The sequence below is a fragment of the Crinia signifera genome, chromosome 8 (genome assembly GCF_055691185.1).
Source record: "Crinia signifera chromosome 8, ASM5569118v1, whole genome shotgun sequence".
NCBI classification, from domain to species: Eukaryota; Metazoa; Chordata; class Amphibia; order Anura; family Myobatrachidae; genus Crinia; species Crinia signifera.
This window is the reverse complement of record NC_139224.1, coordinates 64,773,274-64,831,904: the sequence shown is the minus strand read 5'-3', so window position 1 is coordinate 64,831,904 and position 58,631 is coordinate 64,773,274. Positions and strand designations below refer to the sequence as shown.

The 58,631-nt window shown below is 42.4% G+C and overlaps 1 protein-coding gene across 2 annotated transcripts; it reads right to left on the bottom strand.

The window, feature by feature from the left end:
- Positions 1–4,992: 4,992 nt before the first annotated feature.
- Positions 4,993–56,750, bottom strand: UBN2 (ubinuclein 2). 2 transcript variants are annotated; one of them, XM_083156595.1, is made up of 17 exons: positions 56,061–56,750; positions 52,198–52,287; positions 48,973–49,074; positions 48,526–48,663; positions 47,291–47,400; positions 39,776–40,262; positions 39,628–39,698; positions 37,681–37,810; positions 36,613–36,731; positions 34,421–34,531; positions 31,643–31,786; positions 31,500–31,550; positions 28,523–28,565; positions 26,707–28,365; positions 14,064–14,301; positions 13,417–13,506; positions 4,993–7,306 (listed from the first exon to the last, which is right to left on the bottom strand). In XM_083156595.1, exons 1-17 carry the CDS (start codon positions 56,490–56,492, stop codon positions 7,257–7,259), a joined length of 4,065 nt encoding a protein of 1,354 aa, XP_083012721.1. In that variant the 5' UTR covers positions 56,493–56,750; the 3' UTR covers positions 4,993–7,256. The 2 variants fall into 2 exon arrangements, with proteins under 2 accessions (XP_083012721.1, XP_083012722.1); XM_083156596.1 differs by lacking the exon at positions 48,973–49,074.
- Positions 56,751–58,631: the final 1,881 nt, after the last annotated feature.

Genomic DNA, 58,631 nt, shown 5'->3' with positions numbered 1-58,631 from the left:
GAAGTGGCATGCAAAAGTGACCCATCTCTTCCCTCCATTGTGCGAAAATGGTAGAAGCCCTTTGACAAATGCCGGTACTTGTTTCCTAGCATGGCGCCTGCGATTTTGATTGTATCCATTGGGTCCTAAAAAAAATTGCTTTGATCGCATCGCATGCGATGCGATGCGATCGATGCAATTTTTACATGTTAAATGCCCCCCAGACCCCAATTTTCATTGTATACCCACCCTGATGGGTCAAATGCCCCCCCCCCCCCATTGTTAACGCCACCCCACAGCGTGGCGAGTGCAGCTCACCACACTATATTAAATCAACTCCATGCCGACATGGATATTTATCCAAAGGTCGGAGGACGCATACCGCCACGCTTCGGGTTGGCGTTCATCGTGGGGTGGCATTAACAATGGAGGGGGGGGGGGCATTTCACATGTAAAATACCCATAAGGGTGGGTATACAATAAAAAATCGGGTCCGTCGCATCGCATGCCTTAACTTAAGGCATGCGTTGGACGCGATTTTTTAACCCCTTCCCGACATATGACGTACATTTACGTCATATGTCGGGTGCGGGGGAATCAAGCCAGCTCACGGAGTGAGCTGGCTTGACAGAGAGCAGGTAATGGCTGTATATTACAGCCAGGTCCCTGCTCTCACGGCCACGAGCGGCGAGTTCGCCGATCGTGGCCGTTTAACCCTTTAAGCACCGCGGGCAAAGCGACCGCAGTGCTTAAATAGCTGATCGGAGGGGGGGCGCCCCCCTCCGGCGCCGATCGGGGCCCCCCGCAGCGAGATCGGAGGGTGCCGATCGGTTGCCATGGTAGCCAGGGGTCTAATGTAGATCCCTGTGCTGGCCGTGTATGCATACCTATTACATCCTGCCTCAGGCAGGATGTAATAGGAAGTGCATAAAATCACTACGTTCAGCCATAGAGCTCTATGGCTGAACCTAGTACAGGCGATCGCGCCCCCTAGTGGTCAAGTACACTAGGGGGCCTTGTAGTAAAAGTAAAAAAAAAAAAAAAATAAAGTTTAAAAATAAAAAAAAAATAAAAAAATATTAAAAGTTCAAATCACCCCCCTTTCCCCATTTCACAAATAAAAATAAATAAAAAATAAAAAAAAAAAACATATTTGGTATCGCCGCGTTCCTAAAAGTCCGATCTATTAAAATATAACATTAGTTATCCCGCACGGTTAAAGGCGTAAACGGAAAATAATTCCAAACGCCAAAACTACATTTTTTGGTCGCATCGCGTACCCAAAAAAAAATAACTAAAAGAGATCAGAAAGTCGCCCATATCCCATAATTAAATTAATTAAAAAGTACACTTCAGCCCGCAAAAAATGAGCCCTCACCCAGGTCCGTAGGTGGAAAAATAAAAAAGTTATAAGCCGCAGAACATGGCGACGCAACGCAAATCAGAAAAACCGTAAAAGTTGCGATTTTTTTTTTTAGTGGTAAAACATAACGAAAACTATATAAGTTTGGTATCACCAGAATCGTAACGACCCATAGAATAAAGATAACCCATCATTTTAAACGAACTATGAACTCCAAAAAAACCGTAACCAGCGCAAAATTGTGGAATGGCGTTTTTTTTTTTTTTTACCCCACATTGAATTATTTCCTGATTCCCCAGAATATTATACGGTATAGTAAATGGTACCATTACAAAGTACAACTTGTCCCGCAAAAAAAAAGCCCTCATGTGTCTATATAGCCGGAAAATTAAAAAAGTTACGCTTATTTGAACGCAAGGAGGAAAAAAAAAAAAAAATTAGCATAAAAGGCAATGTCGGGAAGGGGTTAATTGTCGGGGAAAAGGCTAAAAATAGCCCTGAAATTGCGTCGGTCGTGTCAATCGCATACCATAAGTTAAGGTATGCGATCACCTGTGCTGGGCGCCATGCTAGGTAACAAGTACGCGAATGCCATTTTCAAGAGCCTTCTGGGGGTCCTCAGTCTATAACCCTGAAGAGATTTCTGGCTAAAGGATGCACTAATCCACCCTGACATACTGAGCTCATTACAATTAAGGAAAATGTGACACAAAGGGCTAGTGACCATATAAATGGGTGACATGGGGAGGTTGGCGTGCCACATAAAGGGCTACTGGAATGAAGGATAATGTTGGCCTGAAGGGGGAGTGGTTTACTTTATAAATCTTACTTTCAATGTTGGAAAAATTATGTATCACTGCGCTTGTTTTCAGCTGCTCCTCTGTAGATTAAGGAATTTGATAAAGGGGAGAAGGGAGGCGCTTGTGCTATGAACAATAATAAAAAACAATGATGTGCTTGCCTGTGGAGAAAAAAAGGGGAGGGACAGGGAGGGAGGGATATGTAAAATACTTGGGCTTTAAAAAGCCTGTTTGTTTGTTTACAGCCCTTCCGTGACTTTATTTAAGAGGATGCGGGAAGGCGGTTCCGGGGACACGCAGTGACGGCGTCTAGCTACACTTTCCCTACAATACCTTGGTATCTTCTTCTTGGGTCCGTGCAGCGTCAGTCTGATGTTTTTTTCTACGTCTTCTGTCTCCCTGTTGCCGCGATGCTCCGCTGTAGTGAGGCCGGAAGTTCGGATCGCGTACTTCCGGTATCGGTACGGGACTCCTGGTGAACACCTCCAACGCGTTTGACAAAGTTATCACTCGAAACGCGTTGGAGGTGTGCGCCGGGAGTCCCGTACCGATACCGGAAGTACGCGATCCGAACTTCCGGCCTCACTACAGCGGAGCATCGCGGCAACAGGGAGACAGAAGACGCAGAAAAAAACATCAGACGGACGCTGCACGGACCCAAGAAGAAGATACCAAGGTATTGTAGGTAAAGTGTAGCTAGACGCCGTCACTGTGTGTCCCCGGAACCGCCTGCCCGCATCCTCTTAAAACAAGCCACGGAAGGGCTGTAAACAAACAAACAGGCTTTTTAAAACCCAAGTATTTTACATATCCCTACCTCCCTGTCCCTCCCCTTTTTTTCTCCACAGGCAAGCACATCATTGTTTTTTTATTATTGTTCATAGCACAAGCGCTCCCTTCTCCCCTTTACTTTCAATGTATTGTATGTTGCATCTGGCTTTTTCAATGTATTTTATACCAGGGCAATGGCCTAACAGACCCAAGGCCACCCCACATTTTTGGCACATGCATGATGTTAGCTCAGGGATAGCCCTACACATATATTTGACTCTATCTTGACTGGTTGGCAACCCCTGCATTGGTGTATAGGCACCTAAAAAAAAGCTTCTGCATTTGCAGTCCAGGCAACCCAGGATAAGTTACATTTCTGCCATCAATCAGATCACAATGTAGACATGTCCTACACATTCAGACTATTCTGGGGTGTTTTAAAACAAGTTCCAATCTATAAAATCATTGATTATAAACTTTATGAGGCTTGCTACAACCTCTTAAAGTCTTTTACTAACCAACAGAAGATGATCAAATGGGTAGACATTCCTAAAGTGATTATGTAAAGCACAATAGGTCATGGTTATAATGTTGACATTAAGAATGTCGATAATTATGAAATAACATGGTTAGAATGTTGGTAGTTTAAGGCAAGTCTATCCTAACACTGATGTTGAAATAAATAAGGTCAATATTTTCCTGGTGTTGACATAACTGCTGACATTCTGGTATAGACAAATAGTGATTGGCAGCACCACATTTCGTTATCGCCCAGCAATTAATATCCAGCATGCTGATATTAATCGGTCAGGGCCAGTGTCCTCACTGAGGACACTGGCCCTGACAGATTGCTCAGCACACATATCTGATGGTGCCCATACACCATGCGAGGGTACTGTGCAATGCGGGCTCCCGCGGGCATCCCATTGCACATAAACTAACTTTTTTAACTAGGCCCCAATCGAATCGCACGCAAACCGCATGCGGTGTGATCTAGTTCAAAATGCACAGGAATAGTGTACCATATATGGACACCTTGACACATTGCTGTGCGTTCAACGCTTTCTAGCATCCTTTAGAATGTTTAGTAAATATCCCAGTGTGAAGGCCCCTTTACTGGACAAAATTTTACAATTCTGGAATGTTCTCTGAAATCCTCTCTAAAAGAGGGAAAATCTTTTATTGTACCCAAGCAGAACTGACAAAGGACTTCACTAAAGAACCTGATAACTCTTGGCCAAGACCACATAGCTGCATATACAAAAAAGAGGGAGGAACCTTTTCTGTCTTACACATGCTGTGTGGCACTAGAATGAAACAGTAAAATTTAGAACCTCCCCCACCCCACAAAAATAAAAAATAAAAGTACATTGCAACAAATACAAACAATACAGGAATCAATCTATAATGATAAAGTGCTGTGTATCGAAAAAATCCATTAAAAAAAAAAAAACACACACACAACAAAATAGAGCTTCAAAGTTTTTGTTTTGTTTTTAATTTTAAATACTAAATTTCTCCAGAGCATCCCACCCCTTTCAACATATCTAGACCCCCTTCCCATCCCTAAAAAAAACAAACACACTGTAATGGTCAACAGGGTTTTACTTTCAGGACTGTCTGGGTCTTTCATGACTTCAGACTCCCTACTGCCAGAAAAGGCACAGTCTACCCATTAAAAACACCAATAAACAGACACACACCCAGACAGAACAAAACAAAAATAAAGACAATAAAAGGGAAATTGTATAATTATGGCAATCGTGTTTTTTTTTTCTTTAAATAATTTCCAAAATAAAAGCTATTGCTTTAGTTTTACAGGAGAGTCTTTACAAATGACAGACAACTGTCAAATGAATAATTATGAGAAGTGGCACCTTTAAAATTTAAATACAAGTACGGGAAATAAAAGGCACTTAAATGGTTAATTCTGAATACAATTGTATGGAACAGAGGACCTGGTTTCTAAAGTGGAAATAAAAAATATTGGAAAATATATTAGAGCCAACTGTATCTTATTATTACTCATTAAATAAAGCAAGCATTGTTAATTCATACAGTTTCAACCGGTCTTTCTTAAAAAGCAGCATTCTGTTAATTTCCTGTTCTGGTACAGAAATAACATTACAAGTAATCAGTTTGTTGATTCTAATAAAACAGAAAATCACCTCCATCCACCTCCAAAAACAGTTAAATGACAACTTTTGTGCATTAAGACGATGGGCACAGTAATTGTAAGCCATCGGGACAGGGTAGACAAACCTGAAATGCTGGCAAATATAAACACTAAATGTTAGCAATCTATAGATGAAGAAAATGAAAAAAATTCTAAAAACAGCCAAGATAATCTGAGCTATAGCAGCAATATGGATGAATGTATGGTTGTCCAAAACTACACACTGCAATCTTAGCAGCTGAGGTGGGTCCTCACATAGTTTTAATGGATTATGAATGTTACTCACTGCCTTACTACATGTAAAATACAGTTCTGCTTGACTGGCTATAAGATGCAGAGTAAAACCAATATGCGAAATGTCTCGTTTTAACAGGGTAAGGTTAAAAATTGTAAAAAAAAAAAAAGTTAAACCAGACTAAGCTTTCACACTGTCATGTTGGTAAAATAGCCAGTAAACTCATCCAGTTTTAGAAGATGGGGGACAATAGTGATACTCATGGTATATTCAATTAAATTTCCTACTAAATGAGTCCTATTTCTTAAATGCTTGGGAGACAAGGTTGCCACACATTTCTAAAAGGCTAGAGACTATTAGATCCGCTTCCTGCACAACCAGTCTTTTATTTTTTTTATTAATTTGGCATACAATTTTAGAGATAATATGCAATACGTTATAATTATTAAAAACACTAAAATGTAAGTTGTATTGCAAATTTTTTTAATTTTTTTTTTTTTTAATAGTTACCAACTTTAACGCAGAAGTTATTGAACAGTTTGGGAGTTTTTTTTTTTGTTTGTTTTTTTATAACCAATGTGTGAACCTTGTGTTTGGTTAAAAAAAAAAAAAAAAAGAAACAAAAAGTAGCCAAGAGGCTAATTGCAATGACCAATTGTCCTTTCCAGGGGTTATGGACTTTACCATGCCTAGGAATCTATTTTCCAAATGTTGCATTTATGTCAAATATTTTCAGTACCAGTAAAGTCCTGAAAAACCTTTTTAAATATAATTGTGCTTAAAAACGCTTGTTTATATAAATTTACTTTCAGTGTTTCAATCATACAGAATGGAAATTTAATTTTAATCCGAATCTTACTACTAAATGATGCACTGCATCCAAATTGGTAAAACACTCTGCAATATATGAAGATAATATAAGTCAATAGTTTTCAGCTACATCTTACAATAAAACAGGCGACATGAACCTCAATATATTCAAAAACACTAAAAATGTATAATACGTGATGGTACATACATTTAGACGTTCATTTAAATGCCTTGGGTTAATGTTTTAAGGAAGGATGGACATTAACCAAATTAGTATGATCACAAAAAAATGGGGAAAAAAAAGTGTTTAAACATGAGTGGAGACTGAAAATAAAGGCTCATTGTTGGCTAAACCTGTTACACTATAATACTGCTTTTTTCAAGGCTTGAGAACTGCTAAACCAGTGTACAAACTATTAGCGCTCAACAAAACTATTACATACATAAAGATATGCCACAATCTGCCCCATAATGCTACTTTAATTGTTCCCTGATGCAGAAAACATCTGTCAAAAGGACAATTTAGAGTTCCCAATATAAAAAAAGCATGATTTTGATATCAAAGTCGTAGGTGTTACAAAATGAATAATAAAAAAAAAAAAATTCACCTTTAGTCAAATTCATACTCACATTTCACAAATATATTTTACATTTTTGAGGGTGGGGGAAGTGTTTTCTGTATTTTATTTACAACTATTTGCCAGCAATATTATTCTGAAATCCTCGGCAAAATAATGGAATGCAAACTTATACATTTCTTGTTGTTTACGACAAAAATAAATATAAAACAATCATTTAGCCCAGTGATTATATAACATTGCAGTGGGAAGCTTCCTCCCCATCACTTGCTCTAAAAGATATCCTCTGTGGCTTCATAGCACCATCTTATAGCCAGCCATGCACAAAATCAGTCTACTGCTGCTTTCCTCCTTGTTTTGATCAAGTATTCATTCTGTTCTCCACAGTACTTGAGATCAGAGTCATGTAAACATAGACAGGACATGGCAGCTAATTCTGCCAACGGAGCACTTTCCAATAGGGCTCTTGCTGCCAATCAGAAGAATAAATCCTAATAAAAAAAAAAAATCATCAACTTGTCCACTTAGTCCTGTTGATCAGATGTCATGGATTTTTACGCTGCATTTTGGAGTCCACTTTACTTTGACCTCCATCTTAAGAAAACAAAACAAAAAGACATCAATAAGAACAGTAGTTCAATTAACAATGCCACCAAGATAGACATAGCTATATTGACAAGTAGGTCTAGAAGTATGATGTAATCCAGGGCCATTCAACATGCCGTGCCACAATTTTGATATTAATGCATGTTAAAACAGTCAGCTGGAGGGCGGCATATGTTCAATAGCCCTGATTTAGATGCGTTCCTTATTTGTCAAGTAATGCAAAGCAGAGTGTGTTCTTAATGTAGATCTCCCAAAACATAATTGTAGCAACAGCAGGTTTTTTTGCAAAACTATTTTATGGTTTTGTTTGTACAGGTCGGGCATCCCGTATCCGAATTATTCCAAAAACCGTGTTTTTTTGGAATAATTAAAAAAAAAATTTTCCCCCCCTAACCCTCTTTTAATACTTACCAAGTCCTCCGGCGTCCATAGCAGGCCTTCAGCATCCTCTCCGGCGTCTCCAGCGGTCCCAGGAGTGCTTTGCGCGAGAGCGCGCGCCGGTGACGTCACCGGCGCACCTGGGAACTTGCGCAAAGCACTCCTGGGACCGCTGGAGACGCCGGAGACGGTGCTGGTGGCCTGCCGTGGACGCCGGAGGACTCCATGGACGCCGAGGGACCATCGGGGACCTACCAGGGGCAGGTAAGTATGGCTAAAAAAAAAACTGAATATTCTCTTATCCGGAATGCTCGTGGTCCCGAGCATTTCGGATAAGGGATACTCAACCTGTAGTACATAGGTTATTGCATTATAAAGGTAGAATAATCCTTCACTAAAGATAACATGCTATCAAGCAGTTGTTTGTGTAGATCTGCATCCAAGTTCTAAACATGTAGATAATGTAACAAATCCAAAATGTCATAGGAATCAGAAGGACACCTACATTATTTTCAAAGAGAACAATGTTGTACTAGACTCCTATATACATAATAACCATTAAGTACAAAGTCCATACTGAAAAACGACGTACTTACGTGTTTTCTACAAAGACACTTTTGGTCCATATGATCAATATAACCAAAATAAAAAGGTTTTAGAGGTTGACTAAACCAATGATACCGGTAATGAGTGGTATTGGAAATAACAAAAAAACAGGGCAAACAGACTGAGCATCATAATCAGAATTGTTATAACCTTGTGTCAGAAAGGGAGTATAAGCTTTAGACTAAATATTATTGAGTGGCTATTCCTAATTAAGGACACAGATTTTTTTATATTATAGGTACTTCTGTAGTAGCCAGGCGCCCAATTTACATACGTACGCTTGCGGAAGGAAAAACGCATTGCATCGCATGTCCCGTTTTAGTGCCATGCGATGCGATCCCAGTAGTTTATATGCATAAAATACTGATCGACGTTTGTCAGTTACCGTATCTATGCTTTGGGAATAAGCTTAAGCTACGCAAATAGCATAGTCAGTCAGAACTTGCGTAACTGCTCCCGGTCACTCACTGAGTAGCATCCATCACTGACACCAAATAACCTCAGAGTTGTTCCAGTGACTGGTGTGCACAGCGCAGGCATGGCAGATGGCAGGTAAGCAGATGTTGATGTTTACCCTGCCTACATCAGAGGGAGGAGGCTGTGCTGTTTTTTTTTTTTCAAGAAAAGCAATTGCTGCCCGTTACGCAGACTTGCGTTAACGGACATCCGATGAGGCTCTCTGTCAAGAAAGGGACGTGGTGCTGCCACATCAAGTGTTGCCGCAAGAAGGTCAGCATTCAAGCAGACCACTGGTTCCCTGGATGCCGTTCCTTACCCTGGTCCGGTTTCTCTACTCCTGGGCACAGGAGCTTACCAGTGTGCAGTACTACCAGAGGGAGCAAAATATGTCTATTAAGACGATGGCGCAGTATAACGGACTCCTGAAGGAGTCCTGCACCATGGATCTGCTTTCACAGCCGCAGACCCAAATTGGAGGCCCTGGGTTGGTGGTGGAGGTGGATGAGACCCTTTTTGTCAAGAGGAAGTAAAAGGTTGGGAGGATGCTGCCCCAGCAATGGGTATTCAGTGGCATATGCAGAGACAGGGGCCTGCTTCCTGACTGCCGGTGAAAGGCGAGACACCACGACCCTTAGGTCTGCCATCAATACAAATGTTGCTCCCGGGTCCGTCATCTATTCCGACTGCTGGAAGGCATATAATACCCAAGAACTGCAGCAGGCAGGGTACAAACATTGCAGGGTGAATCACTGCTACAATTTTGTGGACCCTGACTCAGGGGTACACACCCAAAACATCGAGCGGATGTGGGAGCCGCCAAATGGCGAAAAAGACAGTGGCACTGCAAGGCACCACTTACAATCCTATCTACAGGAGTTCATGTGGAGGAAAAGTTTGGGAGCAAACTACAGCAGATCCTGTGACAGCTGTAGAGCATTGTAGACTGATCTCAGTTCTAAGACATTGACAGTTGTGATTCTGCCAGAGCCCACCTTCCTTGCAAGGATTGGGATTCTACTACAGCCCCTCAACCTCGCAGACTATTGTCTGTGGTGAGAAGGGTCCATTGAGGAAGCGAAAAGTGGCGTCCCACTGAGTCTCGCTGAGCCACCGGGTCAAGGTTGTTTGCACCACCATAATAAGGCACATGGTGCCAGACCTGAGATGTTGTGTCCGACCATCCCATCTGGTCAGTATCAGCCTTTGCAAAAACCACAAATGGAATTGCGCCAACTCAACCATAATCGAACATTGACACCATAAGGCAGACAATCTGCAGAGCTTGATGAATTGTGACCCTAGGAAGATGGAGGAATTTGAGAGTTTTTGTCTGCAGCTGCCAACACTTGTCCAGAGGTAGAAATGGATGCTGAACATCGGGGGCCAACAGGGCTCCTAGATAGAACATCTGTTTTGAAGGTAACAGAGCTGACTTTCCAGCCACTCATGTCTCTGAAGGATGTCCTTTGTAATCTGGAGGTGACTGAAGAGTACCTCCTGTGAATTGGCTAGGAGTAGGTGGTCTTCCAAGTAGGGAATTACTCTGATGTCCTGACGTCGCAAAGAAGCAGTTATGACTGCCATTAACTTTGTGAAGGTACTGTGTGCAGTGGCCAACCCAAAGGAGTAGGGGGGGGGTGGGGAATTGATAGTGTTGAGTCAGGATGGCAAAGTGGAGAGACTGTTGATGTCATGGAGCAATGGGAACATGCAAATAGGCATTGTAATCCTATGTTTCCATGGTCAACACTATGGTCTGCAATGGTTCCATGCGAAATTTGGACACCTTCACAAATTTATACTGAAAAAAAAAACCCTATAACCTTGATTGTGAGCACTAAGTAAATAGGATGTTACTTCCCTAGTGCAGAACGTTTTGTCTATTTCTTCTTTAGGAGATTCTTAGAAGCTGTACATGCACAAGAGAAGGTACAAAAAGATCTTCACGTAACACTGATACAGTGGGATGATATACATTGTTATATGAAGTTTCTATAGGATGGGGAATGTCCCCTTTTAGGTCACTCACAAAATCTTAAGTGAGAGTGTGCATGTAAACTAATATTTATAATAGTACCTCCGCTTTTTTTTTTTAAATTTCAACCTTGCAGCTGGACTCTGGAAATATTTAGCTCAGTGTAAAATCAAAACGTTAAAAATAAAAAGCTTGGGATTACCTGAGGCACCAACAAAAAAACTGAACCAGGCAGGATGGGAAACTAAAAAAACTTTAGAGACTAGTGCCCCGGTCCTCTGGAACCGCTTACAACCCTGATGTTAACACTGTGGGACCCAGGAACCTTCACTGTTCACTATCTGCACAGTTAGTGGTGGCTTAGGGCCAGATCCAGAGGTGAACACATGAGAGGGGCAGAAGCTGTAGCTAGACAATTAGGAATCTGCAGCTACACAAGGTCCGGTCTGTGCAGAATGTGGCTTGCAATGGCGCCTGTAGTTCCCCTCTAGCACTGCCTGATTGAGTGAGTGGAGGGAGGGCTACATGTCTGAAAATGGTTACTCTCCCTGAAAAAAAAAAAAAAAAAAAAAAAAAAAAAAAAACCACACCCACACAGACTTCTTGACCTTGACTGTGTGAAACATTGAACAGATGGTCATGTTGGATTCCAGCTTGGGTCAATCTATAGTAAATCAAAACTTCCAACCAGACCATCTAAGATTTTCATGAATTTTGCTAGGATGGTAGAGGGTAAAAAAAAAACAACTTTAATATGTAATATTTTAGCCTTCAGTGATACAAGGTGTTCATGTAACATGTAAATTGCGAGGTCAACTAAAAAATCCGAACTATGCTTCCATTTGTTGTAGAACTTTCATGTTAGTCTGGTTTCAAAGTTGAGGCCATAAAAATTTTTTATATTTAAACAAGAATTTCTACATTTTAAAGTCCACATGATTTGACCTTGAATATATAAAAAAAAACTGTGTTTTTTTTTTTTTAACACAAAAATAGGTCATACAGTTAAAATACAATCTATTTGCTATTTGTTTCATTTCAAGAAGCCTTTGGGAAGAGGAGTAATATAAATAAATATCTCTATCTCTAGATATAGATATAGCAGTTAAACCCTTCTGGCACAAACCATACAACTCGAAAGTTCATACTGTTGAGGAAGGTGCAAGGGCATCAATAATGAGGAAAGTGACACAATGCAGGACTGAGTCAGCTTTGCAGTCATTGAATGAAAGTTTATGGATCACAGGTCAGGTCTTGCCCAAGGTCTAGCTCTAATAATCAGCCCAGCCAAAAATCACACAGAATTCACTGAACCTGTTTATTTTCAGCAAAAATAGAGTTTTTCATCAGGAGATCCCATTGGATCAACATTGGCAATGTTTTATTGGGGGGTATCATCATCATCATATAAAAAAAACTATCAAAATTTACTAGCAGTCTCCTTGTGTCTCTTATTCACATTATTTTGTACTGCAGGTTAAATTTTCAGCAAATAAAAAATAGGGTACCCAATGTTATTTCAGCATAGGACCTGGCTGCTCACTCACAACATGAATCGCACGATGCATGGCGTAATGAGTATAGGTGTATGAGGACACATCTGCACACTGACTTCCAGCTTGGCTGTTTTAGCAAAGCATCCACACCATTTTTTAAAACTCCATGACCTAATTAATACAATCCTTGCAGCAAGGGGTGTACTATAAACCATTGTACCTAAAAGTATGTACTGGGTGAAATGGCCAAATTGGCAGGTGTTACGTTTTGCATTATTTATGTACAGGTAGTTTAGTTGTCCTTCTTTTACTTGGATATGAAGAATTGAAGTGACATGTTAAGTGGTCTGAGGGTCCATTTGCCCTTCAAAATTAAAGTGTGCGCTACTCAGTGGTCAGCAGTACCTAAAAGGTGCCCATACACTGCCTGCGACGTCTCGCAGCAGTGTACGGACACCCAACAGAGTGCGAGCCGCCAGGACCTTCCCGGCGGCAGGGACACATGCGATCCGTTGTGATGGATCGCATGCGTCCCTGCTTCCCACCCGCCCCAGAACGGGTTGTCGGATGGCCAGCCAGGTCCGATGCGCACGGGACCGTGCATCGGACCCAACTGCATGTCAGGGAGAGGCGATTTGGTCCGATTTAAGGGGCCGATTGGTCGCAATCGGCCAAAATCGGACCAAATCGCCTCAATGTCTGGGGGCCTTAAGAATGTGCGTACTGACACCCAGGGTCTAGAGAGTGGAACCAGTGCTGCATTTGGTGTGAGCCATAGTGTGCATATGAGAAAACCTACACAGCACCTTAGGATGTTTTGAGAACCACTCTTCTTCCTAGGTGGTCACATTTCCTCGTAGGGGCAAGACAAATTATGGTCCCAATACAGCCCTGTTCCAAGTAGTATTGGTGCAGTGTATCTTGATACCCAACTATATTTTTTCATTCTACTAAAGCATATTCGTAAATTTCTGAATTACTAAGCTAAGATGCCTTACATGGTAAATGGTATACACACAAAAAAATAACATACTTTGGGTTTTTACAAAGAGAATGAATAATAAAAAATAAAGTAAATATATGAAAATGGACACAATACAGGTTTATAGTTTATTGTAAAATATGTTAAATTGAAAATTATACCAAGGTGCAAGAATTGGGATTAAATAGTTAGTACTCCTTACCTGTGAATGCTTGTTGCAAGTGAGGAGTCAAACTGGAGTGAGATATCGTGGGTGTGTGCGTAGCAGTCGTCTGTAACCCTTTTAGTAAATCTGTGTGTGCAAGATAGAAAAAGTGACTAGAGAGTAAGTTAGATTTTAGGTTCAGTTTGATTTCTTTCAACACAACTGTTTTAGGGACTAGTTCTATTAGTTGATATTGGCTAAATAAAAATCAGAATGTTTATAGATTCTACTGTTCTAATTATTGCAATGAGTTTTCTTGAATGGTTAATAAAAAGCACACTGGACATTGAATTTTCTTAAGTGAGGCGTTTGAACCATCTAAAATATGCCAAATCTGTTATTAAAAAGAATTTAAAAATTCTACAATAAAAAGGTGTTAAATTAATATAAATATTATATATATATATATATACACACATACATACATATATATATATATATATATATATATATATATATATATATATATATATATATATATATATATATATATATATATATATATATATATATATATATATATATAATAATTTGATGTTTCAGACCTGTCATTTTATAAAATTAGTTCAATAGTCAACATTAATAAAATCAGCTTACACACAAAAAAAAAAAAAAAAAAAGAAAAAAGAAGAAGAAGCTCTTACTCTGTGAGAGATTGTGGTGAAAAGCTGCTGAGGTAGAACCCGGGGATGTTACTGCACCAGAAGTGTCACTCCCAAAACTGAGCAGCTCCAAAGGAAACGGGAATGGCATGGTGACAAGTCCACCCAACATGCCAAATGGGTTAAGCGAGGCCGTTGTCACATTTGGGCTGGTTACAGATAGTGGTGATGTCATGAGGGTCAATGGTGAAGTATTTGCAAGTAGAGATGCTGCTGCAGACTTTAAGAGAAATGAAATATTAGTGCTAAAAAGTTTCCATGAAGCCAAAACACAACAAGCTTTTATTATATACAAGTCAACAGTTTTGGTACTCTTTACCTAGAAGGGCGCCAGCGATTGGAATCGCGGGCGTCGGGGGTAAAAATCGCGGGCATCGCGGGTAAATCGCGGGTACATAAAAATCTGCTGCCCGCGATGACCGCGATTTTCCCATAGGGAACAATGTTAAAAAGGCTGATTGAGCGCGATTTTCATGTAAAATGCCTCAATGCCCGCGATTTGGCTATAGGAATCAATGTTAAATGGGCTACAGAGCCCAAATAGGCACAATTAACCCTTAAATGTCCCCCCAAATTTTTAACGCCACCCCACGATCCACGCCAACCCGAAGCGTGGCGAGCGCAGCGAGCCCGCGAGGGGCGGCGGTACGCGTCCTCCGACCTTTTCATGCCCTACTATCCACGTCGGCGTGGAGTTGAGAATAGAATAGTGTGGCGAGCGCAGCGAGCCCGAAGCGTGGCGAGCCCCGCGAGGGGACGCGGATACCTTCACAGGTAAACGCGTCCCCTCGCGGGCTTCACAGGTGTCCGCGTCGCCACGGACACCTGTGAAGCCCGCGAGGGGACGCGTATAACTGTGAAGGTATCCGCGTGCGCTCGCCACGCTTCGGGCTCGGTGGCTCGCCACACTATTCTATTCTCAACTCCACGCCGACGTGGATAGTAGGGCATGAAAAGGTCGGAGGACGCGTACCGCCTGCGCTCGCCACGCTTCGGGTTGGCGTGGATCGTGGGGTGGCGTTAAAAATTTGGGGGGACATTTAAGGGTTAATTGTGCCTATTTGGGCTCTGTAGCCCATTTAACATTGTTTCCTATGCCCACATCGGGTCCATTGAGGCATTTAACAGTAAAATCGCGTCGGTCGGGCCATTTAACATTGATTCCTATGGGAAATCGGGTGCATCGCGTCGCGGGCATCGCGGGTACATTTATGGCCGGCCGCGACGCGACCGACGCGATTTCCATGTTTAACATGGGTTTCAATGGGAAATCGCGGGCATCGCGTCGCGGCCAGACATAAATGTACCCGCGATCACCACGACGGGCGCCCTTCTAGGTAAAGAGTACCACAGTTTTTCTTCTTTTGTGGCTTCTGAGAGCCGCAGACAAAAAGGGACTGCCTGGCAAGGACTGTATTTTATCCCTGGATTAGCAAATTCCGACCTTTGCAATTAGGATTATAAATGTATGGATGTAAAATTACATATATCCGGCTCACTGGAAGAGGATTCCTTTCTTTGTAAATGGTTTAGTGTGTGTGTAATATATATATATATACATACATACATACATACATATACATACATACATATATATATATACATACATATATACATACACACATACATATACACATATATACACACACCAGCTGTCTAAACAGGATTCCGGATGTGGGTGTGTCTTGACAATGTACTTCCGGCTAGCAGCTCTGGTACACGTATGCAATGGAGGGTGATATAAAAAAGGTGAGATTCCAACTTATTTATTTTATATCCTAAAGATGAATTGATGTAATAAATTCCAAACATTGGCATAGATAGATGCTATGAATGGTTAAGTAGAAAAAAAAAAAAAAAGGATTGGTGGTTAAAGTATTTTTAACATAAAAATTAAAGCTATTTTTTTTTTACATAAATTCTGAAATTAAATTAGCGGTGCATAAATAAAAGTTTATTTCGGGGTAATTTGAGGCTATATTTTTTGCACACCAATAATAATTTGTAAATTGGCAAACTTTCAATTGTGTACTAAGTCATTAAGGGAGTGGGTACTTTTGCACCTGCTCTGGGGCTAGAAGAAATAAAATTGATGAATATTTAGCTTGCAACTGAATATGCCAAAACGGGAGAGTATTCAGTGTTGGTAGGTAGGGTTTTTGCAGAAACAGCATATTTTTCAGAATTATACCATCCAGAAAGGAGTCCTTTGTATTGGAAGGATTAAACGGCCAAAACCAAAGTCCATGTATATTGGGACTGCAGCAACCTTTCAACAACAATTCCTCTGGAATCCAGAGAGGTAGATATCTAGGCAAAAAACACAGGAAAAGGTGTGCCTCATGGTGCATTTTTAAATGAGATAAAATATTGAGCGAAAATGCAAGCTGTTTGCTCATACCAAAAATAAAACTGGGTGGACTGGATACCACGTGGCGTGACAGATCTCCCGCTGGATTGCGAGCAGGCGCCTGAAGGAGACCGGAGTGGGGCAGAGGTCCACAGGAACAGCAAGCCAGTAAGTGCAGTGGCCACACCCTCTAACGAAGTCTTCGTGACGAAACGTGTCACTAAGGGATTATTTATTTATTTATTTACAGTTTCTTATATAGCGCAGCAGATTCCGTTGCGCTTTACAATAGTAGGGATCAGGGTTGCCCAGCTGTTAAGTCCTTTGTTGATATATATGTCAGTCACGTGGTATCCAGTCCACCCAGTTGTATTTTTAGCACTAGCAAACACCTTGCATTTTGGCTCAATATTTTATCTCATTAACCCCTTCCTGACAGAGCCAGTTTTTGCGTTCCTGACAGAGCCCTTTTTTTCAAATCTGACATGTCTCACTTAAGTGGGGATAACTTTTTTTTGCTTTTACTTATCCCAGTGATTTTGAGATTGTTTTTTCGTGACACATTGTACTTCAAATTAGTGGTAAATTTGGGTCGATACAGTCTGTGTTTTTTTGTGAAAAATACCAAAATGTCGTGAAAAAAATGGAAAATTTAGCAATTTGCAAAATGTTAAATTTTCTGCTTGTGAGACAAATAATCATACCACTCAAAATAGTTAATAACTAACATAGACCATATGTCTACTTTATGTTGACATCATTATTTCAACTTCCTTTTCATTTTTTTGGACACTAGGAGGCTTACAATATGAATAGCAAATTCTCAAATTTTCAAGAAAATTTCAAACACTGATTTTTTTAGGGACCAGTTCAGTTCTGATGTGACTTTGAGGGACTTGTATGTGAGACACCCCCATAAATGATACCATTTCAAAAACTGCACCCCTCACAGTATTCAAAACAGCATTTTGGAAGTTTGTTAACCCTTTAGGTGTTTCACAGGAATTAAAACAAAGTGTAGGTGAAATTTCAAAATTTCATTTTTTTTGCAGATTTGCAATTTTAATACATTTTTCTAAGGAACACAGTACATTTTACTAGAGAAATGTGACTAAAAATTGATTCCCCCAATTCTTTTGTTTTCATAAATATCCTATATGTGGCCCTAGTGTGCACGTTGACCAAACCACAGGCTTCATAATAGAAGGAGCACCTACTTGATTTTGGAGCCTCCTTTTTATGAGATTATTTTTAAGGCACCATGTAGGTTTCTAGGCACCATAAGATGCTAAAAGTTAGGAACCCCCCCACAAGTGACCCCATTTTGCAAACTACACCCCTCAGGGAATTCATCTAGGGGTATAGTGTACATTTCAAACCCCCAGGGGTTTCACCAATTGTGGTACAACTGGGCAGTGAAAATGAAAAATTAAATTTTTTACACAAAAATGCAGTTCTGGCTCAAAATTTTTTATTTTCAGAAGGTATGAAGGAGAAAAAGCACCCCTAAATCTGTGCCCCAATTTCTCCCGAGTACGGCAATGCCTCATGTGTGACCAAAAAGTGTCAGGACTCAGAAGGGAAGGAGTGATATTTGGATTTTGCAGCACAAATTCTGGTGGAATGTTGGTGGGTGCTATGTCGCATTAGCAAGACCCCCCAAGCACCAATACAGTGGAACCCCCCCACAAGTGACCCCATTTTGCAAACTACACCCCTCAGGGAATTCATTTAGGGGTATAGTGTACATTTCAAACCCCCAGGGGTTTCACCAATTTTGATACAACTGGGCAGTGAAAATTACATTTTTTTACACAAAAATGCAGTTCTGGCTCAAAATTTTTCATTTTCAGAAGGTATGAAGGAGAAAAAGCACCCCAAAATCTGTGCCCCAATTTCTCCCGAGTACGGCAATGCCTCATGTGTGACCAAAAAGTGTCAGGACTCAGAAGGGAAGGAGTGATATTTGGATTTTGCAGCACAAATTCTGGTGGAATGTTGGTGGGTGCTATGTCGCATTAGCAAGACCCCCCAAGCACCAATACAGTGGAACCCCCCCACAAGTGACCCCATTTTGCAAACTACACCCCTCAGGGAATTCATCTAGGGGTATAGTGTACATTTCAAACCCCCAGGGGTTTCACCAATTTTTATACAACTGGGCAGTGAAAATGAAAAATTACATTTTTTTACACAAAAATGCAGTTCTGGCTCAAAATTTTTCATTTTCAGAAGGTATGAAGGAGAAAAAGCACCCCAAAATCTGTGCCCCAATTTCTCCCGAGTACGGCAATGCCTCACATGTGACCAAAAAATACCAGTTGGGTGCATGGCAGGACTCAGAAGGGAAGGAGTGATTTTTGAATTTTGCGGCTCAGATTCTGGTGGAATGAATGGTGGGTGCTATGTGGCATTAGCAAGACCCCCGAAGCACGGTGAAATGATGAACCTAAAAATCCATAGATGTGTGGTATATTTTAAAACACTCCTTTATACATAGGCCGGGTTTGTCGGGGCAAGTGTCACACTGGAAAATAGTTTGCTTTCTTATTCCCTTTTTATAGCAAACTTTGCACCTTTTTTGTGTCCTGCCCTTTTTTCCAGTGGAGGGGATTTCATCAGGAAAATGCTGCCCTGGTACAATACGGGGGCCAGTACTAGAAGTACTGGGGCCCTCTGCCTGCTGGTTCCCAAATACTAGGCCCTTTATGACTTCCTCTTGAAAGTGCATAAATGTCCCCCTCTGGCCGGTAGAACGGAATAGCACGTAAGCGTTATACAGTGCCATCTGGATGATATACACGGCCAGCTTCTTGTACCAGATTTTTGTTTTCCGCAGGGCACTGTACGGCTTCAGTACCTGATCTGAAAGATCCACTCCGCCCATGTACCTATTGTAATCCAGGATACAATTAGGTTTGGAGGTGTGGGTACTGGTACCTCGTACAGGGACGGAGGTGGTACTGTCTCCGTGAATTGTTGTCAGTATAAGGACATCCCTCTTGTCCTTATATTTGACCAACAACATATTTTCGGTGCATATTCCCCTGCTTTCACCCCTTCTCATTACTTGGGCAATGTGCGTTTTTGGGAGGCCTCTTTGGTTCTTGCGCACAGTACCGCAAGCTGCTGTACCTCTTGAACCAAGGGCCTTAAACAGGGGGATGCTGGTGTAAAAGTTATCCACATAGAGGTGATAACCTTTATCCAGGAAGGGGTGCACTAAATCCCAGACAATTTTTTCACTAACACCTACGAGGGAGGGGGGGCATTCTGGCGGTTCAATTCTTGAATCCTTCCCTTCATATACCCTAAACCTGTGGGTGTACCCTGAGGTGCTTTCACACAGCTTATACATTTTTATGCCATACCTTGCCCTCTTACTGGGAAGGTACTGGCGGAATTTAACCCTTCCTTTAAAATGTATAAGGGACTCGTCTATGCAAATGAATTTATCTGGGATGTACATCTCTTCAAATTTGGCACTGAAATGATCAATGACCGGCCTGACTTTGAATAGCCGGTCAAAGGTGGGATCATCTCTGGGTGGGCACTGTGCATTATCGTTGTAATGCAAAAATTTAAGGATCGTCTCAAATCGAGCCCGGGGCATGGCCATACGGTAAAATGGGGTGCTGTACAGAACATCTGTACTCCAATATTGCCTAATTTCTGGCTTTTTTACTATGCCCATATGAAACACCAGACCCCAAAACGTCATCATCTCTACTGCATCTACAGGGGTCCACCTAGCAAATGATGACGTGGGGTTTTGAGCAATAAACTGCTGGGCATATAAATTAGTTTGGTCCACAATTAAATTTATAAAATCATCAGAGAAAAATAATTTGAAAAAGTCAATTTCTCTGAGACCTGTGGAATCAAATTGGATTCCTGGCATGGCCAAAAACTCAGGAACCTGGGGCTCAAAATTGTCTGGTGGTGGGGTCTATACGAGATCAATTATTGGGGGGGGGGTCTCAGCTGCTCTACGGGGGCGTCTTTGAGGGGGTCCCTCATCACTAGAGGAGGAAGATGAGGTTAAGATGAATCCTTCAAATTCCCCGCTTGCCTCACTGGCTGTGTCAGAATCAGAGGCAAGCATGGCATATGCCTCCTCCGCTGAATACATTCTTCTGGATGACTGGGATGACATTTGGGATGACATTTGGGATGCCATTTTTATTTTTGTGTTACTGGTAGTGAAATGTTTCAACACGTGTATAGTGTAGGGGGGGGTACAAACTTTATTTCAACCCGGGGGGTATGTAGTGTGTAGTGTGTAGTGTGTATGTAGTGTAGAAAAAAAAAAATACTTTATACAGGAATTTGAACCCAATTAAAAAAAAAAAAAATTGAAGGGGTTAAAAAAAAAAAAAAAAAAAGGCCCTGCACAGATGTTGGTCAGTAACAAAAAAAAATAGATCAACCCTGTGCCGAAAAAGATGATCAGTGATGTACGTCACTGATCAGCGCACAGTGGCCACAGGACACCCACAAAATCACAGTGTGTGTAAAAAAAAAATTAAAAAAAGACCCACAGCAGCCTCAAAAAAAAAAAAAAGGTGATCAGTGATGCAACACTGATTACCAGTGAGGGGCAGCAGGTGCACAACCTTTGGTGCAACTGACAGTGCAACTGGCAGCAACTGACAGGTATATATAGAAAAAAAAAACCTCTGCGCCCCCAAAAAGTTGCTGATCACCTCAGATATAGTGATCAGCACAAAAGGCGGGGGTAGCAGACACAAAATATACACTCTCTCTCTCTCTCTCTCTCTCTCTATCTATCACACTGCAGCAGCAGCACTGACAGTTATATATATAAAAAAAAAACCTGCACCCCCAAAAAAGGGGGGTAGCAGACACAAAATATACACTCTCTATCACTATCTCTCTATCTCTCACTATCTATCACTATCTATCACTATCTATCACTATCTATCACTATCTATCACTATCTATCACTATCTATCACTATCTATCACTATCTATCACTATCTATCACTATCTATCACTATCTATCACTATCTATCACTATCTATCACTATCTATCACTATGACACTGCAGCAGCAGCACTGACAGTTATATATATAAAAAAAAAACCTGCACCCCCAAAAAGGGGGGGTAGCAGACACAAATCTCTCTATCTCTCACTATCTCTCACTATCTCTCACTATCTCTCACTATCTCTCACTATGACACTGCAGCAGCAGCAGTGACAGTTATTTATATATAAAAAACCCCTGCACCCCCAAAAAGGGGGGTAGCAGACACAAAATATAGCTCTCTCTGTCACTATCTCTCTATCTCTCTCTCTATCTCTCTATCTCTCTATCACACTGCAGCAGCAGCAGGAAGTCCCAAGAAGTCAGATCCAGGAAGCGTCCAGCACGCTACAAGCAGTGATCAAGTGATCAGGTAAGGTATTTGCAAGGATCAGGTAAGTATTAGCAAGGATCAGGTCAGTATCACGGCAGATAGGCACGGTGACCGCTCTGCACGCTATTCCAGACCGGAATGGCGTCTGCAGCGCAGTCACCGGTAGTTTAAATGTCGCGCCTTGGCTGTGATTGGTCCGTGGGTCCAATCACAGCCTTGGGGGCAGGTGGGGTGAGGTGTCATCGTCACCGATGACCCCCTCATGCCCCCTGACGCCCGGCGGTGATTGACACCTGTGTTACCGAGCGTCCGATTCGCTGGTAACACAGGAAAACGCTGTGAATGGCTGTTCACACTGAACAGCCAATCACAGCGATCGCCGACGGGGGGGCGACATCGCAGCCCCCCCTGGGCATGCAGGGACATGTCTGCTGTCAGGGACAGCAGACATCGTCCCTCTGTCACTGCGTCTCGAGACGCAGTGACAGTTTAAAGTCATGACGTACATTTATGCCATGTGTCGGGAAGTACATCCCGGCCATGACGTAAATGTACGTCAAATGTCGGGAAGGGGATAAAAACTCTTTAAATGCACCATGAAGCGCACCTTCTCCTGTGTTTTTGCCTTGATAGATATATTATAGATAGAATATATACACACACACACACACACACACACACACACACACACACACACACACACACACACACACACTATATATAGTTGGGTTCTGGCTCTGGGGGATCAGCAGTGCTGGCTGCTGACACCTAATGAGCAGGGACCGGCTTGCAGTGAGTATTACTTATGCAGCCTTCAGCGCCGCTATCCCCAGCAGCACCAGAGCAGGGACCTGGCCATTAATTCACTGCTAGCCGGGTCCGTGCGGATTACTACTGCTGTTCGCACCATTGCCAGGCCTGTGAGTGCCGGGCAGTGAGCACGGTGCAATAAATCAGGAGGTATGCCTGCTTAAGCTTCCGGCAGAAGGTTTTCCATCAGGAAAGCATTCTGAATAAGCCAGGCGAACTAATTTAAAATCAGCCAACTGGCGATATAGATATCTCTCTCTATATTCTGCCTGACCGTGAATATACCCTATAGTCTACATTTGACATGTTAAATTATTAAACAAAAGGATATTTATGAAAGTGAGCAGATACTAAATTGAGACTTCATGCAAGTGGGTATGCAGAATATATAATATGCCTGAACAAGAGGTGGAATGGACATAACGTGCTGAAAGGAATGAAACAGGTTTAAAGTTGGCAAAAAGTATGGATGTCAGTATTTTTGCCCATGGGATTTAAAGGGCATACCAGGTTAGTTTGTTTGGCCTATTAATTAAAACAGGTTGGGATCATTTGGTCTATAGCAAGTTGGTCGACAAGCATTAGGTCGACACCTTTAGGTCGATACAAGCATTAGGTTGACCGTAAGAAAGTCGACATGGGGGTTTTCACTTTGACCCGACAGTTGACATGGACACAGTTTCAAGTGCACCGCATCCCATCGCTGTACTCGGCACACTATTTTATTCTCCCACCACGCTCTAGTGGATGGTAGGGCATGAAATACCACCTGTTGACCTGTGCCGACCCAATGCTTGTTGACCAACTTGCTGTAGACTCAATGACTGTTTCCCATTTAAACTGACTTTAGCAAGAACAGATAATATTCAAAACAGGAAGATCACCTATTGTAAAGGCTGACATTGTGTACTGAAGTGGAAAAAGTAAAAAAACTTAAATAGTAAACTTCTGGCAGTGATTTTTGCCAAACTGCCTTGGTATAAAAAGTACACATGGCTAACTATCGGGCAGTGATTTTCTAAGTGGAGACTCATTCTGGTTAAAATATCCTTTCACATCTCTTGGGAGGAAAAAAGCAAACAGATTCTGAGAATGCGTTGTTGTTCGGCACTCTAGACCTGGGGTAGCCAACGCCAGTCCTCCAGAGCTACCAGCAGCTGTTTTCCAGATCACCCCATAGAATCACAAGTGAGGTAATTAGCTCCACCTGTGTATGTTTTAAAATGTGTCAGTGAGTAATGAGTGCGCCTGTGCAGCAGCTAGGTTGTCTGGAAAATGTGAACTGTTGGTAGCTCTCGAGGACTGGAGTTGGCTTCCACTGCTCTAGACAAATGTCCAATGACGGACTTTCAATGGCTTTGTTTATATCAGAAATAGTGCTTAGCAGCAGCTTTACATTACAAAGTTTCCTCAGGTTGATACATTGTGCAAAGAAAATAGGATATGTAGAAGCGGTCGTGTTTATATGGACACACGTGGATATTTGAAAGGATGCCACTGGAAATCTCAACTTCCACACAGCAGCCTTTGCAGATTAAAAAGATTTCAAGCTCCAAGTTGAATGTAAAACTGGATAATGTGTTTTCAATGATCCCAAGCTGTAAATCATTATAAAAAGGTCACTTAGGGAGAAAACCTCCATATAATTAAAATATTCCTTATTTTCTGACTCTGAACCAAAGCGGTGAAAATAAAGTACCAAAAAAAAAAAAAAAAAAGAATCATTCACATTCAGTTAAATGTAAAGTTACAGACATGCAGAAGGCAGGAACAGACACAGACTGTTGGCTCAACTGTGAAGACATTAAAGTTGCACCCATATTTTGGATGACACAATGTCATGCCTCAAAAGACAAGGGGAAGGAGTATTGTGAGGGAAGCCGTGAGGCTTTCACTTTGAAGGAGTTGCATACTGTAGTTCATGGTGAGAATGAAGTCAAGGTGACTTATAACCCTTTCACACAGCAAACGCCGGATTTCACCAGGGATTTGGACACGGGTCTCTCCCAGGAGAGACCTAGTATTTACAACGCAAGGTCCCCCATGGCAACAAGCTGGGTCGCTGACATCAGCGGTGGGTTGGGAGGTGGCAGCGATTGGAGCAGATACTGCATCCTCCTTATAGTGTGAAAGGGACCCGGGTCGCTCAACCTGGGCTACCGTTCACACTGCAAAGCAACCCAGGATTAACCATTGTTTTATCCCAGGTCGGAATGTGGGGACTGGACCTGTGTATTTTCAGTAGTTCCTTTCACGCTGGATAAGGTTTTAAGGTCATTTAAGATACATTGGAGCTTTTTGATCCCAATCCAAAAAATGGTGTGCCACAAACTTTCCACTGCTCGTTCCTTTATTACAGGGAAGTAGGGAAAACCACAAAACCTAGCGAAAATGCTATTTAATATATTTTCCTGGAAAATACTAAGCCTTTTGCATGCAGATGCGGCAGTCACACAGAGTATAGGAATGCCACATAACAGATCTGCTTGCGTGTTTTAGTCATAATGCTAATATTTTCAGGAAACAAAAATGCCCGATGTTAGCAAAAAGATGCACATGGACACATTTGTAGAAGAAACTTACCCCAACAGTATGTTATTGCTGTAAAAAGTGGTTCTGACACGTACTAATCTAGACGAGTTCAATACTTATGCAAACAAATGTTTTTACTTATTTGGAGGTTTTTGTGCAAATGTCAGTAGAAAAAATAATAATAAATAACAAAAGAAATCCATTGAAGTTTTATACACCCTACACACATGCCGATATTAAGGCATTTTCTAAGCGATTTTGCTTAGTTTGGCAAAGTCGCTTAGAAAATGCCCTCACATCGGTGTATGTGTGGGGACTATATCGGCAGCAATGCGCGTCCCCGCGCGTCTTTATCGCTGGCCGAGATTGATGGACAGTGTCCATCAATATCGGCAGGGTTCTCCCACAGGAGAACACTGGCGCTGTCTGCTCGCTTAGCACACAGAGCTGACAGCTCGCTCTGTGTGTGGGCTGTCAGCTCTGTGTGCTATGCGATAGCGGCGCAGTACAGCCCGACCTAGCATAGCTAGGTCGCCCTACACACATCGCTATGTGTGTAGGGCCCATTAGGGTGTGACTTTTGCAAACCTCTGTATGAAAAAAATATACATACATACACTTCACATTATGGACCTAATTCAGACTGGATCACAAAGCCCAACTTTAATGTTGCACTGCAGGTTAGTCGAATGTAACATGTGCAGCGTGTTACATCTGGGTGGGGTTCAAATTGAAATCTAAATGGCTGTGTAGAAATAAAGCAGCCAGCGTTTACCCTGCACAGAAACACAACTTACAGTACCCTCTCGACAAATTTGGTTATGAACAGTAAGTAAATGTAAGCCCCATAAAAAGGAACGACTTGCCTGCATGTTCAGTGTCTGCGGATGATGTGACTAAACAATATTGATAACCGTGTGACCAGTGGCGCTGCTGATATAGTTAATTTTATCAGCAGTGCCCCTAGTTGTCCAGTATGTATGGGACTTTGGGCAAGTAAAATATTTAGTTATTAGACTTTCTGGCTACACTGGAAGAAATATCCATGCTTGAGCACAGATTGTCAAAGCAAATTTAGTCAACTAATCTCAGTAAATGTTATTTAATTAGCGCTGGAGCAATCCATTTAGCGGGGATTGCTCTGCATATGAAACCATGTTTTAGGTACAGGAAAAAAGGCTAAATGATTACTCCCCAAAGTATCTCGGAATAACAGTAAAAGATACACGCTTTTAAGCACACAGCTTGTAGTTTTTTGGTTAAGCACACTAGCAGATTAGTTGGTACTTATGTAATATCTGGGCTCCCATTTTTCTTATGAGACCGCGTCCCCTCGCGGGGCTCGCCACGCTTCGGGCACGGTGGCTCGCCACACTATATAAAATCAACTCCATGCGTAGTTGGATAGTAGGGGTATGAAAAAATGGGGTGCATTTAACATTGGAGCCCAGATAATACATAAGTACCGATTAGTTTAAAATCATTATGGTTTTTCAAGTGAACTTATTTTTATTCTAAAATGTGGACTACATTTTCCTTTATGGACTTACCTGTACGGTAGCTGCCGCAACTGAAGAACCTGAGGCAGATGGTTGTCTGTGAGGCATTAGCTGTTTTGTAGCACCCAGAGTTCCACTCACTGTTCCCCCAGAAAGGTGAGTCCTATTTGTAATATTGGAATTTTGGTTGGCTCTGCTGATGGGTACATTAAGAACAGAGCTAGGAACTGTTGTCTTAATAGGTCCAGATTGTGAATGATTAAGTGATTTAGGGGATGGGTTAGATGATTTTGTAGACTGGCTAGGTAATTTTGGAGACTGGCTTTGAAGTTTTGGAGATGGACTGGGCATTTTTGGAGAAGGGATTGGAGATTGGACTGGAGATGAAACAGGAATTTTTTGGGAAGGGCTTTGTTGGACTGGGGATGAAACAGGAATTTTTTGGGAAGGGCTTTGTTGTCTGTTAACAGGAGTGACTGATTTGGGAGATGAGCTAGGCATCTTGGAAGATGCAGAGGGATTTCTGACTCCCTGAATTACCACTGTACCTCTGACAGAAGAAATGGGGCTGGCCGTGGGTGAAGGCCGTCCAATGTTTATTCCACTGGCCAGTTTATGATGTTGAGTATTCTGGGAGACAGGAGTACCTGAACTGGAAGAACTAGGAGATAACGTAGGCTTGGGTGAAGGGGCCATGGTATAAGGAGACTTGAACCCAGGATTTGAACCTTGTGAACCCACATTTTTTGCCATAAAGTTAGAGGTAGAAGAGGCAGCTGTCCGAGATACTGGTGTATGTTGACTGCTACCAGGAGACGGTGATGACGGAGGTCTATAAGAAACTAGTTTTTCAGGTGTCTTGATAACGGGCGATGTAGAAGAGATCTGGGGGCTGCTGGTCAGGCGCACAACAGGGTTAGTATGAGATTTGCTTAAAGTTGCTTGCAAAGGTGTAACGTAATTTTGTTGAAGGGGTGGATGGACCTTGACTGCCTGCAAGGAAGAAGAGTTCTGTACTTGTGAAGAAGATGAAGAAACATGGGCATATGTTGAAGATGTTATTGGTGCGGACGTAGATGAAGAGGGAGTGGAGGAGAAAGCACATGCTCCTTTGGCCTGAGTAGCAGAAGAAGCCTTGACATTAGCAGATGTAGACGACGATGAAACTTCAGCTTGCAAAGACCTTTGCATTCCTTGCTGAAGCAGCTTAGCAGGCAGTGGTTCCAATGACACTTTGGGATTTTGAATGGAAGAACCTGCAATGAGCCCAGACACCACTGTTGAATGGGATGTTGCAAGATCCTGGGGTTTCTTTGGTACAGGAGCCGAGTGGCCAGCAATGAGACTAGATGTGTGCTGAGGAGGATCAGCCTTTTTAGGTCCACCTAACGGCAGCTTGCTCATAATAGAAGCTAGTTTTTCCTCTCTCAGGGCAACTCTTGGACGAGAGGTGGGAGTTTCTGTGTGAGAACTTGATGCTGCAGCAGATCCATTGTTAAGCACAGCCAGAGCTTCAGAGACGGACTCTAATGAAGGCGTTTTAAAGGAAAGATCTTCATCCAGTGAGTCATCTAGACAAATGGTCTCAGAGTTTGGTGTACAAGAAGAGCCAATAGGACCACTAGTAGGTATAACAGCATTCAGAGAAGGGGTACGGACCACAGTAGAGAGAGGTGTAGAAGTCTTCTGCTCTTTTTTAGGGCTTGAATCCTAGAAAGCAAGACAAAAAAAAATAATAATAATGAGCAGAAATACACCATGTTAATACAGCTATATAATTTAAATCTGAAGGTTGTGCTGTAGCACTAACACATTCCCATATAAATGAATAGAAGTATAAATTATAGAATAAATCATTGTAAGATACCTTTGCCTTGGGTTTAGGTGCCAATATAACCTTTTTCTTGCCTCTGTGAATAAAAGCAGATTTTCATTGTAAATTTATTTGCATCCCTAGTGTTTGCTTATCAAATTTGATTTCAGCTTTACTAAAATTTGTGATTTCAGTTTAATAAGTTATGACATTTAGGATGAGAGATTCAGAAAGTGAAAGATAGAGATCTCCATTTTTTTTAAAGCAGCAATCATTTACATGTCAAAAGCAAACCTGGAGATTTCGTAGCCAAATCTCTCACTTTCTGAATCCCTCATCCTATTAATCTTCACCATTGACATCTGGCATTTCTGGAGGGCGAAGGAACAAAAACTCGGTATGGCTTCAGTGGTGTTCAAACTTTTTGCAAAGAGCCGATTTGGTCAGGTGAAAATGTGTGGGGGCCAACCATTAAGCCTAAACCATGACTCTGCCCCCAGTGTATTTTCCCCTGCCTGACCCTCCTTCCCTGTATGTCCCCCCCACTCTGCCCACATTCACTGTATGTCCCCCAGCCTGCCCCCCCTTCCCTGCAGGTCCTCCACTCTGCCCCCATTCAGTGTATATTTCCCTGCCTACTCCCCCCTTTTCTGTATGTCCCCCACTCTGCCCCATTCAGTGTATTTTCACCTGACCCTCCTTCTCTGTATGGCCCCTTATGTAAGCCAGAGGATGGAGAGGCCAAGCAGGCACCACAAGGAGAGGAGACAGTCCCGCGCTGTGTGTCCCGCATCTAATTCTCTGCCTGCTTCCGGCTGGAGGCCACTTAAAGTGACATCACGGGCCGCAGTTGGTCCGCGGGCCGGACTCTGGACATGCCTGCTCTAGATGGAACAGACGATGTAAGGAAGTCTTGGATGCAGCAGCAAGAGTGGCAATAATCCTGTCCAAAAAGTATATTGCCTAAGTATGAAAGGGCCTCTAATTTTGGGGGGAGTTTGACTATGAAAGACAGTTGTGAAGCCAGGGATCTTATAGCTTTTACTACTGAAGCAAAAACCTCGGAGGTTAAGAACCCTGCGCCCACAGCTGCCTCTGAGATAGGAAATTGATGTGCTACCAAGGGCAAAAAGACTCTTGGGCTAGCACCCGAAGAGAGACTGTCTTCTATATCTTCACATCGGCATGTGGCCGTCTTAGCTACACAAGCCAAATAAAGAGTTAGACGCGTAATAGAATAAGCAGTCTTGAGAAAATTCTCTTATAATCTGATCAGTAGAGCCTGACCGGAAACACTTCCATGGAAGAAGACCTAACTACATGAGCTTACATGGGTGTAATTGTCTCCCACTTTGCCCAATCCTTAGCTGGGAATGGATAAAGAGCATTTGGACAACTGGGACTTCCTAGTAGTCTGAACCAATGAGGAACCATTTGCAAAATTATGATGCAAAGTGGATAGCTGTAGTAAGAGACTTCTTTGGAGGATATCCGATTAGCCACGATCATTGATTACAGGCAATAGGCCCGCTTGGAGCTTATTAGCCCCGAGAAGCCAGTGTGCTGCAAATAACCGAAAGCGGCCCCATTATCTGCAAAAACGAGGCTGTATCGGTAGAACACAAAGGTGTGTTTTCACTGCAAAACAGGTCTTTATCAGCCGATTCAATTGGATAGCCAGATAAGAAGAAAACAAATTGCAGAAACATTAGGAAAATTAGCAAAAAATTACAAGTCTGCACATGGTTTAAAAGGTTGCCCGCACCCCCCACCCCCCCTAAATGTGAGACAAAGAAAAGGTCTGAGAAGCCTCTTCTCTTTCATGAGGGGATTTTTTTTCTTTAGAGGGATAGTATTGGAGCCATCCTAGAGAAATGTAACAAATGCACATTCCCTTCTAATTAAATGAAGCACACAAAGGGCAGTATTCAATGAGAAAAATTTGCCGTGTTTTATGGCGAGTTCGTGCTATTTTCGCGTTGGAAGGAGCATTTTGCTCTCCAAAAGTGAACCACCCTATTCAATGTGATATTTTCGCCGTCTTTTTAAGTGATTTTCGCCGTGTCTCTCCGTGTAGCAATTCTCCATCTTTTCATGGAGAACTGGAATGTGAACTTTTAAACTAAAAGGTTTTTTTTTTTTAATTTTGGTGTAAAAAAAAAAAAAAAAAAAAAAAAAATCAGGATTTTTTTTTTCTGTGAAGGGGCACGTTATTTTTATTCATGTGCTTTATAAGCACATGAATAAAAATAACGTGCCCCTTCACAGAAAAAAAAAATCCTGATTTTTTTTTTTTTTTTTTATTATTTAATTATTTTTTTACACAGAGCAGCCAGCAGGGGGCCGAAGCTCTCGAGCCGCTCATTATTTATTAACAGTTTCTTATATAGCGCAGCATATTCCGTTGCGCTTTACAATAGCAGACAGTGATACAACAAAACAGGGTATTTACAGACAGTCAAAATGTAGGAGGGCCCTGCTCGCAAGCTTACAATTAGATATTCATATATTCACTGCACCCGATCATTACATCTGCACGATCGGGTGCAGTGAATACTGGGCCCCCCGCTGGCTATAGAGGGAGGGGGGGGCAGCTTGTGCTGCCTGGGTCCCGGGGAGCCCTCCTCCCCTCCACATATGTTCTGGGGCAGCCAGGGAGACTTTAATCTCCCTGGCTTCCACCATCCCCCGGCTCCCTGCCAGCTCCCTGCCGCGGACGCTCGTCCGCTGCAGGGGTTAAGACTCGCGGCGAGTCTTAACCACATTGAATAGTGGGAGCAGGAGTGGCAGCGAGCCCTCCGGAACAGGGCGAGTGAAAAAAATCTCTCGCCATGCACGGAGAATAATTCTCATTGAATACTGCCCAAAGAAAGCAATCCATTCTGCTTTCAACAAGTATGCATATGATGGTGAAAAAAAAAAAAAAAAGGGAGGTCTACAATGCATTGGCTATAAAAACAAAACTTTACAGGACTGGAGAATGGTGAAGACAGACAGACACTTAAGGTAATGAATTGTGGATTATACTCACGGAGCCGAAGTGAGGTGATTATGTACACTGCGGCTCTCTTTAAAGAGTATCCTGCAAAAGGTATTGAAAGCAAAATGTCAGAAATCTCACAAAACATCATGCTTTAAGTAAAGTGAAATTGCCTTTGTCCTGTGGTCTTTTACCTGGACTGCATCCAGCCTTTCGGCCAGAGAGCTTTTACTTCTGTTTCCATAAAGGTCTTCAGATAATCTTCTGGCGACTGGCTTTTATTAGGCTCAAGCTCATAGCATCCTATTTTAATCTTCACTAGATTGCAAAGCAAATTCCTGCATAAAAAGGAAAGGTAAATCAGAAAATATGACATACGGCTGGTTATCCATAACACTAGTAAGAGAGAAATAATAAAATGTAAAACTCCACCCCTTAATAATTCCAGAACTACTTTAAGGCGCAGGAGTAGCCAGAAAGATGTATGAAGTAGCAGTAACTGTGCCTACACATGGTGAGTTTCTTGGATGAGTCTTGAACTTTTTAGTTCAAAATGCATCGCTTGCAGTTCAAATCAGACCAGGTTTCTTTTAGCTTGCGATGCATGGTCCAGTGTAGCTCATATCGTAATTTTTGTACTAGATGTTATCGCATCTAGTTACACAGCGCATGCTATTTGAACTGGATGCAATGCAATCTAGTACAAAAAAACACCTCTACCCCAAAATGTACCATGTGTGGGCACCTTTACTTAGTGCAATGGTTAGAACAATAAGACAAAATCAATAGAGAAAAGAAATTCAACAAAAACATCAAGACTGGGCGTGAAAAAGGGAAAGCAATATCCCACAGTCTGCATCAGTTTAAATGGTAATCTAAAATCCTATTTTTTCCATCAGCAAGGCTGGAGGTACACTGGAACTTGGGATGTTCAACACCCACTCCCAGGTAGCAAACATTTAAGATGCTTCACCTGAGAACTGTAAGCTGTAAAGTGGGCGTGGCTGGAGGCAAAAGAACAGAACGGGAAAAAAACTAGCCAAAAAGGTGAGGACAGAAAGCCAGATCTCTCAAGTGTGACCAGGTTCTGGAGACCTGTGCTTTGGATTCCAGTAAAAAGTCTTGCTGGAGAGGAGTCTAAAACCACATCCAGAAACTAGAGGCAATGACAAGGTATTAGGTGTGACTCCTCAAAATTCAGGATCCACCCTTGATACTGAAGTAACTGGTGCTTTTGTAACTGTGAAGCCAAGTCTGCATTTCTACGAAGATCCTATCTAGTGAAGGCTGAGCCATAACTATACTGAATGGAAGGGCCAGGCATTGATAGTGATTGGATCAGACTGCAACACTGAGGTAGAATGTTGAACTGGCCAAACGTGAAGGCATAGATACATGACCCCGCTGTCTAGAGAGACCAAAAATAATTTGGTCTGCATGCTGTGGATCATGGATCTGAGCATTTCCCTATGAAAAAAAGTACATACCCACAACCTTATTTGTCCATGCATAAAGAATCAAGATCGCCATGACCGAGCAGTTTGGCTTCCGGAAAAAAAAATCCACTTCAGCAGGAGCAATAAGTCCATCTGAGAGTAGAGAATTAAATAGACTGGTCCAAAGCCACCAATTACTACATCTCAGGAGGAAGTGCAGTGAGGAAAAAATGCACCGACTGGCACTAGAAAATTTACCTTTAGAAGCTGAATTCCTGTCGGGGAAGTGGCCTCTGTCAGAATGACTTCTAGTGGATTCAACCCCAAAAAGGAGCGAAATCTCAGAAACTCAGACCCACTGTTTATGGGCAGCCACAGGGAGGGTGAAATGCCAAAATTTAAGCTTGTGGTGATTGTGTAAGCCCGCCAGTGGAAAGAACCATGTACACTTTTGAGCTATAGCTGTATCTCATGTTCAGAAGCCAGCTATTTACTTCACTTATGCTGGGGATACTGGCAGCTGCCAGCAGCTACATGCAATAGTGATATCAGAGAGGGTGCTTGCTCAAATCACAGGATACCTGGAACAGACCCTTAAGAGTTGCTAAGCCTCATGAAATGGTCTGTTCTCAGAGGGACTGGTATCCGTGACTGATACCACAGGCAAAGGGGAAAGTTGCCAGCAGATCTGGAGTGGTGCACAGGTATTTCTGCCCTCTCTTTTCCCACGCCGAGTACCCATTCTGCATGCATGAAGAGAACCTCCTGCCTCTCCTATACCCATCTCTCAGGGTGCCTGGTTACCTATATCCCAGAGGTTCTCTACACCTTTTAAGGGCGGTGGACAGATCAGTCAACTGATCAACATCCTCGTGGTGCTTCAGACCATTTACTGCACACTTTGTCAAGCATGGCCCTTCATTCAGTGCAAACTGGTTAATGTGCAATTTGACAATGTGACCCCGGTCACCTATATCAACCATCAGTGATATATTAAAAGTCAAGGCACCATGCAGGAAGTCAGGAGTCTCACTCTCAGGCTGGATCTTCTAGGGCAGATACCTTCACCCCGACCTAGCCCATCTAGCGTTAACAAGATGGCTATTGCAACATCGGTCCTAAGGGACAGAGGGTTCTGGGATAGTTTCCAAAACTAGGTTTTGTACTCTGAAACTTTCCTCCGTGAGTAGATTTGGTGGACCTATTTTGAATGGTGTTCTGTCCATGGTAGGGATTCCTTATTTTTTTGCCTTTCCAGAATTTTGACTTTTACACTGGCTTGCATCCGGGTCTTCGGGTCTCTTCCTTGAAGGTTCAGCAGGTCTTCCAGTTCTATTGTAATTGGCCCATTTGAAGGTGGATTTGACATGTTTTCGCACATTCAGCCTCTTTTTGTTCTCCCAATTGCTACATGGAACATAAAACTTTGGTGTTCAGGACTCTTCAGGAATAACCTTTAACCACTGACCTTCCTTATGGCTTGTAACAAAAAGCATAGGGGTTTGCATGAGACAGTGAAGTCCAACATAAAATTACCTAATAGTGTCATCCCAGTAGAACTTTTTCCTTGGACCCATTACCCTCTTCCCAGGCTTCTCTTCATCATCTTCATCTGAAGGATTCCGATCACCATCCTCAGTTTGATGCCTATAGACAAGAGGAGACCAAACACAAAATAAACCTATCATATTGAAAACCAGTCTTAAGATAAATATTCATTTTAAAGCAGTAATTAGGTAGTCTTATGTATACCAGTCATAGCTAAAAAGCGAAAATAAGCTCGTTTTAATTACACAAAGATATAAGTTCTCATACCTTACAGAACTTCAGTAACTGAACAGGTTGTTCTAGTTTTGTGGTCTATGGCAAGCAATTGTCAATTGCATAGGAAGAGGTCATAACCCCGTTATCCATTTCTATGTCCAGTAACTGTAGCTTTATTTTTTGAACAGATTTAGGTTTTATACTGCAACTAGTTAAAAGCCCAGCTTCTACAATGTACTTTCACATTGAGCTGTGACAGGTTGTATCCCACAAATTCTTCACACCACCCCCAATCTGCTCCTACTTCCTCAGGACTCAATCTGACATTCAGCAATAGCTTCTTTCATTAGAATGGTTAACACACACATTCTTCAGAATGATGCTATACTATGAACAGGTATAAAGGAAGGTGTGAGCGTAACGGAAGACAGATTATTAGACATTGTAAAGAGTAAAGCATTATAGGTGCAAGTGCCAGGCCATTGCTTGCAGACAGTGCTAACTTGCAGAACGTTCTTACGACAGCAAACAGTGATAAATGCACAGAATGTATAACCCTATTTTCAGTAACATAAAGCAACCTAAACAGTAGAATACCATACTCAAGCAGACTCTTAAGCAGTCTACTTTATAAAATCCCATCTCTTTATTAAGGTCTACAATATACACAATGGTATGCCCTAGCTGCTGTAACATGGGCTCTTCCACTCAATTCTGCTCTTGAACCACTATGGGGGTTATTCTAGTTCACGCTTTCTGATAAAATCCTTCTTAGCTGGACAAAACCATGTGCAATGCAGGGAGGCAGACGCAAAATGTGCAGAGAGAATTACATTTGGGTTAGTTATTTTGTTTCTGTGCAGGGTTAATACTGACGGCTTTATTTTTACATGGCAATATAGATCTCACTGAAGTAAAACCCCACTCAAATCTAATACTCTCTGCACAAGTAACATCTGCCTCCCTGCAGTGCACATGGTTTTGTCAATATAAGAAGGATTTTGTCAGAAAGAGTGAATAATTACATGCTCACAAGTAGCTTCCTCCATACCTTTTGGAGACTTTTCATGAACCCATTTTAAGCAAGCATGGATCTTTCAGAAAATTATCAATGCTATAATTGGTTGCTTTGTCAGAGCTATGTGGCAAAACATCCACTGCAAATTACAATGCATCACCATTGTACTCTGGAAATGTGACCTGATGGTTAAGTTGAACAATATGCAGCCAATTTTTTTTTTGCTCCACTCAACAGTTGAAAAGGGCTTAATTGTTCCACCTAGAAAACATTTGCCCAATTAAAAACAGGCACATCAGCTAAATAATAGATACATTACCTTCTAGTCTTATTCAAGATGACTTCAAACTGTATTACAGACAAGTGTAACTGCTTCCCTAAAAAACATGCACTAAGCAGGTGGAATAGTTGCATGCTGGGGTACAGTATGATGCACCAAAGACTGCTGTCTATGCCCCTCCCAAGACTTAAGGCCATTAAGATTAAAGAGAATTTAAAATAGATCGATCAGAAGCACCCTTTAATATTCTCGACTAGTGTGTACACTGAATGTCATTAACAATGCGCGCTCCCATGCATCGTCAATAACCCGCATGTTCAGCAGGTCCTGCTGAGGTCACTGAATGATATATGTAAATTCTATAGTTCAGTGTGAACACTGGATGTCACGCCCAGGAGTTCAGGGGGGGGGGGGGGGACACTGTCAATATTGCTCATAGAACATATAGCCTATTGTCTATGGAGCTTTAGGTTTAAAACAAAGTACACCAAAAAGCTTAATTTCTGTAACAGCATCATTTTCCTTTCACGTTATTACCATAAAAGTAAAACACATGATTTAATTAAATACTGGTTATATAACAAAAATAAGCAGCTTTGAATTAAATTGAAAAAATAATAAATAAATAACTGATTGTATATATGAAAAACACAAGATTGCACATACTTTGCATTTCTGGCCTGATTATGTGCTTGGCAATCCTCTTGGTATCTGTTCATCTGGACAGGCATAACATTACTAATGGCAAGTTTTAGCCTTTGCAGTGGCTCTTTTAGTCGGTCATCCTAGGGAAAAAAAACACACACACATGAAAATCCTAGCACGTCAGAGATTTAATATAGGATATTTCAAATAGCAGTACAAGCACAAAAAAATTACTTACACAAAAGATGAAAGCAGCACATTTATTACATGACCGACAAATAAAATGAAGTGCTACTTTTTTCTTGACAGACAAAAACAGGATTTTTGGACTTCATAAAAAAACATTCCTCAGGTTACATGTGGGACACAGGACAACACTGGGTTAGATTGTGGTAGGTGGAGTCGGACACTATCAGGATTTCAAACTGGCTCCACCCACATGATCTCACTTCAGGTTAACCAAGCCCAATAAGAGATCGAGAGGATATATGAAAAGAAAGGAGAACTCCCAGATGTATGGGGGCCATTACCCAGTTTGTCCCATCACAGTGGTTTCAGATTGTGAAATGCGATGGAATATGCTGTACTATATAAGAACTTGTAAATAAAAATAATGGGAAGCTGAAGACAGAGACCGGAAAAGTATGGAGAGTGTAATGGTTAGCATTACAGCGTCACAGAAAGGAATGTAGACTGTAAGCTCCACTGGGGCAGTGACTGATGTAAGGACTACATTTTCTATGTAAAGCTCTGAAGAATGTGTGCGCTATGTAAATGACTAAATATAATACAAGGCCACAGAATCATCCAGATGGGAAGTTGCAGGGAAAAAATAAATAAATAAAAAAACAGCACATTGTTGGTTATACATATTTGCAAATATCGTATAAGATATTTGCAAATATGTAATCAGAGGTCTTATTACTAAAATGCTGAAAACCCAAATGTCAAGACATTTTAAATTGAGAGCTAACTTGTTAAAGGTAAATTCCCATGTGCCTCTAAAAACAGACTCGACTGGTACCAGCATACCCTGTTGAAAAGGTTTACAAACAATTGGTAACTCAAAATTTGCCACATAAGTGATACCTGTATGTGAAGGTGCAGTTTTTTCAATCGCTTGACAAGAGTATCCTTTGTGCATGGTACAAATGCTTCAATATAACCATATACCACATTCCTATTTGAGGGGCTCATTTCAAGCAGCTGCAACTCAATGCTTTCAAAAAGAAACAAAATACAAAAAAAAAACAGGATTAATAACTCAATAATTAAACACATTTCCTATTTATATGATCTAGCACCAAAGCATTTTAAAATGAATTTCCACAGAACAGAAATGACAATGTATTCAATTAAAGTACAATTGATGCACTAACAGTATTATGCTTTATGTGGCGCCTCAAGGGTTCCGGAGCACAAAAATACATAAACAGATAAGCAAAAGATAACAGTGGGAGTGTAAGGAGGTATTCAGAGGACTGGATGAGGGGCTTCATCTCCAGATACAGGGGAGAAAGAAATCAGAAATCCAGGAGTTGGTAAGATGGATGGGAAGGGTTAGTCAGGGGAAGGAGGGGATGAAGTGCAGAACATAAGATGAAATGGGATGTCCTGGAGTAAAGTTTAGATGTGAAGTGGTCGGCAAAGTAGAGGAGGGAGGAAGTTGAAAGTGGCAAAGACGACAGGGGTTGAGTACTGGGTGGAGATGACATTTTTTAAATCAGACTGTTTAGAGAGTAAATAGGTTTATTTACTAAGATTGGGGTTCTATTGAAGATGGAATGGGCAAACAATCATCAGATTCTATTATCTTACAGAAGGTGTTATTATGGAATATTATTGCCCATAGCATCCAATCAGAATCTACTTATTCGATTCTGATTGGTTGCTATGGGCAATCATATCCCATCTTCAATAGAACTCCCATCGGTACTTGTGAACTTTCACGGCTCCCACGATGTGCATCGTACAGGGAAAAATCGCATCGCATGCCATTTTTCACAGAAATTATGGACATGAGTTGAAATCATGTAAAATGCACCCCAAATGTCATTTTTCACACTATACCACCCCCACTATCAACGCCAACCCGAAGCGTGGCGAGCGCAGCGAGCCCGCGAGGGTCGGCGGTACGCGTCCTACGACCTTTTCATACCCCCACTATCCACGTCGGCGTGGAGTTGAGAATAGAAAGTGTGGCGAGCGCAGCGAGCATGAAGCGTGGCAAGCGCAGCGAGCCCCGCGAGGGGACGCGGATACCTGTGAAGCCCGCGAGGGGACACGGATACCTGTGAAGGTATCCGCGTCCGCTCGCCACGCTTCGGGCTCGGTGCACTCGCCACACTTTCTATTCTCAACTCCACACCGACGTGGATAGTGGGGTATGAAAAGGTCATAGGACGCGTACCGCTGCGCTCGCCACGCTTCGGGTTGGCGTTGATAGTGGGGGTGGTACAGTGTGAAAAATGACATTTGGGGTGCATTTTACATGTCAACTCATGTCCATAATTTCTGTGAAAAATTAAATTGCATCGCATCAGATCGCATGCGATGCGATCGCATGCGATTTTATCAAAAAATGCTTAACACGGGACAATCGCATCGCATGCCACTACATATGGCGAAGGGAGCCGTGAAAGTACACAAGTACCCTCCCATCTTTATAAATAAACCCCGTAGAGGGGATACAGTAGAAGTTTGAAATGGAGGAAATGTGCTCAGATGTCGAATTTGGCCAACGGTCTTTGGGCATTTTTGTGAGCACTTCTGCAGGTTACGAAGGAAATTATTTATTCCAGGAATTATTACCATTTTGTATTGGTTTGTCATCTTAAGTCAACTTTAAAATAGCCTTAATTTCAATGGTCAACTGCATTTTACACAAAAGATGGCTTATCCCCAAAAAATGAACCAAATATGGAAGTTTTCCATAATGGTGGTGCTTTTATGTTTAATCAAACATTTTATGCATCAAAAATATACAACTGATAAAAGCAACTGAAGTCTTAATGAATAATAGTAATATTTACATACTCTAACAAAATGTTGTTCATCTCTTGAGTGAAGAATTTTTTTCGACCTTCTTCATCAAACATTTTTGCTGCCTTTGAAAGAAAAGAAAAAGAATGAAACAGGAGGAAAATCCTACATGTGGACCCAGTCTGCTTAGCTGCATACATACCACTTGCAAATCCTCAATCCGTTTTTCCAGCTTTGCAGGTAGCCCTTCAGGAAGAGGGGTCACTTGTTTTAGTATTTGTACTTGGGATAGATTTGTTGACTGCACAACACTGCCATTCTCTCCTGGTTCAGAAGCTACAGGACTTTCATTGGCTGCAGTCTCTAAAAGTTTATCGAAATCAAAGTCCCCAAGCATTTCCAGAGCACATTCTGCCTCTTGCAGTAGCTCCCGCTCGCTGCCACCACCAAAGAGAGCAAGAACAGGGTCATTACCAAGAGTTAGATCAGAGTAATCATTGGCAACAGGAGTGGAGTTGTGTTTTGGAGCAGAGACTACAGTTACAGTCGGTAAATCTTGCCCGCTTTCATTTTTCCTCATTGCATCTTTTTCCTTCTGAAATTTTCGAAGCATTGCAGCAAGGGACAGAGAATCCTTATACAACTTTTTCTTCTTTTTTTCAGGTTTATGAGCATTAAATGCCACTACCCTAAAAAGGAAGACAAAAATGATACATCATGAGATAAGAAATCAGACAAAAAAGATCTGTATGCTATGTATCTAACATATAAATTGGGAAATCTATCCAATAGTGTAGATAACATAATATGAACAGGGAAACCGATCACTTAACTTTCCCAAGAAACAGACAAGCTCTAATCTGTAGGTGTATAGAAATAATAACTTTGTAGGCAGGCTTTTTTTTCCCCCTCGTCTATACTATAAAAACAGAATTTATGTTCTTACCAGTTAAATCTCTTGTTGGAGTCCATGGGGTGCACAGCGACGCTGGGTAATGCCTGGAGAGGTTGGAGTTCAGGCGCCAAATAGTTACTAAATTGTTCCCAGCATGCTCAGGCTCAATACTTGAACTAGAACAGGCAGGAAAGCAGTGCAGGGTGGACATTCAGAGTCCCCTGTGGATTCATAGAAACGGTACCAAAATCAAATTTTTTCTATCATCCATTAGGGACTGCAGACACTGGAGATGTCCCAAAGCTTCCCCGGTGAGCTAGAAAGAACAGAGGAACCTGCAAAGACACCAAAGCACGAAGCCGATGCTGCAAAAGGTATCAAAAGTTGGACCATGGGGCCACAGGATGAGCTGAATTAGAAGTAGGCTTACTTGAGCATTGCTCAAGAAGGTCTGGCAAATGGCCAGCCTGATCCACTGAAATAAGATTTGTTTTGAGTCTGGCCAACCATAAACAGCACCATGCAGCCCAATCCATGAAAATCTAACTTATGCAAGGACGCCGTCCCGACTACATAACTGAGTTGAGCACGAATTTAGCCTAAATCTGGCCATACAATACTGCGAGGAGTCGCAGCAGTGTATGGTCATCCAATCCACCTGGTACCTTCCTGGGTGGGAGGACCGCAAGCGGACCTTCGGCTTCTGCATGTGATGTAGCGCATAGAATCCTGTTCACTGCCACCAGAAGAGGGGCAGAGTCGGCAGCTGAACAGCCAGCAGTTCCAACCTCTAACTCCGATGCACACTGGATCACGCATCAGATGTCGTACAGCTGTGACTTGGGAGGAATTCACCCGATATCTCTGCCCTATCAGACGTAATCGGGTAAAATCGTGCCAAAATAGCATAGCCTTAACGAAGAAGGTGCTCCTGAGTTTTTTGCCAAAGAAGGGACCACAATAGGTTGGTTTATGTGGAAGTCTGACAAAACCTTAGGGAAAAAAGCCACATACTTTCAAAGCTCTGTGCTATCCTCCTGAAGTAGGAGATACAGCATTCGACATGATCAATTAATTCTGAAACTTGCTGAGCCATTGCCAGGGCTAACAGGAGTACAGTCTTCCAGGAAAGCAACTTGAGGTCGACCTCTCTAAACTATTTGAAGAAAGCTGACGGTAGAAAGGTAAGAACCAAATTTAAGTCCCTTGGAGCAGTGGAATAAACAAAATGGCAGCTGCACTCATCACTCCTTGGAGAAAAGTCTGTACTTCAGGTATAAGCACCAATATGTGTTGAAAGAAAAGTGAGGAGGCAGATTTCTCTCCCTTAAGAGATCCCAAACAGAGTCCAGTTTGCCTAGACAAAAAGGTACTGAACAGGACAGACTGGAAGACCCAGTGTTAAAACCTCGGCCTTCACACAATGGCCCTTATTCAGATCACAGTACAAATTTGTTCTCAAAATGGGCAAAACTATGTACACTGCAGATGGGGCAAATGTAACATGTGCAGAGAGTTACATTTGGGTGGGGGGTGTTGAAACTGAAATCTAAATTGCAGTGTAAAAATAAAGCAGCCAGTATTTTCCCTGCACAGAAGCAAAATAGCTCACACAAATCTAACTCTCTCTGCAAATGTGACATCTGCCCCACCTGCAGTGTACATGGTTTTGCCCATTTTGAGAACCAACTTGTACTGCGATCAGATCTGAATAAGGGCCCAAGTCCCATAGCAGCGCTAAAAGCAATGGTAGTGAGCTTGCAAGCACACAGCATGTAGGGAACAACATACTCTGGAACCAGGCAGGAGAAGACGCTGCCGGGCTGCGGCAGGGGCAAAGGACTTAAAAATAAAAAGCCCATACAAAATGGATGGGCATCCACTGATGCCCAGCTCGCTGGTTCCCTGCGCCGCCCCTTGCTCCCGCACTGACAGCAGCGGCTTCCTCACCTGCTTCCCCCCCCCCCCCCTAGGAACACATCAAGTGCCACTCCCGGGGCGTGGTCAGGATGATTAGGTATGACTTGTCAGAAGGTAGGCCTCGAGAGCTACCAACAGTGCATGTTTTGCAGGTCTCCTCATAGAATCACAAGAGAGCTAATTAGCTCCATCTGTGTATCTTTTAAAATGTGTCAGTGATTAATGAGTGCAGCTGGAAAATGTGAACGGTTGGTAGCTCTCGGTCTAATGTATGAGGGCCTTTAAGACACAAAAGGGAGATTCCAAGGAGACACCAGGGGAATGAACGTGTAAGACACTATGAAAAATTACCAAAAGCAATCTGGTCCAGTCTGTTTTTTTTTGTGGATTTTTTTCCCCCATTTTTACAGACAGCTCAGAGGCTGAATTTCATAGTCAAACATCACGTAAAGTAGGGACACCTAATCCTGTGAAAAATTATATCCAAGGTAAGATTATGTGCTTTAAGGCATGGTGAAAATCTTTCGTAGAAATCCCCTTGGCACTCAAGACTGATGTGTCAAGAGCAATCACGTCAAGTTGAGGTGTGCTAGATCCGTAGGTAGGAACAGGCCCAGAAGATATGGTCTGAGAGGGAGAAGGATAGTCTATGGAGAGGCTCTGAAGATCTGCATACCAATCCAATCTTGGCCAATTTGCCACCACAGGGATCACCATACCACTCTTCCTCTTGAATTTGTGATGGACCCACATAATTAGTGATGTCAGAGGGAAGATGTATAGCAGAAGAAAGGACCAGGGCACCGCTATAACTTGTATCAGTTGAACTGCGGGATCCCTGGTGTGGGTACCTCTACAGTTGGAGCCAAGACATCATGTCTACAGGCCTAAATCAGATCTGTTAGCAGGGCTGCAATTTTTGCAGATGGACAAAATCATGTTGAACTGCAGGTAACAGAGTTCGATTTGGGTGAGGTGTGTTGAAACTGAACTGCAGTGTAAGAAAGAACTGCCAGTATTTACCCTGCACAGAAACACAAATAACTCCCTGTAAGTTAAATTTGCCTCACCTTCAGTCAAGCATGGTTTTGATCATCTGCAAAAATTGCAGCCTTGCTTATCAGGTCTGAATCAGGCCCTATGTCTGGTAGACCGCAGCTGTCAACGAGCAACTGAAAGACAGTCAAGTGCAGAGCATACTCACCGGAACATATATCCTGACAACCTAAAAAAAGTCTGCCACTTAATTCAGAATCCATGTAATATACACGGCCGGCAGGTACAATTTTGCCCAGCGATGAATGCAGCTGACCTCTTTTAGAGCACCTCGACTGCAAGTGCAGCCCTGGTTGTTTGTGTAGGCAACCGTGGTCATGTTGTCTAACTGCACCTTTACTGGTCAGGTCAAGCTAAGTGCTTTATCTGTCACAGGGTGTAGTAGTGGCCGCTGACAGAAGAAAAAAATATAGTACTACCTAAAGTAGTTTGCCTTAGAAAATGGTGCCCCCTCCTGCTGGTAACAAAAGCCAGGGCGAGGAAAGCAGGAGATGGAGCTTGAGCACGCTGGGAAAAATTCAGTAACTATTTAGTGCCCAGACCTCTCCAGGAATTAGCCAGTGTCCCTGTGCTGCTTAGCGAATAAAGAAAGCAATACATACCCTAAATTGACATGAATATAAATCATAACCTTGGAGTTTACTTGTATATTTCCACCTACAGCATGGTGCTTTTATAGAGTCTGTGGAGAGAGCTCCTGCCCACATGGTACAATGGCCAACACGCCATGCACTGCATCTAGATAGTTAATAATGTTATATTCAGTGCTCTATGCATAGTTACATAGTAGGTAAGGCTGAAAAAAGATTTGCGTCCATCTAGTTCAACCTGGTATAGATATCCATTGCTGATTTGGTAGGTTCTGATATTTTACAGACAAATTATATTTCTTATTTGTACCCATGGATGTTTTTCTCCAGTAAATGTTTGTCCAACTTTGCCTTGAACGCATTTAATGAATCAGCCGTTACCACCTCTCTGGGAAGAGAGTTCCAAAGTTTGACTGTTCTGACCGTAAAAGAAATTCTTTCTACTAGCTGAATGAAATCTTTTTTCTTCTAATCTATACTCATGCCCTCGTGTCCTAGATTCCTTTCTAGTAGAAAAGAGGGTGTGTGACAGTTCCTTATATTGGCCCTTGATATACTTGTACATGTTGAGCATGTCCCCCCTTAAACGTCTCTTTTCTAATGTAAATAGTCCCAAATTGCTTAATCTCTCCCCGTAGCTTAAATTCTCCATTCCCCTAATAAGCTTTGTTGCTCGCCTTTGGACTTTATCTAATTCTATGATGTCCTTTTTATAGTGTGGGGCCCAGAACTGCACTCCGTACTCGAGGTGAGGTCTCACCAATGCTTTATACAGTGGCATAATTACCCTTGAGTCCCTAGTTTCCATTCCCCTCTTAATACATGCCAGAATTTTGTTGGCCTTTTTTGTAGCTACATTACAATGGGCACTACATCCCAGTTTGCTGTCTATTTGGACTCCTAGATCCTTTTCAAGTATGGAATTACCCAGTTCCTCTCCGCTAAGGTTGTAACTTGCACACTGGTTGTGTCTCCCAAGGTGCATAACCTTACATTTATCTACATTGAACCTCATCTTCCATTTTTTTGCCCACTCATCTAGAATTGCAAGATCATTTTGAAGCATGGTGACATCTTCTGATGATTTGATGACTTTGCTAAGTTTTGTATCGTCCGCAAAGATGGATACATTGCTGAGTAACCCTATCCCAATATCGTTATAAAAATGTTAAACAAAATGGGCCCCAAAACCGAACCCTGGGGCACTCCACTTAGTACCCGTATCATATCTGATACGTCACCATTTACAACCACTCTTTGTTCTCTATTACATAGCCAATTCCCTACCCATCTGCAGATATTTTCACCCAATCCTAGGTTCTCCATTTTATTAATCAATCTCTTGTGTGGGACAGTATCAAATGCTTTAGCGAAATCTAGGAAAATCATATCTACAGCATTTCCATTATCGAGGTTTTTGCTAACCTCTTCATAGAACCCTAGTAGATTCGTTTGCCATGAACGATTTTTCACAAACCCATGTTGGTTAGTACCGAGTAGACGGTGATGGTCTAAATATTCCTGGATACCATCCCTTAAAAATCCTTCAAATACTTTACCCACAATTGATGTTAAACTAACGGGTCTGTAATTAGCGGGATCTTCCTTTTTTGAATATTGGCACTACCTCTGCTATTCTCCAATCTTTTGGTACTATACCTGACGATAGTGACTTGCTAAAGATATAATGTAGGGGGGTAGCTAGTTCATCCCTTAATTCCATTAATACCCTCGGATGAATCCCATCTGGCCCTGGTGATTTATTTGTTTTAAGTTTGCTTAGCCTCAGTATTATTTCCTTCGGCGTTAAATCCACAATGAGATCTGGCGTATTTGTCCCGTTTGTGGTAAATGTTCGTTCCACAGTCTGCTCTCCCTAAGTAAATACTGATGAGAACTCATTTAACAGTTTTGCTTTTCCCTTGTCCTCAGTAACACTTTTTCCACTAGTATCAGTTAGTGGGCCTATGTTTTCCTTAATTAAACATTTACTATTTATGTATTTGAAAAACTTCTTTGGGTTGGTTTTGCTTTCAGTGGCTATGCACTCTTCATATAATATTTTAGCTGCTTTGATTACCCCTATACAAGTTTTGTTTGATTCTTTGTATTTTGCGAACGCCTCCTCATTCAAGTTATTTTTATAGAATTTAAAGGCTCTGGTTTTATTGTTGATAGCTGACCTTACTTCTTTGTCCAACCATGGTGGCTTTTTTTTGTTAAATTTACCTTTAGTTACTTTAGGAATGTATTCAATAGTTAGTGAATCAAGCACCTTTTTTAGAGTATCCCACATTTCCTCTGCATTTTTTCCCTCCATAATTGTTTCCCACCCAATTCCTGTTAGGGCTTCCCTGAATAATTCAAAGTTCGCTTTTCTGAAGTTTAGTATTTTTGCAGATCCTTTTTGATGTAATTTACTGAAGTTGATTTCCAGTGAAACCATATTGTGATCACTGTTCCCTAATTGTTCAATTACTTTTGTGTTTGAAACTAAGTTAAGCTTAAGAACCCATATGCCTGGTTGTAGAATATGCTATACAGGAGGAGGAAATGGTTGTGCCACTTGGTTAAGGAGACACAGGGCGTATTTGCCCTGTGGTATCCTCAGACTGCCAGAAAATAAAACTTTAGAAGAATATCTGTATGCTGTCCTTAGGGTTTTGTGCAATTCTAATGTTCACACAATAATTTGTTTTCCAGCTATTTTGTACCGAGCTCAGTGTGTCCAAGCAATGCCCTCTTCCAGCTACGGTACAGAGTCTGGGTTATGGTGAGGGAAATCAGCCAACATCAATCAGGTGTGGCAGCTGCGTGTCCATATTTAACCAGAACTGGTTCCAACAGAGGATCAACATAAGTACTTGTCCAATGGTATGGGTCATTGGTCAACCACTGAAGGTCGACATGGTTGGAATGTCGTCTTTTTGCCCCAAATGTGGACAGAGTCAACATGGACACCGACTAAGTGTACCGCGTCCCGACATAACACACTGCACTCCCCATGCTTCAGGCATAATGGTAGGGTATGAAATACCGCCTGTCGGCACGACTGCTCAGATTAAAAATAGTGAAAAACTCATGTAGTCCTTTTGACTGTCAACCTTCCAATCCGGTCGATATATTTTAGGTGTCGACCCAAGCCCTGTCGCCTTCAGAGATCGACATAAATAAGGTTAACGTTAATAAGGTTAACATAATGACCGTATCCCCTTGTCTAAGCAGTGAAAGATCCATAACTTTGCAAACCACATACCCCATCTGTTTGGAGACTTTTAGTTTCCTTGATGTTTTTTCCTTTTCCATACTGTCCTCTTTTCTCTTGCGTTTTTTATGTGATCGGTCATCTTCTTTCAACTTGGATACCTTAAAAGAACAGGTTTAATGGCATTAGAATGACATTCCAAACTAAAAAATAAAAATAAAATACATTTCTGTTTTCTAAGTTATTTACATGGTTCAATAAGTATTCACCTAATGTATGTACCCAAGGATGGCAACAAATATTAGAGATTTGTTGCAGTCTCCTATTTTTGCATGCAAAAGCAGTTCCTATAGGGTTCTATGAGGGATGCTTTTACTTCGAACTTACCAGCCTCCAGAATGTGAGCTTTCCGAAGCTTGGCCGCAGGTAGCCGACACATCTGAAAATGGCAAAATCAAGTTCTACCCTACAACACCTACTGGAGAGGAATCCATAGGATCCATTCCTGGCATTAACCTTGCAAGCAGAGTAGTGCACACAGATCCCTTCACTTCTTATCCACCATGTGGACAGGGACCGGCTCCCTTTGTAGCCCTTTTGACCTTGGGTGTATTTATTACATATTGGCAAAACCATTTATTATTGCTGTGAGTAGTGGCGAGAAAGAATTCAATTTTTTTCCAGTCTTAGACAAGATAGTTAATAAAATGTCCCCAAGGACAAAACGCAATTGTTTTCTATTGCTTATCTCTCATTGGGCAATACTATATTGTTTGCGCGAGTTATGCTGGGTACACACCAAAATGATTTGAATTGGATGCAAATCTTACACAAATCATATGTAAATTGTGCGATCCAATTTGCATACGATCCGATCCCATCTGTATTCAGATGAATGGATCTTCTACAGACCCTACCTGCACAAGGTAGAATCGGATCCAACCAAACGATTTTGGCCCAATCTGCACCCAATCGGTCTGAATTGGATCCAGATTGATGGGATGGTGCCCAAATCGTTTTGGTGTGTACCCAGCATTACTGTGCTTCTATTGCGTATGTTTCACCCATATGCACCAAGTGTAGATGGGTACATCAGCTACACCTGTGCAAAACTACAGAGAACATGTTTGGGTGTCCAAAAACCTGAACTTGAGTGGAATTCTCCTCGCCATCTCAGGAGGCCAACAGCAGAAACAAAAAGCGCCCGCAGCCACCAAACAAATCCCCTTCCTAAAAGAGGAAAAGAAACATACATATTCATAACTGCACAATAAATAAATACTAACCTTAGCGGATTTGTGCTTTTTGTTATCGACAAAATCTTCATTTTCAGAATCCGATGCTTGACGAAACTGCAGTGTTCCAGTGTTGATATAAAATCCTCCATACTTTGTAGTGAGGGAAGCTGGCACCAACTCATCATACTATAATGAAGGAGAAGATGTTTTAGCCAAGATTTATTTCTGTGTCCTCATAAAAAGTATAAACTGACCTTAAATTTCCAATAAAAGTAGAAACGTTCAATATAGTTGGGTAAGGACTACAGTAATCTAAAGACTAAACATAAGTCCACTATAAGTCTGGTGAAACTTGTAACACTAACCCAATCCACACAATTTTTTTTGCCTCAACACCAACTTGCTCGTTGCATAGATTGAAGTAGTAGCACCTGACTTATTGGGGCAAAGATCAATTTCATTTCAAGCTAAGTTAATAGAGACAACTGCACTTACTGCCTCAGAGTTATCAATAAAGGGATCCGTCTCATCATAGCCATAACCAATGTCGATAAGATCCTGCACGCGGTCCTTCCGATAGCGATGGCTTTTTCTTCCCTGTATACATATATGTATATATGTATTAAAGAAAAAAAAACTGTTGGGAGCCTTGCACTTGTATTATTATTAAACCTATTTAACTTCGGTATTAAAAACAGCCAAACAAGGACACGTAAGTAGCCAGACTGGGAGGATCTCTGCCCTCTTGGGCTAAGAGCGGGATTATTTCTTGCATCCCTGCATCTTTGTAATGAAAACACACAGAGGCTTAGTCACTCATCTTCAGACCAAATTTGGCAGAATGTGATTTTGATCACATTATGGTTGTATTACTGGCATTTATAGCAATGACTGCAGTGTATGTCTCTATCCTGGATATTTGTCAAAACAAATAAGAAAAATAACTTCCTTACTATGTCAAGTATAGTAAAATTAAGAAGGTTTTCAAGTTGGTACATGCACAGCAGGAGCATGGAAGAAAAACAATCAAATAAGGATTTGATATCTATAGACAGTGCTGCCAAAACTTTAGTTTCTTTTGGTAAATTAAGTCAAATGTAACTGAAATATATAAAAAGGTGTGCCCAAATGATAAGGAGACTTGCTGCAGCGGGGTAGTATCCAATTGCAGTGGGTTAATGTGTTTGCAGATAGATGGTGTTTTTCCCAGTTGTGCATGTGTAGGGATGGCTTCGCCTTAGTTTCTTCATTCCTGGAAATGTGTTTTGCATGGTCGGATGCATGATGGATTCCTCCAAATCAGCGCAAATAGCCATTACCCAATTTCTTTGCACAGAAGGCGAGCATGATTCAGAAATTTCAGCTGTGGAAGATCTCATATGTCAGATCACCACACGTGAAATTGCTGCAGCACTGTCAATAACCAACGGAACTGTGCATCACATAATCCACAAGAAGCGTGGTTATGGCGAAGTTTGTGAACAGTGGGTGCCCAGGCATCTATCAGAATCGACCCCTTACAAAAAAAAAAAAATGTAAATAAATAAATAAACTGAAAGGTCAACAGTTCACCTGTGACAAGGAAGTGCCAAACACTGGAAAACTGGATCAGTCAGTATCCAGGAGTCATCCACTTCCTTCCTATGCGCTGGGATCAGTGCATCGATGTCCGTAGCAATTATTTGCAGTTGTATTGTTACACATGAACTGTAATTAGATATTCTGAACATACGACCGTAGTCTCCTTTTTATTAGAGCACACCTTATATAATATTTTGGAATGTTGGTGCAAGACAACCGATAGACATTTTGTTTCAGATTGTAACAAGCAAATAATTCTTGCCTGGAAACCAATCGTGTCTACCGCTACATCCACACTACTTGCATCATGGGGTCGATCAAGATGCAAGGTCTTGCCACTAGCTCCAGCAGCCATTTTTAAAAGTAAACTAACTTATGCTTGACTGTAGCTCTTAGAAATAGAATTAATAACTATTGGGTAAGACCATATAAATGTTTGTATAGTCAGACATTACGCAGATTTTTGCTCATCCCTAAAGAAGGGGCTAACAGACGCAATGGGCATTCCTGGCATGGGCACCCAATCAGAGCAACAATAGATTTGCTCCATCAGATGGCCAAATAAAACATTTTTATTGACACATTTAAGTTTTTGGGAAACCTTACAAATGGCAAGGTCAAATTAAGCATTTTACATTTATGTATTTTTATAGGGTTTCCTGCAAGCCACTTAAATAAATTGCAGATGAAAAATAAAAAGCACACCATTATATATGTTTGCACAGTAATGTGCAAGTAGTAATGTAAAACAAATAAAAAAAAAAAAATCATGAAAACTATGCATGAATTTTGTAGGGAGGGTATAACACTATATTGGGTTTTACATATTCAGAAAAGGTTTCAAGAGAACAGGTAGGGTACTGAAAGTCAGAAGACAGACAGCAGGCGCACAATGGCAGATGGAGGTAAATATTTACCCCCCCCCCCTAAAGCCTATCCTACAGCACCTTTGTAGCCGAACCCTAACCCCACTACTTATCTTCTTAGGGATCCATCAAAATTCTGATGGTCAGGATCCAGCCCACCAATAGTTTGTCCACATCCAAAGAGCACATAGGACTATAAAAAACAGTTTCAAATTCAGGAGTATTTGGCTATAAAATAACAGTATTTCAAAATCACACCTTTGAAAAAAATAAAGTCTCCCAGAACATATCCATATCCATAATCGTGGGCATCGTGAGTAAAAATCGGGGGCATCGCGGCCATCGCATGCACTAAAAAATGGTCCAGACGCGATGCCCGCGATTTCCCCATAGGGAACAATGTTAAATGCCTTAATTTACCCAAATCATCATAGGGAACCCGAAGCGTGGCGAGCCCGCGAGGGGCGGCGGTACGCGTCCTCCGACCTTTTCATACCCCCACTATCCACGTCGGCGTGGAGTTGAGAATAGAATAGTGTGGCGAGCGCAGCGAGCCCGAAGCGTGGCGAGCGCAGCAAGCCCCGCGAGGGGACGCGGATACCTGTGAAGCCCGCGAAGGGACGCATTTACCTGTGAAGGTATCCGCGTCCTCTCGCTGCGCTCGCCACACTAATTTATTCTCAACTCCACGCCGACGTGGATAGTGGGGGTATGAAAAGGTCGGAGGACGCGTACCGCCGGGTTCACGTTGATCGTGGGGTGGCGTAAACTACTTTTGGGGGGACATTTCACTGTTCAGGGGTGTTTTTGGGGGTTTCTGGCCCATTTACCATTGTTCCCTATGATGATTTGGGTAAATTGAGCCATTTAACATTGTTTCCTATGGGAAATCGGGGGCATCGCGGGTAAATTGAGGCATTTAACATTGTTCCCTATGGGGAAATCGGGGGCATCGCGTCTGGGCCATTTAAGCCTTTTTTAGCCGCATACGACGCGACCGATGCGATTTTGACTTTTTTCCAATGCATTTCAATGGGAAAAATCGGGGGCATCGCGTCGGTCGCGTCGCAGACCACTAAAAATGACACCCGATGCCCGCGATTGTGGCCGTGCTAGGAAACAAGTACCGAACATTCATCTTTTAAAAAGGTTTCTCTATAATTTACCTTTAAATGTTGGAATCATTTGGATTTCCAAGCACACTAACAATAGTTTGACCACTCAGACCAAACACAAACTGTGAAAAAAAGTTAAACAGGAGCATACGACTTACGTATTTAGCTTCAAATTTCTTTGCCACTTTCTCTACCTCTAGCCTTTCACGTTCGTCATCATTAAATGGATCATGAGATGGAATTTTCACCTACAAAAATAAATTAGTCACTGGATACCTTAATATTAAACTTGGTAAAAGAGAATAATGATATTTCTCCAATGTTTATCAAATATCCTATCTAGAATAATTTAATAGGAACACACAAAGCACATTCATTACAAAACGTGTCATAAATTTAAAAGGGTGCCAACTATACTACTCCAAAACGGTTGTCCTCTCTCCCATACTCTGTATGCCCAAACATGTGTAAATAAGAAGATCATAAAAAAAAAAAACTACTGTAGTCATAGCAGAAGGAATCATTGCAGGAATTTATAGATAGAAATGGCTAAACTTAATTTTTTTTGTTTAAAGAATAAAATCATTATCAAAAAAGGAAATGTTACACATTACTAGCAATTTCTAACAAAAAAAACAAAAACAAAAAACAACTTAAGATATGAAGTGATTAATTGTCCAACTTTGCCTTAAAACCATAAAATCTTAACTAAGCAGGCGATTCAGATGTGTGGGACCGCGCATCGGAATCGAACACTGAGCATACACACGGAGAGATTTGTGCTTAGTTTCTAAGCAATCTAGTAAGACTGCTTAGAAAATAGCACAAAATCGCTTTGTGTGTATGCCCCTTAAGTACTTTTTAGAAACACGCAGATGTAAACACGCACTACTCTCAATCATAAACCAATCATAATAAAGCTGAACTCCACGATGGTCATTTCAAATCAAAACCTACAGAGAATGCAACATAATCGTTTAACACCTCCACTAGTTATGGACCATTAACCAGTAAAAGCTGCAAGGTAAGTTGTAATTAAAGCCTCATACACACTAGGCAACCCGCCACAGCTTAAAGCCCCATATACATTAAACGAGTCCCCGTCATACACTTGCCGATGTCCTGGGGTAAAAGGGAGCGACAGCAGGAAGAGAGACTGTCATGCTGCAGCATGACGAGGACTCCAATCATCCGAACATATTTGGACGAGGAAGGGGGTAGTTAACAACACGCTGGAGCGTCCATCATTAACAACACTCTACACACTAAGCAATATTGTATATATTATTGCTCAGAAACCCCTTTCTGTGAAAAATATCGCCTAATGTGTATGGAGCTTAAGACACAGCAGAACTCATTGCAATACCATTCACTAATACAGATGCAAATTGCTTCAGTCACACCAAACACCTCTTGACATGCTAGGTCCTGGGTGACTGCTTCACTGATTCGCTTAAACTTTTTGTTTTATTTGCACAAATAAAACAACTATAAGCAAAACTATGTTGCTTAATTACACAGATCAATTTAAAGTAAACAACTGTACAACATGCGACTGCGTTTGCATTTGTAGAATACTCTGACACCATGGAGTTCTCATGCCAAATTCCGTACTCTAATGGCCCCTAAACACGGAGCGATTTAGGGGCATTTTCTAAGCGTTCTCACTAGATCGCTTAGAAAACGCCCCTACATCGCTCTGTGTGTAGGGCCCATAGCGATGCGCAGCAATTCGCTAGTGTTCCCACCGGATAACACTGGTCCTGACAGATCACTCCGCACACAGCACTGACATCGCTGTGTGCTGAGCGATCTAGCATCGCGCAGAACACCTCAGCATCTCCCCTTGTGCTGCCTGCTTTAATCTGTGATATTGCACGTGTTTAAAACCATTAAATGTGGTTAATGTGGCAGTCCATTGTCTCTAGTGCACTGAGTGGTGTTTTGCTGCACCTGTGATGCGTATAAGATACAATACTCAAAACAAAGGTATGGTGTGAGATTCTTCTTCGAGTGTGCCAGACAATCTGGTGCCTTGTGCTGCAGATCTCAAATAATGTTAGGTTCAAAGTGGAGTTCTCAAACACCTAGCTACAATACATCAGGTGGTGCTAAATGCCTGGCACTAGTGAGCTGCAGTAGACTTATTTCACATTGATGGGCATCTTAACCAGAAAATTAGGAGACTGTACTTATTCATTTGATATTCAATACTGGTATACATGTGTGCGACGGAGTCTACATCTGTATATGAAGCACAATGGAACAAGATGGTAAAAAAAGCAACATAGAATTTTGCACACAGAGTAAAGGCCCCCATACACTAGGGCGACTTGTCCTTAGGACAAGTCGCCCCCGACTTCCCCCTGAGCTTCCCCAGCTGATTGATGGCACTTGATGTGCCATTTTTTACATGTGATAAATCGTCTTGATTTATCACATGTAAAAAACCCAGGGAGCAGGGGGGGGGGGGGGGGGGCTACAGAGCAGGGCTGCTGGTGGGAGCAGGGGGGGCTGGGGACGCTGCGGGGGACACAGGCGGCATAGAGCAGGGCAGAGGGAGCAGTCAGTGCTAGAAAAAAAAGCCTATACAATGAATGGGCAGCCTGTGATTGGCTGAGCGCTCTCTCAGCCAATTGCTGACTGGCTGAGAGATCGCTCAGCCAATCACAGGCCGCCCATTCATTGTATGGGCTTTTTTTTATTTATTCAGTACTGACAGCTCCCGGCTCCCCCTGCCCGGCTCTATGCAGCCTGTGTCCCCCGCAGCGTCCCCAGCCCCCCCTGCTCCCTCCACCGCCACGCCGCCCCACTAGGTCCCAAGTCGGGTGGTCAGACGTGCAGCAGGTCCGACCACCCGACGCAGATCCGATGCGCATGGGACCGCGCATCGGATCTGAGGGGACATCAAAACTAGCCGATTTTGGTCCGATTTTGGCCAGATCCGACTGATCTGGCCGAAATCTGACCAAAATCGGCTAGTGTATGGGGGCCTTAAGGGCCAGATGTATCACGTTTAAAATAAAAAAGGTAAAATGGAGTAATAAACAACAGCCATATTACAGCATGGGTTTGAAAAATGGCAGTTAGGAGCAAATTGGTTGGTTGGTTATCACTCTCCAATTTATCACTTGTTGAAGCATGAAAGATATGGGCCTAAAGGTGCCCACAGACGCATCAATTATCGAATGCGTTTTGTACTTTTTAAGCACAAATTGCATCTTATGTACAATTATTGGATGGTGTTTAGGAGCTTGTGCGATGCGCGTTCCCGGGAGCCCAATATTGTATGTCTGAAAAAGTACGTGCTGCACGTACTTTTTAGACTATATCTGAAATTTAACATTACAAACATGGGTTCATCACATCGCATCCAAGTGCACATTGCATAGCAAGCTGGAAGAAAAATTGTATAGAACCATTGTACAGACAAAAACGCATAGCACAGTACAATTGTAGCGTCTGTGGGCACCTTTAGACTCCGATAAATCACATCAATCAGTGAAGTGGATCAAATTAATCAGTGAATGTGTTTTGTCACTAGTATTATAATTAAGATGCGTAAAAGAAACATGGCACAAGTGCATCAAGAAGGTTTGTTTAATGAGACGGCAGTAGTGCATGAGGACAAATCCGTACAATTAAAATAGTACTTTTAAAAACATATGTACAGAGACTAATCCTAGTTCAACAATGGGCAACAGGCTGCCCAGAGGTCAAATGCAGCACCCCAAGCTGTCATTTACAAGCCGCTGTCCAGCTTTAAAATATTTTATATGCTTTTAAATCTAGTCTGAAATACCTGCTGATGACTGTTAGGTGTCTCTTTACTTAATTAAATGAGATCAACAGAAACCTTCAACCCTGAAGGTTAAAGGGCCACCTAATGCAGTCCCCAAAAGGTATAAGACTGGACTAGCGGTTAGCAAAGAGGTACTAGAATCCAAAACCAATGATTATTATCTATGTCAGCACTAAGCCAGGGAGAGTGCAAGTATAGAGGGGAATGAGAAGCTCTCACCTGGCTTGGCAGCTCGACTCCTGAGGTTCCACCCTGCCCTCCTCTCTGCTCATTTTGCAGCAGTACCCGGTAGCTGAACTCCGCACAGCTCTCTTCTGTTGGGTCCGCCAGTGATAGTTCCAACCTAACCGTCCCCTCGCTCCTATTCTTATCGCCCTCCGCTTTGATGTCGGCCTTCTGGTGACAGGTTCCGGCCTCCTTGGCCGTAGTGGAGGAAGTGGTTGCTTCTCGCTGCGGCCGCGGGGTAGTAGTTTGCTGCAGAGGCCGCTGCTGTTGCTGCATGGCTGGTAGCTGGGACCTGGCTGCCGGAGGACGTGGGACAACCGACGAGAGCGCAGGATTCCTCTGCTGATCCACGCTCACAATTCCCCCAATCTCGCGTGGCTTTATGGGTGACAGACTCACAAACGGCACCCTGCGCGGCTCCGCCATTCTCCTGGCCCGGTGAGAGCAAGACTGGCCAGCTAGCGACTTGTGCGCCCGACCCGTTCCCTGCTGCACGCCGTCTACCCGGGACGGGCCTCTCCGCTGCTGCTGCTGCTGGTGACGGCTAAACCCTTATGTTCTGATCGCCGCCACCAGCTCCATTACCATAACCATAACCAACCTAGGTGCTGCTGCCATCTTGAACCCCACATAAATAATAACAGGGCCGCCTGTTCCGCGCATGCGCACGAAGGTCGCCGGGAAAGGGCGTTTGAAACGTCATGACGTTGTCCATGCTGCCCGCTTTGCATTTGTTCCAGCGTGTGACGCATGTTACGTATTTCTGTGACGCTGCAGCATCGTGTGTTGTCACAGTAACCAGGACGCTTCCTTCGCCGGTAGGTATTCACCGGTTTGTTTTCGAACGAAATATAGCACTGAACGCCCTAATGATGGTGGTTTCATCTCCGTTTGCTTTCACCCCTTTGCCATAGTGTGATATGAGGTCATTTTCACTTTAGTATTTTTTTTGTGTATGAACGTGAAAAAACAGCTTGTTTATCTTTTGGGATTTTAGTCTAAAAATAAACAACTTTCAATAATATAACCCACCTATGCAGTTTACATTAGCTCTTTTCCATTGACCTTACTGATTTTGGATTTATTTTTTGCTACTTTTTTTCCCTCTAATATACTGCATTTGAGCCTGAGCTATATGTTATGGTGCAATCAGTATGTTTTACTGACAATCACTATTACCCCATTCACACCAGAAATGCAGGGACAAACCTGGGAATTCAGTTCCCGGGACAAGCAGGGACATTCCCGGGTTTGGACCCATTCACACCAGAAATGTCCCTGCATTTTCTGGTGTGAGAAGGGGGCGGGAAGGAGGCCGGCAGGAGGTGGGGAGGAGGCGGGATGGCGGCGGAGGTGGGGAGAATACTCACCCCGGTTGCTGGTCCTCCGTGCAGGCCAGGGATCCACACAGGCGGCGGCGCATATGACGGGACAGGCTGCGGATGAAGATGACGCAGCTCTCCGGCGTCCTCACTGCCGCCGGAGAGCTGCGTCAACATCATCCACCGGCTGTCTCGTCATTTGCGCCCGCCGCTTGCGTGGATTCCTGTCCAGACAGCACACCGAGGACATGGCAACCCGGGTAAGTATACCCTGTACCTTTCACACCAGCCAGGTCCCCGGGTTGAACCCGGGAACAACCCTGGTACCTAGCCGGGTTGAAATTTGCCCAGGATTTTGTCCCGGGAACCTTTCACACCAGCGCTAGTACCGGGTTGTTCCCGGACTCAACCCGGGAATTGAGGGGTAGATTTATTATTTATTATATAACTATAACAGTTCCTGCTTCGCCTCATTAGCGAGGCGAAGCAGGAGGGGACACCGACAAGATCTACTAAGATCTTGCCGCCGGAGTGGGGGAGCGCTAACTCCCCCCTCCGGCGATGTCCCTCCTGGAGACAGCGCATCAGTTAATACTGATGCGCCGTCTCCTCCCCCCCGGCCGGCTGACTGCGCATGCGCGGGATCTCGCTAGTCTCGCGAGATCCCAGCGCAGCTCAGCCCCAGCAGAAGGGACAGCGCTGTCCCTGTTGTTAGGTATAGGCATCGCCATCTGCAGCTGGCGAAGTCGACAGCTGCAGGCGGCGGAACGGTCAGCGATGCTGACCGTTCATAAATCTGGCAGGAGGCAGGGGCGCAGTGCAAAACATCGCCCCTGCGCTATGCCTCCTGCCCCACACCACCGGCGTTAGAGTAAACGCTCGGCGGGTGTGATAGATCAGGGGAAGCGCTATCCCCTGCTATAACGCACGGGGATAGCGCATATTCCCCTGATCGACGTTTAATAAATCTACCAGTTAGGCTGGTGTGAATGGGTTATATGTCAGCAGTGAGTATATTGATGCTGAAATGCAGATGACATGATGTCAACATAGTTATTATGCTACTTTGAAAAGTTTGCCATGCCAGAAATAACATCAGGGGCGAAATGTAATAGGATGAGAGATTCAGAAAGTGAGAGATTTGGTAAGAAATCTCCAGTTTTTTTAAAGCTGCAATTATTTACACTGCAAAACCAGTGTGATTTTGCAGTGTAAATAATTGCAGCTTTAAAAAAACTGGAGA

What these genes read in the sequence shown, in the direction of transcription:
- UBN2 (XM_083156595.1), bottom strand. Translation starts at nt 56,492, where the DNA reads ATGGCGGAGCCGCGCAGGGTGCCGTTTGTGAGTCTGTCACCCATAAAG. An exon ending in AATCACCTCACTTCGGCTCC is followed by an intron (nt 28,566 to 31,499) that starts GTGAGTATAATC and finishes TTTTATTCACAG; the next exon opens with AGGCAAGAAAAAGGTTATAT. An exon ending in CTTGCAACAAGCATTCACAG is followed by an intron (nt 7,307 to 13,416) that starts GTAAGGAGTACT and finishes TGTTTTCTTAAG; the next exon opens with ATGGAGGTCAAAGTAAAGTG.